Below are 70,532 nucleotides of genomic sequence, written 5' to 3'. Positions count from 1 at the left end.
AATCCTTTGATGGATAGGTAGCCAGTGAAGGTCCTGGAGTACAGGGGTGATGATGGCGGGTGGGAGTGTATGTGAGGAGATTTTTGTACGTGTTGTAGTTTGTTGAGCAGGTGGGAGGGGAGGCCAAGGAGCAGGGCATTGCAATAGTCCAAACGTGAGGAGATGAACGCATATATGAGTCATTCAGCATCAGAAAAGGAGAGAAATGGGCGGATCCAGGCAATGTTCCTGAGGTGAAAGAAGGGACAGCTGTCGTGTTTTATTGATGTGGGTCTCAAATGAGAGGGTTTGTGTCAAGGAGGACAGTAACCATCACATCCTCAATGGTAAGGCAGAAGTTATTGATGTTGTTGATGTGTGATTTTGAACCAATGAGGACAACCTCTGTTTTATCACAGTTGAATTTTAAAAATCTGCTGTGCATCCAGGTTTTAAAACTTTGTAGGCAGCGGTTGAGTGTGTTCAGTGCAGGTGAGGTGTCAGGCTTGGAGCGGATGTAGATTTGTATAGAGGTGGTAGCTGAGACCATGGCTAAGGATAATGTGGCAAAGGGGGAGCATGTAGATACAGAACAGCAGGGGGCCCAAGACAGAGCCTTGTGGCACACCATGGAGACCAGTGGATGGGGCTGACTGAACACTGTTGATGGTGACAAACTGTTGTCGGTTGGTGAGGTATGATTCGAACCAGGATAGGGCCAGGCCAGAGAGACCAGTAAGGCTCTCAAGCCGTTTCAGCAGGATGGTAAGATTGACTGTGTCGAAGGCTGTGTCAAAGGCTGAGGTCCAGGAGGATGCGGATATTCATGAAGCCAGAGTCAGCAAATCATCAGGAGGTCATTAGTCACTTTAACAAGAGCTGTTTCAGTGCTGTGTTGCTTCCTATATCCAGATTGGAATGGGTCGAATAGCTTGTTGGAGGCAAGCCACTGAGTATGGTGATGACAGGAGCTGGGCATTGATGTTGTCCATTTTTTGCATTATAAAATGGGTGGGTTTAGCAGCTTGGTTGGGGCAGCTTTGGTCACTGAATCTCGTGGGGTTGGGGTGTAGATTAGCTGGGTTAATGCCCCGTTTCTTAGCACTAGTACAACGAGAGGCTGACCAGAGAGAGGGTATTATGTGGGTGTTGCCTCTTGGGTTGTGTTCAAACAGCCTCCCACAGCCGCAGTGGAAATAAGCAGACGGGCGTCTAATGCCAGCAGAGCAGAAATAGGTAATCATGTGCGAGTACCTGATCATCATTGTCCGTAGTAGACAGAGAGCTTTGGTGGAGGGGGGAATTAAAATCTGAGTTCCATCAGAAGGGAGCAGGGCTGATAAAATCCAGGACAGCAGATCCAGAAACATAGTAGGCAATCAGGAGACGCTGTAGGTCTTAAAGGGAGGCAGTTGCCGACGGAGACAGAGCTGCAGTCCCAGCTTGGTGGATCAGCGAGCGAACAGGATGGAAAGTTGCGGAAAGTTGCTGACGCTGACATTCAATTGGGTACAATAAGAGCAAACTCTTAACGGGAAGTCTCTGCAGCAGAAACAGCAATGGCTGTGGCTAGCCAGGTAACAATCAATGTTTCGCGTAGATGTTTGGCATAGATCGATATGTACACTGGAGACTACGATCACACACCGGTGATCAAATAGACAAGTAGCACAGAGACATTGAGGCAGAGATCAAGGCAGGTTTTTAATAAAAGTTAAACAAACAAAAAAAACTCTGACAGAGAAGCGGCAGTCAGTCACGCAAGCGTACTCTCACTTCCAGGTCTTAGTACGAACCCTTCTTCCCTCTCTATCTACTCTCCCAACAGGCTTGTATCCTTCTCCATTGTTTTATCCTCCTTTGTCTCGCTGCACATCTCCCTCCTCCATCTCCCTCTAGCTGTGTGTCCTTGAATGCCCTCATCTTCTCTTTCCACATCAAACACCTTGAATCCCCCCAAGAGGCCTTTCTGTGACCAGCCAATCTGTCAATAGGCAGAACCACTGACAAACAAAGCAGGCCTTCCCCAAACCCCTTTACAATGCTCTCCAGAGTCCTTATTTATACTCTTTTACACCCTTGCAACTCGCTCCCTTGTTTACTTACCTTACAGTTTTCATCCTCTCCTGGCTTTTTTAAGTTCTGATGTTTTATTCACTGCATCTACAAAAGGTGTTTCACTGTTTATATTATCCCACCGGGTTCTTGTCTGGGTTTAGAAATGTCTTTGTTGGCAATTAAAGTGACTTTAAACTGGGGTGGCACTTTGTTCTATTGGTGTTTGTTGGCAAATGGAAGTGTTTGAGCAGGAACTGTGTGTAGAGATAATTTACAAAAAGGCTTCTTGAAGTGGACATTATCATCCCCTCCTCCAATCGGAAATATGAATATTGAATACACTAGGCCCACCTCGTGTGTGAGTCATAATTTAGTAGGCGAAGAAAGGGAGTTCAACCTCAGGTTATGCTAATGCAAACATTCGGCGAATGTGCAGATTTAGATGCCTTGACACCTGAGGTAAAATATAATATCATCTGCAGTAAGTGGTGTTGGCATTGTCAACAGGATACTAACAGATTTATGAAGGCAGAACACCATGGTTGGACCCTGGAGTCTCCTCAGAGGAGGATGTGCTTGGTAATGACTGTGTACTGTGCCTACTCTTAACATAAACACCTGCAGCACATCCCAAGAGGATCATCACACTCCTCCCAAACATGTCACATGACAAAGGAGTGAATCAGACCAGTGTTCCATACAGAGTTCCAATCAGGAAGTGCGTCACAGGGCAGAGGATGGAGATGTGTGCGCCACACCACAGCCCCTCACTGCTTCTTAGTGTCTCATGTGTTAGACAGCTTGCAACACCCTAATTATCACCTCAGAAGGGGGGTATATATGTGTGTCTCTGTGTGTGTGTGTGTGTGTGTGTGTGTGTGTGTGTGTGTGTGTGTGTGTGTGTGTGTATATTAAAGTGTGTATGTAGTGTAGAGTGATTTTCAGGGCATTATTCAGACAAATCTTGTTAATAATAACAAGAATGAAAATCTTTCACTAGTCCAACACTAGTGTCGTGTTCCTCCTCAACATTTTCTCAACATTATAAACAGAATGTTCTGCCTACCAGTGTGTTGTTACACAGTGGGCGTCCTGGCGTGTGTGTTGCTGTCCGTTGTTCATCCAGCGAACTGGTGATGGCAGGAGAGGGAATGTGTTTTGATGTGTCCTGGGGCGCTGTAACAGCTAAGTGAGCGCTGTCACTGTCAGCCTGGGTTACATGGTTCTGCTGGCCTGATCCCACAGACAGGGGGCTGAACGCGTCACTCTCTGCCCCAGCAGGGCTTCACTGAGCCGGCCCAAGCACCTCGCCAGCCCTGCCTCTAACAGGTTCTGACACACGCACACCAGCCTCACTCCAAAAACATGGACTTTCATTTCACTCCAGCTTAAAACGAAAAAGTCAACTGAATACCGTAGTTGTTCTACTACTGCTGGTGCCTCTGCTGCTGCTGGTGTGTGTGTGTGTGTGTGTGTGTGCGTGCGTGCGTGTGCGTGTGCGTGTGCGTGCGTGCGTGCGTGTGTGTGTGTGCGTGTGTGTGTGTGTGTGAGTGTGAAATTGTGAAAGTGTCTGAATGTTTGTGTCCGCTGTACACAGTTAGTTATGACTAATGCTTGAGCAACGTCTTACACTTATCTGCTTTTGGCAGCTGTCCAGTATTTGTGAATTTTTGTGATAGCTAGTCACATTTGCTGTCATCCTTGCTAGTGTCAAAGGGAATGATGAGGCTCAGGCAACATGACAGCCAACGCTGTTGATTTAGCAAATATGTCAGACTAATTTGGACATTTCTGTACCGCTGTTGTTTTGACCAATCAGAACACAGCAGACTGCGGTTGCTGAAACGGTTGTTGAAAGTGCAGAGCCAAACGAGTCTCTTGGATGAGCAAGAGCTTATTCTCCCCCAATCCTCCGCATTGCTTTGGTTATTCTAAAGGAATCTTGTTATTACTTTGGTGTATTAAATTGAGGTTGAAAGGAATTCAGATGTAACACACATCTTTAGGGAGAGGTTGGACTAACCAAATACATGTTTTAATCCTCGACACAAAGAGAAGACGACATGTTATTCCTTGTTTTTAATAGGCTGTCAGGAGGGTGAAGTGACGGCGATAGAACCCAAGAGAAAGAGAGAGTGTGTCAGTGTCACTTTTGGATGGAATTATTGAGCTGGGATGTAAGTAGCTTACAGTGTGTATTTGCTCTGATCTTCTTAGCGTGGTGCTGTGATGGGTTCCAGGTTTTAAACTGGGCCCTGTTGCATTACGTGGACCGACTGCAGATCCGCTTGGTTTCTCCCTCGACTGTCCAACTTTTTTTGACAGGCTTTTCAGACCTGGTTTTGTGCACTGCTGCCTCCCTTCACTAGCAGACAGCTTGTGTCTGACTCTTTATTTGTGTGTGTGTGTGTGTGTGTGTGTGTGTGTGTGTGTGTGTGTGTGTGTGTGTGTGTGTGTGTGTGCGCGTGCATGCACATGTGTGCGTGTGTGTGTGCGTGTGTGTGTGTCTGTGTGTGTGTGTGTGTGTGTGTGTGTGTGTGTGTGTGTGTGTGCGCGTGCATGCACATGTGTGCGTGTGTGTGCATGTCTGTGTGTGTGTGTGTCTGTGTGTGTGTGTGTGCGCGCGTGCGTGTGTGTGTGTGTGCGTGTGTGTGTGCGTGTGCGTGTGCGTGTGTGTTCTTTAGAGAGCATGGCTTAGATCATCCGTTCAGCCCCGGCCTCTGTGTGATTGTCCTGTCCTCCTCCCGCCATCAGGCTGTTTGCTCAGCCAAGGTCAGAATGCAGACACACAACATCACCTCAGGCTCAGACAAGATTTCCTGTTCTGCCAACAGCTGCCTCATTGTTGGAGAGACCATTCAGTCTCCCAACATGTTACGTCATTATGACTCCATTTTTCATCTGGCAGACTCACAGTTTCTCATATGAAATACATTTTGTGCATGGTATTAGAGATTCAGAACGTCTAACTCTAATTCTAGCCTGCATCAATCGTGTGTAATGGTGTATTTGATTTTCTTATACTATCCTATCTGTCTCTATACACAAATCATCTGTAATGAGGAAAAAAACGACATTGTTATCACTGCCTGTATGACTAATATCCATCCGATCTCATCTCCATCCTCTCTTTGAGATATGAAGTGCGTGTCTCTTCTCGTGTTTTTGAAGAAGTATTTGTATTTTGACGAGGATTGCGTCAGACAGGATAGACGCAGCCTGTCCTTTACCCTGACTCATTTCCTCAGCCCTGCCTCAGATTTCAGCTCCAGTTTGATTCAAAGACGGGGGATGTTTTCAGAGATAACCGCCTTGCTACTCCTCCACGCTGCTTGGCGCTGCGCTCTGTGACAGGGCCCTCGGGACTCTGTGGGAGAATCTCTTGACGACCCGGGGGAGCTCACCTCCTCATGAGGAACATTATCTCAATGCTGCACTGACATTATGATATCATTGCTGTCGTGTTTGACAGCGTGATTCCATCAGCATTTTACATTTGGAAAAAAAACAACAACATGAGAACAGGATGTACTGCCAGTGCTGCCAGATGCACAGAGGGGTATTACAGGCAAATTGTTTTCAACCAAGACTCCTACCTCTGCACCAGTGGTAGGAGGCAACACGTGTTTGATACAGTTCCTCATTCGATTTCATGCATTACAATGAGCCAGTCCTCTTATTTCTACCACCACCAGCACCGCCCTGCTCTGCATTTGTAGTGATTCTGTAAAACTGAGTGTTTTGTTTATTGAATAAGGAGACTCAAAAGAGCATTCTGTTCCTATCTCAAGAGGAAGATCATTTCACCCTCTCAGATTAGTTTTGGAGATGAGAAGTATTATCTAACAAACCGCATTTTAAGTTTGGATCTTGCAGAGACGGTGTGGCTTACTCATTTATTTCAACTAGGTTCCAGCAGGGGAAAATGAGGCAAGCAATGTCGGCGTAACGTTGTAGAGAAGTTGCTAGTGTAAGTTTGGCGTTAACAGTGGGATCGGAGAGGGAGCTTGCTGTGAGCCGCAGTGGGATTTTTGAACAATAACAGTAGCAGAGTTCTCTCTGATGTGTCCCCCATGGGGGACCAGCTCTATTCTCGGCATTACAAAGTCATTCAATTACTTTCATCAGGTCCCAGGCCTGCACCCACCGCTCATGAGCACATCAGCCCAGCAGCCCAACTCCCCAACATTCAATCTAAAACCATGCCATTTCACTGATTCCATTGTGTTGAGTCAGCGAAAAAAAAAAGAAAGGCGAAGTGTAAAGATATTGCAGTGAACTGACTGGTATCTTCCCCAACCCTCTGGAGGCCTTCTTCCTTCTGTACTCTACTGTACTGTGTGTCTGTGTCACCATAGCTTTTGTCTGCTATTGCCAGTTCCAGTGTTTATGTCTTGCAATGTTTAAAGAAGAAATATTAACAGTCGCTTATCAGTGGGGGTAGCTTGTGGCTATAGTAAATCCATTTGTTTCAGCCGTTTGGCCTTTCCATGCAGGGCGTGGGTGGCATTGTAATGGTGTAGTGGTAAGAGGGAACAGATAAGCAACCGAGGGGATGTATGCCACTGCTGTGCCCTCCAGTTGCAGTAATGGATACGATGTATAATTAAAGTCACCCTTTATGTGGGCAAAACGTATAAATTATGTATGACAACACGCAAAGAAATCAAAGGTCAATACTAAAATTTCTCTTTCAGTGAAGATCAGCGAGACTTTGTGATGTGGTGAAACTCTGTGATGTCAACTCTTCATATGAGTTTCTCGCTCTTTTTATTAAAGCTACTTTGCCGAATTCGCTTTGCCTGTCACTTACGTAACGGGCCAATCAAAGCTTTCTCTTATTCTCTCTCTCTCTCTCTCTCTCTCTCTCTCTCTCTCACTCTCTCTTTCTCTCTCCCACTCGTTCTCTCATTCTCTCTCTCTCTCTCTCTCTCTCTCTCTCTCTCTCTCTCTCTCTCTCTCTCTCTCTCTCTCTCTCTCTCTCTCTCTCTCTCTCTCTCTCTCTCTCTCTTTCTCTCCCTCTCTCTCCCTCTCTCTCTCTCTCTCTCTCTGTCTGGGGGGGTTGTTGGTGTAAACATTTTTAAGTGAGGAGAATAAATAGCAAAAGTCTCATGCTCTCTCTTTCTCCCTCTCTCTCACTCGCCCTTTCTCTCTCTCTCATAGGGAGCGTTCTAAACCCACTCTCCTGCCGCAGTTTGTCAGATTTAGCTCTTCCATTTGATCCGGGAGGCCCCCTTTTCTTTTGCATGGATGAAAAGAGAAGCCAGAGAGTGGAGGAGGACGCTCGCACTTGTCTGTTTCCTCTGTCATGTGAGGATGTAGGTGGTTCAGACCATGATTGTCTCTCAAGGTTGTTGTCACACAGCAATCTGTCTGATTCCATGGCTAAAGATATTCCACAACAACAGGCTCCCCAGTGTCTGCCTAATTTCAGAGCATGTCTTCGGGTTGTGGTTTGTTAATGTGAGTGTGTACAGTACATTTACCCGCTAACCACACACACGGCCCATTGAGAATACTTCCATAAACTCATTGCTCCCCCACAAAGGAAAAAAAGACCCAGAATTGAACCTTGAATTTAATTGAATTGAACCTTGAACCTTGAACCAGAATTGAATTGGAAGTTTCATTTGAACTTCACAACATGCTTATTCCATGACTAAAGCAGACTGAGAAATGGCAGAGTCTGCTATGACTATAGCAATGTAGAGACTTCAAGTCAAGGCAATGCTCAGTGCACAAATGTGCATATCAGTGCTTGACACAAAGCCTCTACTGACTAAAGTTTGGTCTAGCAGTAAAAATCCAATTGGAACGTCATGCTATAGTATGCCTGGTTAAGCAAAGTCAAAGAGAATTCAGCATGTCACATAAATTCCTAAGCCAGAGAGAATCAAAGCCTGGCGTATGGCGGTCAGAGAGAGGTGCTCACTAAAGCTGACTTTATCTCCCTCACTTAATCTTAGGTCATGTGTTGAAATGGCTGTCAGGGTCTATCAGACACCATTCAGATTCCTCAGGGATCCGGGCCAGGGTGCCATGTGAGGGGATTGCATGTAGCGTATATGTGCTCTTCTATTCAAAAGAGAGATTAAACTCTCACTGTTGATGTGTGATAAAATAAAAATAAATAATTGAGTAATAAAGAAGATGGACCTCAGCACTAAATCATCCTTGACATCCTATAAGCTCCATATCTCTGCCTCTCCACTTGCCAATGCAGACAGGATTTCTGAGTTCATGTTTCGTACCACTCAGCATTTTTATCGATATGTATTTAGAAGGCCTTTCTGCTTAGTGTTTTCCTGCATGGTGTGCAGAAGCCAAGGCAAACGCAAACCATGAAAGACATTTCAGAAGTGACGCTGCCACCGCCAACTGAGAAAAGAATCAAACCTTTAACACCCAGGAAAATAAGCTACAATTGAGTATGGAGATCATGTCTCAGCCTTTAGCTGGAACCTAAACCCTCTCCATTCAGCTGAGGTGCAGCAGATCACACTACAAAGGCGGGGGATCAACTTTAGTCAAAGCTGAAACACAGGCTGGATTCTTGAACAATGTGTCCCAGTTGGAATACCCTGTGTGCTCGGTTCTGTGTTTACTTTGCTGTAACACCGCACTCAGGGTGCAGGAAGACAATGGAGTCATACATCACTGTTGTTGGGATTATGTTGGAGGAAGAAGAGCTTCATCAAGGTTTTCTTCGCCTGCGACGGCACGAAAGTGTCTGCTTTCTCCGCCTCAAGACGCTTCAAGGAGCTCATTCATTATGCTCGGGAAGTGGGCCTCAAAAACAGTGAAGAGGGTGAGAGAGGAGTCAATTCACCCAAAATAGACACCACTTTACATATATACTCTCACACACACACACACACACACACTTTAACTGCACCGGAAGGTTTTTCAAGTACTTGATCTTAATACTAGGGTTAGGGTTCACAGGGAGTTACATCTTAGTGATCTAATCATCTGATAATATACCACTGGTGACATCAAACTTTGGGGTAATTTGACTACCCTAAGTAAGTAAAAGGTAAGGAAAAAGGCATTGGAAAGGAACTATTCACAAATAAACATAGTAGAGTATTGGATGGTATTTTCAAGTATCTTTAGGGAAGTATAGTTGCAGGGAGGAAAGCGTGGAGTCCATGGAGGAATACGAACATGCTCACATACTGTACACAACTAAAGAATAAAGTGCTCCCTGCTTCAAAAACGAATCATGATTTTGACCTTTTGTGTTTGTAGATACTTAAAATACATAGATATGTTGTGTAACACGTAAAGGGATAGGGATCACATATTTGGTACCTTACACTGAAATTAGTCTATGGACAAGGACAGACTTCAATCAACACTTTGGTTCTGTTTATCTGGGCACTGTCACTAACCGCTAACTGATTCATTTTTAACCATAAACCAATGGAAGTTAATGGACTCTAAATTAGTATGTTTGAAATGTCATGCCCAAATCATCTCAAATTCTCTGAAAAGACTCAATGACTTGATTTAAATGACTTTGAGCATGGCATTTCAAACAAGGTCCAGTGACTTCCAAAAATGCTAACAATTAGCTGTTAGTTACAGTGCCCAGAAAACAGACCCAAAGTGTTGATTAAAGTCTGTCCGTGTCCACAGACTCCTTTCAGGGTAAGGAAACCAAATATATGATTATGTAATTTGGGTGAACTATCCCTTTGACATTAAGTTGCTCCTTCGTCAGTGTGATAACACTGTAATTTCTGCAGCAACAATATATCGAGTTAATAAGCGTTTATACAAATAGCTTACTCTCTCTATTTAGAATCTTTTACAAATACTGTTTATTTATCCTTATCGTGTATTCCTTCTGTCACCATGTACAACCTCTTTCCATTTCTCCACTGAAAACTACAGTCTCTTCTTGTTGTTCCTCAGTTCCTCTCTTATCTGTGCTCTCCCTCCCTCCACATACCACCCCATCTTATCCCTCTCTCCTGTCTCCTCACTCCTCTCTCCTCTCTCCTCTCTCCCCCATCAGCTGTCAGAGCGTACAACCAAACTAACTCTGTTTGTTTTCGTCTTCCTGCAGGGTCCAATGCACAGTGAGTGCGCTACTAGGCAACAGGATATTATTCAGCCACTGCATTAGGAAGGCTTTGGCCTTTTGGGTCATATCCTCAATATAAAACCTGAGCTGTAATTGCTGCATCGGTGGGTTTCAATAGGGCAGGTTTGAGTTAGAGTTGGTCATAAATTGTCATTGACGTCTATGGCCTGCTTTAAAGTCCTAGTGGATCTCAAGCTGGACGGTGTCCCTGATTTTAAATAGTGCTTTTATGAGCTAATCACTTAAAGCACATTATCCTGGAGAACTCTCTTGAAAGAACCCAGCCTGCAAAAACATCTAATGCCTTATGCATTGATTTTTAGGAATAATCAAATATAAGCATTAGATGCATAAATACTGAAACCTTTTACACACAATGGGAATGGCAATGGAAATAGAATAGAATTTGGGAGGGTTAGATCTCATTTTGGGTATTGATCATGTCTGAAAATGTTTCGTTTATTGATCTGTCTCAGACAAGGGGTACTGTGCAAGGACTTGTACTACAAATAGGAAACGTTGTGGCTTTTAGTTGCTTGCGTGTTAAACACAGGATGCTTCTCAAACTGACTCTTGCCTACTCCTCATGCAAGTCTTACAAAACACTTTGGAGTTTGAGGCTTTTAGCCTCAACATGAAACATTCAACTCATCTTCAGCTGTTCTCCATGTACAATAGTGGATCACAAGCCAGGGCAGGACATGTCAGGACGGTTCAACTCAACCAACGTTTAAGCCACATTTTGTGTAACAGCAATGCATTCATTGTCACTGTGGGAGTGTTGGAATGGAGGGAGCCTCACTTGGTCAAGCCCCCCTCCTGCTCACGTGTCAAAACAATTGTGTAATGCCCACTAGAATAATCCCACGGTTATTATTGATGTTTACTAGTGACCTTATGACCATCATGAATGCAACTGAACATATCATACATGCAGGAAAAACACGGGCAGGCCGTGTGTGTGTGTGTGTGTGCGTGTGTGTGCGTGTGTGCGTGCGCATGTGAGTGTCCTCCATGTGCAGGGCGGAGGGGGGTTCATGGCCTATTGGCCAAGCTGAATGTAAATGTGCATATCTTGTGGAACGGCAACCGCGAGAAGGGAAAGAGAAAGAAAAAGAGAAAAAAATAAATATAGAGCCTCTTTGGCATTATGAACCTGCCAAGAAAAAAAGCTGACAACTATTTAATCCCAAGCACTGAGAAAAACAGAGCATGTGGGAATTACTGATAATGTCATCATGAGGCAGCAGTGACAGCTTTGCAGGGGTTTTTTCTTTTTCAGGGGGAGAAGAATTAATGATGGAAGCAACTGCCTAATGAGACTGGTGACTGAGGACATGGCACCTGTTTAGCCTGTCATCGACTTCAAATGTAATGTAGGAAAATGGCCCCTCTTTGTAAGTCCAATGATACAGTCAGAGAAGGTCAGTATTACAGTAGAGAGTGTGTGGGGTTGCGGGGAGCTTTTCTCGTTATCTGCCTTCGGACAAGTTATTAGAGGAAAAGAAAAAGGCTTCTCTTAAAGGCCAACGGAACTGGGAACCTTTTCTCAAAAAGACGGAATGTCAAAAATGGAGGTACGCCCAAATCGCAACAGTAATACTAAAGTATTCATGGTTTCAAGCGCACACTCCACACTCAATGAAGGGCAAGTGTGACCAATGCTAACGCTCCTCCTCAGCTCTACCCCTCGTGTTGTTTAAATTCCGCTCCAGAGGCGAGAGCCTGATGTCAACTACATGTGCATAATTTGCTTGTGAAGATGTTAGAGGGAGTGAAGATAAAAAGTAATTTCTTTCAAGCTTTCGTGCTATCCTCACATTCCCATCCAAAATTGATAACCTTATGTAAGGTGGGTGTGTGGAGGGGGGGGGGGGGGAGAGGGGAACTGTAGAGTTGGCTGGCAGGACATGCTGGGGAAGGTAAAGGAGATGGGGTTTGATTATTCTGTTTGAATAGTAGAGGCTCTCTCTCTCTCTCTCTCTCTCTCTCTCTCTCTCTCTCTCTCTCTCTCCCTCTCTCTCTCTCATCTGAGCGCCAGAGCAGCTTCGTGACTGGAACCCTGAGACTAATGGTAAACAAGCCAGGCAGGGAGTCTGGGGAACCCCCTATGGCGCTTTCACACTGGCCAAACATACACACACACACACACACACACACGCTATAATAAATGGACAGCTATACAGAGATATAAACATCAAGTCGGGCTCAACCCTCTTCATATAAACATGAAGCACAAAAAAGACCACACCAGTACAGTATCAGTGTACACAAACATGCGTGGTCATAAACACACACCTTCCCCAGGCGGAGCGTGTCTCTGTGGTGGTGTGTTTATCAGTTAAGTGATTGTGTCTGAACTGTGTGAACGGATCTGCTCAGGTGGAAACGTCCCCAGGCACTGGAGACAGACTGACTCACTCACAGCGTTTAAAACACTCTTTCACATCCGCACATCAGAGACAAAGAAGCCGGCAAAAAAAAAAAAAAGAAAAAAAAAAAAGGAGCAGTGGTCCTGAAATAACGCAGTCGTCAGGAGGGAGTGATATGTTCAACAAACACCTGAGGCTGCAGCGCCCTCCGGAACGTTCGGCAGAAGGGCTGCTGCATGCAGATCAGATGGGGGGAGAAAGATGATGGCATCAGAAGAGACAGCATGGCAAAGTCAAAGGCTTTGAGAGAGTCTTCTCTTGCTGGTTGGGTGTGTTGCATCCTGATTGGATAGTGAGGAGTTCTAAAACATCAACCCCCATCCTCTCTCTCACCCCCTCACACACACACACACACTCTCTCTCTCTCTCTCTCTCACCCAGACACACACACACACACATACACACACTCTCTCTCTCTCTCTCTCTCTCACCCCCTCACACACACACACTCTCTCTCTCTCTCTCTCTCTCTCTCACCCCCTCACACACACACACTCTCTCTCTCTCTCTCTCTCTCTCTCTCTCACCCAGACACACACTCACACACCCCCACTAGCTATCTCCATTTGCTCTCCTCAGTACGTGATGCTCCGTGATAATCATGAAGAATGAGACTCATCTCTTGGAGAGTGAGAGAGGTTGGGGGGGAGAATGGGAGATCTCTGCCAGGGATATCCTTTAGTGTAATCTGAGAGAGCTAAAACAAAGAAAAGGGGAAAACACTTGACAGATTGCCATCTCACAGAACAGAAAACAGCTGGTCCTCAGAGGACCCTATGTGCCGCTATCGATCTGAAACATTAGGATGTTCTTCAGAAGGCAAGTCTACAGCTAGCGGTTCGTGATGGGAGTTGAATGCTGACATAATCAAAAGTAGTCACAAAGACACTTTTGACAGGGGAAGATGTTTTTTATTGGGCGGTTATCCAAGTGTGACTCTCCCCATGTGCAGAGTCATCCCCTAGCAGGGCTCCCTGCATCCCTCTGCGTGGGCACGCATCATCAAAGAGTGCCAGCAGGCTAACTGTCATAGCAGCCCCATCAGTCAGCGCAGAGGGGAACAACAGCAGCTGCAGACATGGGCTACTTCCACACACACAGGAATAATTTGGCTTAAAAAGACTTGAGAAAGACTGCAAAAGGGCCTTAAAGGTGTTCATATTTAATTTACGAATGCTGTTTTGGTCCCGAAAGTGCTGAAGATTGAGTGTCTTTACCGACACTTGGTTTGTATACAAACTGGTCAGGGGTGTTCTAGGGGAGTGAACTCACCGATTTTCACCTTTCTATCTCTGGTGGCTGCCTCTTCCAACCGTGCGTGCATGCAGAAACACAACAGCTGATGTCCAACCCTGCATAACCCTGGGTGGGTTATATTATTATTAGGGAGGATGTTGTTGTTTGGAACTTTGAACTGAATTTTGCCAAGGTGGCCAGAGGTGGCAGATTTCCAATAGACTTACACCCTGCTCCTTTAAGGAAAAATACATCTTTTTAAACTTGCTTTTAATCTTGAACTATTTTCATTGTTGTATTTACTGACTGTGCTTTTATTTTACTTTTTATATATCTATCTATTCTTGTTCTCTCCATGAAATGTAGTGTCTTTGAGTACTGAGAAAAGCGCTATACAAAATAAATGCATTATTATTATTATTATTATTATTATTACAAACACCAATGCACATAAATCAATGCGGGTCATGCCCACTACCTTGTTGTAGGAGGAGTATGGTAAAGGGTGGGTAAAGAGCATGTGTGTGTCTGTTTGTTATGTGTTTGATCACATTCCATTCCACGCATTACAATTAACCTATCCTCTGATGTCTACCTCTACCAGTAAACCACACTCGATTTGTGGCCATGACTAATTACGCTGGAGTCTGCAACTCACAGTATTAACATGGTCTGTCTTTTGCCTCAGTTGCTTCACTATAATCAGTTGTATAATTTAAATCACATTAAGACACAAAAAATACAAATAAACAGTGGTGTGTAATCTACCTTGGAGACTGGATAATGGTCGTACTGTAATTGAGTATTGTGAGCACACACAGATAATCCCCCATGTCTGAATGATGCTGTAATGCCTTCAGATGCTCAGGGTTTTTGCTGAGTTCACCTCCATTGTTGAGGCAAACATTCTCTATAATAACCTAATTTTCATAAATCCCACTACCTTGTGTGTTGGTTTAGATTCGCACAAGGAGCCCGGTGACTTGGGAGTGCTGGGTAGAGAGAAGGAATAAGCCACATCTTTTTACAGCAGCAGAAAAAAAAACCTCATCAAAGTGTTTCTCCTGTCTCTCTTCACTGACACCCTTGAGTCTGATCTGACGGGCCGATTTACATACTTGTGGTTTGGTAGAGGTAGGGAGGATGCCATTCTCTCAAAGCCCCTTTTCCAATGCACTCTCCTGGGAATTACTCAAGGACACAATGTGTCAAACGTTTCCGGGCCCAAACTCTTTTTCACACTTTCCCATCCCTGCTGTCTCTCCTTCTGGTAAAATAATCTCCCCTGAAACCATAGCTTAGTTGTGTCCACACCTGGATCCCATTGACTCCTGCGCACAGGCCAACGAAACTGTGCCTTTGGGAGTGACTGCAGTAAAAAACAATTACAACCAGCTTTAAGCCGTTTATGTTGCTCCCTCTCCCTCTCTCACCCTTGTACACTAATTGTGACATTCTTTTGGGTTGAGTTGGGCGACATGTCGTTCCCCACCCACCAGCATTTAATGGCTTTTCACTTTAGTACTCACTTTATGACTGTTATGCTATCAGACTGCAGAAAGTAATCTTCAACATTTCAGTAGTCATTCTAAATCAAACCCCACATTTTCCTACAGTGTACAGTAACACTGCATGTATTGCATGATATATATGACTACCTGTAATTAACTACCATACCTCATGGGCAAAGCATTTGATATTATTTTAGAGTGCATCCAATCTATAATATGGGGAATCAGCTAAAAAGGCAATAGACTCTGTTGCCATTTGCCTAAGATGGCTATTGACCTCTGACCCCTGACATCATGCTGCAGATGCCCAGACTTGCTAATCTGTGCTTGCCAGATGCTAATGCATCAGATACAATAATGAACATCACCTTGTGCCAATGCACCAAACCCAGCAGCATCTTCAGTGACAAAGACCCGTTCATTAACAGGAAAACCCTCTTACGGTCTGCACTGTTCTCACTGGCATCGAACTGAATCCTTCAAAATGGCCTGGTTAGATCACGTACTAGATAAAAAGAGAAAGTGGCATTAAATAGTGGGCCAGAACCATTGGCTTAAAATGATGTCACTCTAGCTCTTCTGACCCCCCCCCCACGCCCCCCTCCAACCATGTAATTCTCTACCTCTTTGTGTTTTGGCAGCCGTGGGCTCTGGGTCTTGCGTGCAAGCTTTACGAGCTGTTAGAATCGCAGAAGCCATCTTGTAAACGACCAATTAAATGAGAAGGGATCACGAGAGACTGCATACCTGCCCGGAAGGAACCATAAAATCTAATAAGGGGGGGAAAAGTTGGCCTGTGAGAGGTGCTGCTGAGGATAATTACAGCTAGGGAATTTCCTCACCCCCCCTCAGGACTGCTCCAAAAGTGGTCTATGATATGAAGACAGATCCCCACAGTGGAACTCTGCTTTGTCATGGTACTTTGATGGTTAGTGACTGCCCCCAAACACCCAAGGTCAGAGGATGTCATCTGACACATCAGCTTTGCATAATATCAGTGGAGAAATGCGAGCCAGGGAGAGAAAGCGCTCAAGGCCCTGAGGAACTCTGCTCTGCTCAGACTTCCATTTCCTCACATTTTCATCCATCATGCGGTGGAATGGAGGAGAGCTCTGCTGATGATCAGCTCTGGGGCTGGGAGAACGGCTTGGTGACAGCCAGGAGGCTCGATGGTTCACAACCCAGGTGGCACTCTCTAGCTGGGAGCGAAATTGAAAATGCAAAGCCTCTGTCTAGTAAAGGAACAGGGTCATCAGTATTGGAGCACAAAAAATAATGATACTGCATGAATATCTGAACGGAGGTCATGACCTTGACAACTTGAATGAATAAAACAACTGACAACACATGAGTCTCATTTTTTTTTAGTTTTTTTTTTTGCTCTGCCTTATATTTGAACCACAGGCATGGCATTTTGTTTAATTTGGAGGGTCTACAGGGCCATTGATTGTTCTGTCAGACCACTGATATTGCTTGGTATACATTTAGAACGAATTGTCACACACAGCATACAAAACAGGCAACACAGACAAAGAGAGAGAGAGACTGTAGTACACTAAACAGTGGAGCCGTCTCTCCGCATCTGCCAGTGGGGGGGGGGGGGGGGGTGCTTGTCCTCTGGGTCTTATTCATATTCTTCCCTATACGATACCCCCACCCCACACACACACACACATCCCCAACTGCATGCAAAAACACTGATGATCATTTCACTAAATCAAAGTGACACAGCGGTCTGTCTGCCATGTCTGTGTCCTCCATTCCCTCACCTCTACTGCACTGATGAGGAAGTGACCCCCCCCCCTTCCCCTCTTGTAAACACAAGATGCACTCTGGGAATCAGTGAGAGACAATCGACAGGACAGGGAGGGGCCTCCTCTCTAGCTAATGACCAGGAGAGGGTCAGCAAATGGACTGATCATAGACTAATAATAGAAAATATTTCTCTGATGCATAACCATAACCAATATAACCTTCTGTGTCATACTGCATAATAATGTGGATGTTATGTACATCTCTATCATGCACTTCATTTGGTCTCTGGGGTTTTACATAAAAACCACATTATGCTTTCTCATACTAGCTGCACTTATCAAACGCGATCAGCACCTTTTGGGCTCAAAGGGTTCGGGTTGTTTGGTTTTAGTAGATTCATTGCACAGTGAAAGACAGTTCTTCATTCAAGAGCATATTCTACCTCCCACATTCGGATGTGCTTGCTGTGTCCTGGAAACCAGCAACACTTTGGCAACGGAAGACAAATTGAATCCTCCTATTACTGCCAACACAAACAGCAATCCAGTAAACACACTGGCAAATCGCTGCACTCATCTCTGACAGAATGGAGTCTGCGTACTGTTTCCCCTCAGAAAAAAACCCCCAGAAGAATGTCTGCCAAATCGATCCAATTCATCTGCCGTCCAAAGCCTCTGTTTATATATCCACGTGTAATGGAAGGTTGAGAAACAGGCTTAAAGTTTTGTATCTTTAGATTGGAAGCCCCTCAATACTGTACATCCTCAAGAGAACATAGTTCAGCATGATTCATGGACTGGATTTCACAACAAAGGTTTCTTTTAGACTCCAACATTTCAAGAGTCAAAATGGAAATAGTGCACTATTATGATCCCAAGGGAAAGCTCATACTCCGGGTGGTCGATATATCAGCATCCATGAGGATCATTCTTCCATAAACTGGTTTGACATGTGGAGACCCTGATGTGGGCCCTTACTGACATATAAGCTCTCACTGGAAGGGTCCGGAGCCAAAACTCTTATCCCACTGAGAACACTGCTGCTCCAACTGGTCTAGCAGCTTGTCCACTGAGTCCTCCTTGTTCTCCAGCTTCAGGTACCTCCTGGCACAGCCCAGGTCTAGCCGCGGCCAGCTGCGGTTCTTCTGCTCCTCCACAGGGGTGAGCTCCTCCATGGGCACCTCCACTCGCCCAGCCATGTTGACACACACCTCCGAGCTGGTCTCTCTCTGCGTGGGTATGGGTAGCCCTACCTGTCCCTCTCCCCTTGGTCGCATGGACCCCTCCTCCAGACACACTACAGTCTGGGGGCTGTGAGGGTGAGGGTGAGGGTGAGGGTGAGGGTTAGTCCTGTAGCTCATACTGTGGCAGCGCCTGGGCATCTCGGCAGTGACCTCCCAGTCGTCCCCTCCCAGGGTGGACATGGAGCTGGCTGACACCAGGCAGTTGTTGAGCTTAAAGAGAGTACCGGGCTGGGGGTCCATGACGGGGCTCCCCCCGGGCTCAGCAACGGCCCGCATGTTGAAGTCTGTCTTACTGGAGTTGCAGGAGTTGGAGTGGGAGGAGTGGAGGGAGGGGGTGGAGGCTGACTCTTGGTGGTGGAGCGCCTCCGTCCGTAAGGTGGCCTGCTGGCGGAAGGTGCCATCTGCCCTGTCCTCCTCCCCGCTGTCCCTCGTCTGCAGCAGGGGCTCAGAGCTGGCCAGCTGCTGCAGCCACAGGACGTTGAGGTGGGTGGCAGGCAAATTGCTCAACCACGGGTAGTGTTTGCCCATGGAGTTGGCCGCCGCGATCTCGGGGAGTTCGGCTGAGGGTATGACCGCCGACACGGAGCAAATGACACTGCGCATCTGGGCCAGCAGCATCTGGGTCTCCCTGTCGCGGTTCTCGTACAGCACTGTGTTGGCGCAGATGAGGATGAACAGTCCCACGCCCATGATCACGGGCCCCAGGAGCTTCATACGCTCGCTGTGGATCAGGCTGGCCGTGGAGAGGAGGCCCTTGGCCCCGAAAGTCAAGAAAGGGGGCTGGGGCTCCGAGACGCCTCCCTTCTCTGTAGCTCCTTGGCCAAGCAGTGGTGATCTGTGTGTCCGGTAGGGCCAGTACCCTGCCACCGCCAGCGCTGTGCCCACAGCCACCACGATGACCCCCAGCACCAGGAAGGCTCCTGGCATGGAGCGGATGCGCAGCTTGCCCTGGATCAGGCCCTCCTTCTTCTTCCTGCCGCGGAGGCTGAAGCGAGACAACCGTTGGCGGGTGAGGGAGCCTGGCGATTGGTCACCAGCCTTCTGGGTCTTCATGGTGCGGGTGGGTCACGCCCTATAGGAAGACTGAGGGAGGAGGGAAAGGGTTAATGATAGAAGACAATGCTGAAGCTACACTGCTTCCTATAAACATAGAGCTCCTTAGCCTTATACATTATGAACATGTGTTCTCTCTTTCATACTGCTGGAACTTAGTTAATAAGCTTTGATCTTTTTATGTGTGACGCAACAACTGTTTAATTAAGAGGGAGATGCTAAAGGTCTTTAATTATGTGTTCCTGGCTTTGCAGATGAGCTGACCTCAATCACATTTTCTTCATGTTTTGTATTCTGAAACCTTTATCAAAGTTAATCACCCCAAAGAAAAATAATTAGAGTGATAACTCCTCCAACAAACCATTCCAAACCTTTTATGTCTGTGGTGTGCTTATAAATGTAAAAGTACAAACAAAAACAGGGAAACATTCACACATGTGCCGTTCTCCTTGAGTTCTCACATGACCATAAACAAGGTGCAGTGAAATGGAAAAACAGCTTCAAACACTTTAACTGGGATTACTGTACAGTCCTACTCATGCAACAATGCCTTTTGAAATGCTGTCCCTGCCGAACAGTCTGATAACGACACACAACACGCCTGATCCAGACACATGAAAGGCAGCTAACATGTAAAATCCTGGCTGTCCTTGTAACATGTCCTGTCTTTTGACAAATCGAGTCTCTGGGTAATAGATAACTGAGAAAGACAAACATGTATGGGACATGGAAAAGGCATGTCCTCTCACAGTTTGGTATATATTCATATACAGATGTGTCATTAGGCCACATCCTTTGGCTCGAGTTCATCAAAGCTGTTTAGTTGTTTTAGCACTTTGAATGGTAAACCACAACCCAACTTCATAGGCTGGAAATGGATATGCAAACTGCGTTTTGCTCATGAAGTAATATGTAAATGCTGTGGATTTTAATTCATATTGAGAGCAGTGCAATCTCATGCAAAACTGAATCTGTTCTTTGTATTGATTTACACTAGCAGTAAAGACAACAATAGGGCTCTCTGAGCATCAAACACCAACCAGTTTTTGTTTCACAGAAACTGATATACTGCAGCTCATGGATGGCATTTTTTCAGAGAGCACAAGTGTTGTTTTTTCTTAAAACAGATAGGCATGATGAAATGCTCTGAAAGGCATGCATACACAGTTTCCCAGCGTTAAACAACTCAACAGCTACAGGCCTGGCCACTATGCCACTCAACAGTATTTTCTAGTTGAACAAACAGTGGAGAAAAACTAACAAAACGTCTTCTAGAAGAGAAATAGCTAAATATGGCCAATTCAGCTGGTCTTAAATAACAAACCATACTGTGGCTGGCAGGAGTTTCTTAGCTACTCTGTGGCTTGTAATTCACAACCCAGACTGGGATTTGGTTAGGCTTGCTTGACCTCAAAGAAAGATGTTTTGTCTATCCAGACAGGGTAATTCAGATCAGAGATGTTGATCCACATTCAGCATTAAATGCTCAAGGAGTTTGCAGTGTGGGGATAAGATATCCTTGGCTAGGGTTGCAGGTTTGAACCTCAGAACCTTTGCAGCCTGTTGAAAGGTGATGATAATGCTGAATTACCCCAGACAAAGTCTGATGGAAAGTATTTATGTGTGTACTGTGTAAATTAGGCTATTATGAAAACAGTTGCCTAGAGCAAGAACATTCTCTTTACTCATGTGGTCACTGATATGGTCATCATAAATGAATGATGCAAACCAGACCTTAGTTTCATTAGCTTGTTTTTCCACTCATACTTTTAATGAGTGAGGAAAGTGGAGAATGGCCAAATGCTTGCATAGTCACAAGCAGTACTTGATGGGGAATCAAATCAATCTTTGGGTTGAATTCGATATTCGTTATAATTAGCTAAGTGCCTTATATCCCAAGGCAGCCACTTAGGAAAGGGAAGGAGTCCCTCAAATGGACAATCTCAACTTGACAGTGTACTCTAAAAATCCTAGGCACGTGACGGTTTTGGTTTTTAATGTTTAACTTATTTCCCCATGGAAATGAACAATACACTCTGGCAATTGTCCTCCACCCAACAGCCGTCCTATCTGTGCGCACGATGCGCGGGGAATAATTACGATTATTAACACGCTCAGTTTGTCTATGCGAAAGAGCGCCAAACACTAGTCTAGAGGGAAAAAACGTATGCCTCATGATTTTTAGCAGATTTCTGCGTTCCCCATTCGATTCGATTATCAATAACTTAATACATATTTCATGTAGCCTATGCCTTGTTGCGTATTCCAAATGAACTGCAGCCTATCATTTTTTACATTTACCTGTATAGATGGAGAATGGTTTATCTTTCATGGTACCATCTTGTAAAAAATAAGATAACAATTGCAGGCTAAATATTGAGGAGAAATTCCAAATAACGGTTCTATGCCGGTCGAGACGCGAGAGACCGATGGAACGTGCTGCATGCATTCCTTTGAAGCTGTTCGTACAGACATTGAATATGCTACAATGACCAAGGTGTACGAGGGAATTTGTGTCTTATTTATTTTTTCTCCCGCTATAAGTCTAAAAAACATTAATGTAGAAAATAGTCTGGTCGATAGGTGCATAGATAGCCCACGGCAGCTTCACTGTCAATCTTCAACTTGAACAGATGTGAGTAGAAAAGAAAATCTCCAATGACCTTCTAGAACAGGCTACAATGTTGCACTGTAAATTGTCTGAAGTTTGTTCTCTTCAAAATATACTGCTCGACTGTAACAACCAATCGGTATCACATCGGGATGTTACTTTTCGATAAGGTTAATGAGGAAAGTTACTTGCCTTTGCTGCCGTCATCTGTGGTATTCGTCCCCCGACACATCGATACAGAAATCGTATTCGTTCTCGATACCACTGCTGTAAGGAGCTTAGCCTACAATGTCCATGAAACAGTTCTAGATCTATTCAGTTGGCCTTAAATCCTAAACGCAATCAAGGAGCTTGAGGTGGTGGATGAGGTTCTGTTCCGCCGTCTCTGATGAGCTCCGTCGCATATTCAAAGAAGTTTCAGTCTAACCATGCCGTATTAAGATGCATTTGTTAATCATTAACCAAGGAATCTCAGCATGTGGCCTCTCCCCACTCTCTAAACTAGCTGAACAATCCACTGCCGCGTTCCTTGGCGCCTCCTTCACTGGCCGTCACAGACCCCTCCATCCATGGAAATGGAGCATTGCCTACCCCTCGCAATTTGGATAGTTCTGTGTGCGCAATACGGACCATCTCCCTTGAGCGATAGGCTAGAGATGGGTTTAGACATCTCTAATTTCAGTTCTAAAATATACCCTGCCAGATCAGTAATGTTAAGAGATAAAACAATTATTGCAAACAATTTCAGAACCATTCATATGGATATATCGAAGTTGAGTTATATTGACCAAACTATTGCCGTCTGGATTTATATATCTACGTACACGGTTTGAACAGTCATATTTATGACCAACGCAGCTTATTGAATTAACACCGCAGAAATGATCACGTTTTTTTTGTTAGCCTAGATGTAAAACACAAAATTAATATTCAGTCTCAATTTAATGACGTTCCCCGAAGGTTACATATGAGCAACACAGTTCATTTCTGTCAGCAATGCACAAACGACAAAACTTGTACCATGCCATCTTGTGGCTGAAAAGGAGCACAATCCAAGCAGTTTCAACCGGCACTTTGGACATCCGTCCTGCGCCCTATAATGTGTAGTGTAAGTGCCAACTACAAAGTTACAATAATTTGTTATGTTTCTTAAGAGATGCAGCAGATTAACTTCAAATACAAGACAAACGTTAGAAAATTAAGGCAGAATCATTTGAGATCAGGCATGTTTTGTTTTTATTTGAAAGTAACTGGTAAAAGGATTTTCCACAAAGGTGAAAAGATGCAATGGAATAAAACAAACCCCACCCTGCAGGACACAGACAGCACACTATGTCTTTATTATGTGATACAAAGGTTAAGACACCTACTACAGCATTTTATTAATTTCAACTTATAAAAATCTATCCAAGCGATACCTTTTGAGATTTCTCACACTTCATATTTTACAAACACCTCCATAAAGAGACGACACTACTGGAAAAAAATATGTAGAATAAGAATATTAAAAAGAAATGGAGAAGTGTGTATGTGTGAAAGACACATCGAGCATGAGTGCCTGTTTTCTACAACTATTTATCAAAAAAAAAAAAAAAGGGACAGACGCAGGGGTGGGGGGATTGGGAGGAGAGGGGGGACATGGGAACAAGGGGTCATCGTGACATATCGACTCAGGATTGGGATCTAGAGCGGGAGCGAGAACGAGATTGAGAGCGAGATTTGGAGCGGGACTCGGATCGGGAGACGGAAGGAGAGCGGGACCGGGCTTTGGCAGGTGAGGGAGATTTGGACTTTGACTTGGACTTAGATTTGGATCTGGCCCTGGGTTTGGGTTCCTCAGGGGTATGGGAGCGAGAACGGGAACGGGAGGCCCTCTCGACTGCACCTCCTTCCTCGTCGCTCTTGACCGGCTCCCGGCTCTTGGAGCCAGCTTTCCTGGAGCGATCTTTGACCCCTGACCTGGAACGAGACCTGGAGCGAGAGTGAGACCTGGATCTGGAGCGGGACTCGTCCTTCCTGGTCCTCTTCCCTTCTTTCTTGCCCTTTTTGCTCTTGGGGCTGCGGCTCCTGCTGCGGCTGCGCCCCTCCTTGGGCTTGTGGGCCCCATTACTGCGCTCCTCCTCCTCTTTGCGGCCCTTGCTCTTGTTCTTCTTGCTATGGGAGCGACTGCGGGAGCGAGAAGCTGCCGCCCTGGGGAAAGAGGAAACAACCCATCAGCTGCATTTTCAAGGAAAAATTTTTTGAGGGGTAATTCTAAAAATATCCACCACCAACCCCCCTATACTTGCTAGTGTCATGACATCTGGGTGGCTAGATAAGGGGCCATGTCATGGTTGTGACAAGAGCTCTGGGTAAGTCGATTTTACGGCACACAAGGCATTTGGGATACGTCTCCTACTTTTGAAAATGTCAAAAGTCACTCTGACCTTTATAAAGACAGCGTATACCCAAAGCAGTTAATGTTTACGCGCTGACAGCAGTGTGAGAGCTAAATGCAGCCTCTGTCTCTCACCTGGAGCGTGAGCGGCTCCGACTGCTGCTCTCACTACGACTGCGGCTCTTGCGGGACCTGCGGCTCCTTGAGCGAGACCTGGGGACGAGGAGGAAAAAGCGTCATCAACGGAATACCAGGTACCAATTAGAAGTTGTGATGCCAAGTATAGTCTACATGAATAATAATAAAAAAAATGACTTAGGAGGAACTAATTGCAAAGCACTGAAGGGGAAAATTGAATGCTTTATATTTTTTATTTTTTTTACCTGGAGCGGCTGCGACTGCGGGAGGAGGAGCGACGGCGCCTGGCGCCAGGACGGTCTTCGATGAGCCGGATCTTCCTTCCGTTCACCTCCGTGCCGTCCAGCTTCTCCAGGGCTCTCTTCATGTCAGAATAGAGCCTGAACTCAATCACCCCCTCGTTCCTGCGCCCCTTGTTGGTGTCGGCGTACGTTACCTCACCTGCTTGTCTCATGTAGTCCTACGGAGGGGAAACAGAGAAGAAGGAAAAAAATCCAAATGAAGCAACAAATACTCACTATTCATTGTACCCCGGAAGGTTATGGCCATGCCAAAAATGTTGCTGTTTTCTTATATTGTTGACCCAGGCATACCTTCAAGTCTTGCCAGCTGCAGCGGCTGGAGAGGTTCTCGACAATCAGACGATAGTCTGTCCTGGCTGGTGGGCCGTATCGGTCTCTTCCGCCGCGCCCATACCCACCACCACCACCACCTCCGCCGCCGCCGCCACCACCACCACCACCACCACCGCCTCCGCCACCGCCTTCAAGGTAATAAGGAAAGGGCAGTAACAATTAGGGTAGGGGACAGACAGAGGACAGCCTCATTATTTAACTCCAAGCTACAGTCTATAAACAATGTCAATATAAATCTGGGAGAAATTAAATAAGGGGGGGAAGCAAAAACAAGATGAGCTATTCAAAAAAGTTAAATAAAAGAAAGAAAATGTAAACCTTTGTGTATATTTTTCACTGGCCTAGAAAACTCATGATATTTTCCATCAAGAACACTGACATGTCCCTACTCTTTAACACTAAAAAAACAAAATCATAAAAAAATCAATAAAAAATAGATTGAAGTTTGGTAGAACTGAATATAAAACTCTACATACAAACTTAAATCAAAAGCAACATAAAAACTCACTGAAGTACTTACGGTGAACTAACTAACGTATGTTTCTAACTATCATAACTAATAGATACATTTTCACTTAACAAAACATTTTTTTCAGGCACCTATAAGAGCTCAACCCACATCTGTTCCTAACCCCATGGCATCCTCACCACCCGGCCTGGGCCTAATGGGCAAAGCGGTCTTCATTCACAATGGCTCCCTTTTTTGGTCTGCCCAGGGGCCCAGAATGGTCAAACCACACTCTTGGATAGGGGACACCATGGCCAGCAATAGGGGCAGGCAGTCAGCAAAGGACTCTTTCAATTAAAACATTGAGGTTCTTTGTTAAATCTTTACCTATATTGACATTCATTTAAACAAAATAAAAAAAGTCCTGAATAAAACAACAATTGATTACACAAGATACTTATAATTAAAAACAAATGAATCAATGTATTCTATTCAAATCACAGAATTTTCCATCAGCAAGTATTCAATAATACTGAATCTCATAAGCTTATTTTTCCCTCATTTTCCTGACTATTTCAATTACAAGTGCATTGTCTCCCTGTAACATTTTCAATCAAGCATATGGGTTCCCAAGACAACAGCCTGTCATTGGTGGCTCGAGTGCATATAATTCCAAATCCCTCATCAACTCAAATGCAAAATCTGTTAAAACAATTGCTGTTAATTACCATGAATACTGCGTTCTGTAGAAATGAAGTACTGTCTCAGACTACATTTGCAAGACAATATAAAACCGTAGTTGTCTAATCTGCGGCACACCTGTATGCTAAGGAGACCATCAGTGGCCTAATAGGCAGGGTGGCAACAGAACAATGGCAAGTCCCGACACCTGATGTATTTACAGTAATGGGAGAGGTGTTAAAAAATACACTAAATCTCACCGAAAAGCTATTCTAATGGTGCAATTTAATGGTACATTTTCATTCATTCAGGATGTGCACATGCCAGCTGTGGGCATAAAAAACAATTTGGTAAAGGTGCTTGTTGTTCTGACTACAAGTTTCCATTTCTATCCCCCAGGAAGCAACAAGAGTTTGAAACAGATGGCCGCCCAGACTTGCCTTCTCAACAAATACAATCAGTTGGTAAAGGTAACAAATGGACAGCACATCTGGTGTACAATTGTGGCAGCAGTAAGCCCACAATATCCAGAGCCTAGCTAAAATGACCCAATATTATATGCACAACAGCCACCAAGGACAAAGTTGAGATGTCATGCAGTAGTGTGTAAAGTACCATTCACTGCAATGTAAGCCTCCTCAATCACATTTTCCCACTCATAAAGGCACCACTCCACTGAATACTTACTCCTTCCTCCAGAACTGTAGCTCCCATCCCGACGTGGCCCCTTGGTGTGCTCCACAATAACCCTCTCCCCACACAGGTCTTTCCCATTCAGGTCATAAACCGCATCATCTGCATCACGGGGGTCATCAAATTCAACAAACCCATACCTTTATACAGAGGGAAATACATGTTAGGGACAGAGTCGAGACCAGCTGATTGAGCGATCAAATGGTGTGACAAAAAAACAAACATCAACTGAAAATGTGAGTAGGTCTGACTCATGTTGGTAGTCGATGCATCGGATTAGACCAGTCAGTGATGTGTGTATATCCATTTATACAGTGATGAAACATATAGATATTGAGCAACCCCCAATCAGCATGTTTTGGCGCCCATAACACACCCGTGTCAACAACACAGCAAACGTCACCTGTGATTGGTGTATGCTACAGCTTGGAACCCTCAAATACTCCGTAGTACAGCGCCTTACATGATGCTGGTGAAGTACATTTTTAATTTAACCTTTATATATACTGGGGAAACACACTGAGAACAAGGCCTCTGCTGCAGCTAGCACGCTGCCTACTTCAGTATTTCTAGGTAGGAAGCCAGCTCCAGACCATAGACCGAGTGTACACGTAACCACATTTTTGCTTATGAAAGAGGTTTTCGACAGGCAACAATTCCACATGGCCAGCAGCTGAAAGACACTAATTAACCAGAAGATGGCTGCGAAGCATGATCAGCAACACAGCTACAAACATGAACCAAAGTGTCTGGTGGCTAAAATGACGGTGTCTTTCAAGAAGAGTTGTCCAACCAGTGAGTGAGTGAGCGCTAAGCTAGCTGCTAAAACACGCGCGACACAATGAAATGGCCTCAGCACACCAGCCACATTTCTGGTTGCTATGCGCTGCTATGGCTAACTTTATTTACTTTAAACGTTAGCTAGCCAACCATATACATATACTTTTCATTCCTTTTTCTTTTTTTTTCGAAAATAACGACATAACGCATAAGTAACGGAAACCAGATGGCTAGAACATTATCCAAGACAATCCTCAAAACATGTACGGCCTATCACACGGGCCTGTGCGGAACAGGCCACAAACATAAGCGGTTACGCTAACAGGCTAGCCAGCTATCTACCACCAGCTAGCTACAAGAGATCGGCGTTCATTTTGTTACCCGTTTTTTAGGTCAACTTCAAGTATCTTCCCATATCCCTTGAAGAACTTCTCGACGTCCTTTTCCCTCGCCCGATAGCTCAATCTTCCAATGTAAACTCTTGACATTGCCCCGGTAATAAAATTGTGTGCAACTCACACACACTCCAAAGGCAGAAGAACATACACTTGGGCGCGAGGGCTGAAAAAGCACATAAATTATGCGTACGTCCCTGTGGTACGTCCCCTCTGTCCTGGATACCATAGGTTGCGCGCAGAAGTGGGTGTGCCTTCTTGACAAACACAAAGTGTTGACATTGGCAAACACAAAGCCTTTGATCAAGTTTTGTGATAGTGTTACTGTTACATTCGAAACATAGATGTATGACCATTCAAACCTTTACCAACGAATATTTGATATAAGATGTGCTTTTATCCAAACTCAGGTTATTCAAACACGAACCCCTTTGATAGCCTATGACCCAGACAGACCACTTCATTTGCCCTTCAACTTGAACTCTGCAATTCATTCACATACAATGATCGTATCATACGAAACTATCTCTCGACCAGATTTCCATGAATCCCATACATCTTTACTTGACTGACATACAAGTAAAATAGAAAATAATGAGTGACTGCTATGCATCTGCAATAACTCTGCAATTTGCAAGGTCAAGTTGAATTGTCCCAGTTATATTCTTGTTCTCCTCGTAGTTTATTTTGTTAATATATTATTCATGGCATTTATTTTCACTTTAAATCATTCATTCATCTGGTACCCTTCACAAAGCTTACTGTGCCAGGCCTACCGTGTAGATCACTGACTTATATGTAGATAGCCTACATAAGTACTCAAATAAGTACTCAATGCTTCACCATACTTTATAAAAGATTAGACACACAGAAAATGTTTTTCATTGTAGTGTTACACTTTCCCACATTTTAAGCCACTGGTCAAGTTCTCTCCCCTACTTGTTGTTGTGGGTGTGGCTTCTGTTCTCGTTGAGGTTCATCACGTCACTGCAACGATTCAACTACTTTGTCTACAGTCTTGAGATAGCAAAACTACAATGGGGACGTAGGCGCGAGTAATGCAGTCCTTTCTCGCTCAAATTGGGTGCCGTGTTTACATTTTCGGCCAGATGCATTGGGCATTCTGTGTGATCTGATTCTAGCGATCAGGCATGTGAATTCCAACCGATAACGAGATAGCGGCTAGCTCGCGATGATGGAGATAGTGCTATTGCATGAAGAAAGTTAACGGAAAACGTGTGCGCGGTTATGATAGCTAACCATGGAGTGCCCCTCTTTTTCTAAGTACTCATGGCTTGATTTTGTCTTCTCGGTAATCAGTGTGTGCACTTTCTTGTTTGATGTGGGCTCTGATCTCTGGGTCGCCGCGGAGTTCTACTCGCGTGGGGATTTCTTCTGGTTCGGAGTGTTGATTGGCCTCATGGTCCTGTCTTCTGTCGTGGTCCAGATGTTCAGCTGGTTCTGGTTTAAATATGATCGTGAGCTGGAGGGATTCGATGCGCGGACATCCGCCAGGACCGTTATCTTTGGCAGCTGCTTAAAAGTTTCGTTCCTGATACATGTACTTCAGCTCGGATTCTTTTGCAGGTAGCTAGATTCATTTGGATTTACAGAGGTATTATGTTAACATTGCATACATTGCCAATCATGGAACTAAACTATTGGCAGTGCACTCAACATATCTTATAACTAGCTACACATATTATGAAATATATTTTATTGACTAGTTCTCATTGATGGAGATATGATTGATGGGAGTAGCCTGTAGTAGCCACGTTTATTGCTAGACAATATATAAAACATTATGTACACACATGGTTATGAAGTTTGTATATTTGTTCAAACCTGTCATGCAGGTTCAATTTCCTCAATTTTACAGTCAAGATTTCTGAAGTCACCTCCCTATACCTGAGAAGTAGGCCAATGCTATGCGATCCCAAGACTAGCTTGCTGCAGGCTTCTTGACAAATATTTATATCATTTCCCTGAAACTCACAGAGCAGCCCATGCACAGTTAATAACATTTGACTTGTGCAGAAACTCCCAGGTGTGTTAGCAAGTAAAACAAGTAAATCATTGCCAGGCTCTGCAACACAACAATTTCATTCCCCACCCTCAGGTCAAGGGACATTACTTAAGAATGTTTTTAGAATGTACAGTATGTACTTTCTAAAAAAAACAACCTTTAGAATGTACAGTATGTACTTTCTAAAAAAAACAACCTTTAGAATGTACTGTGCATTTAGAATGTTCAGTATGTCTACAGGTGTGTCTTGTTTAGTTCTGCTGTGTATGTCAACAGGCACCTCTCAGCCATATGGCAAGGTTTCCGCGTGTGGTGGCGGAGGGAGCAGGGCTCAGAGTATGCAGTGTACCTGATCCATGACCTCAGCATGCTGCGACTCATAGAGACCTTCTGTGAGAGTGCCCCCCAGCTCACCCTTATGACCTACATCATGCTGCACACCAACAAAGCCAGGACTGTACAGTGTGAGTAACTGTCACCTACTGGACCTACAGTTGTTATTCAGTACACCACACTATCAGACATGAAAAGGAATCACATACTGTATGTGTGACGCTTGGCTTGGGTTGTGTACTGTATGTCTCCAGAGGACTGGTGAGCACTTCACTGCTTCATTGCTTTTCGAAGAGGAACCATTTAGAGGAAACATAGTGATAATATCCTCAGTTTGGCCATTTCAAAACCTCATTTGTCTGTGTTCTCATGGCTCAACTTCTGTTTTATAGGCGTGAGCGTTGTTGCTTCAACCACTTCTATTGCGTGGATGGTGGTGGACTACCACCGCTCCCTGCGTTCCTTCCTCCTTGACAAGGCCAAGCAGGGCTGGTGCTCCTCCTTGGTCTACTTCCTGTGGAACCTCCTGCTGATTGCCCCACGTGTGGCAGCAGTCGCCCTCTTTGCCTCTGTCCTGCCCAGCTACGTCGCCGCCCACTTCCTGCTCCTCTGGCCAGTGCTGGTGTTCTGGGTCTGGCGGCAGGAGACAGACTTCATGGACAGCAACGGCGGAGAGTGGCTCTACCGGGCCACCGTAGGCCTCATCTGGTACTTCAGCTGGTTTAACGTGGCAGAGGGGAGGACCAGGGGCAGGAGCATCATCTACCACGCCTTCATGGCCACGGATGGAGGGATCCTTCTGATCACATGGTGGTGGTACAGAGACCCGGTGCTGACAAGGATCTACGCCCCTATCCTGCTCACCACTCTGCCTATCACCTACCTCCTGGGCCTGGGGTTCAAAACCCTGTACTACTGCTGCTTCCATCCCAAGCTGTGGAGGCCCCCGGTGAGGGAGGCAGGGGCAGTAGGAGATGAGATACCTGATGGTCAGGTGTCATTCAGAGCCATCTCTCCCCAGGGTGGCACTGACACCTCCTTCCAGTTTCTCAACAAGAGAATGGCATGTCTTGCTACTAATTTTTACACCGAGGTGGAAGTTAGGAATTTGACTAAGACAAATGGGCGGGAGGCGAACAGTGTTGTCTGACTGGATGTGTTTAACCTGTAATTAACATGCAATACTTTTGTGGGATTGAATGCGTCACTGCTGTCTTTTTGTAGACCACATTTTTGTAAGGAGGTGAACCTTATTGTTAGGGATGAGTCAGATTAATCGATTAGTTGATCGAGGGGGCCCAAATCCAGTTTAAACATATATAAACGTTAATATTATTTTTTTTAAAAGACCACTTTTCTGTCACTTTCAGTGGCACAGCTAAAAGCAAGCCACTAGTCTGTGAGATGGTGGGCAGCATGGGTCATTATTATTATAGCAGAAAACCCTGCTCTTTCATTTCATTCACTCACTGTCAGTATCAGATCACTCCTGGCTGGCCAGTCACAGTCATGCTTCAAAATACAAGCAACAATGTTGTTGAAATTATGCCCCACGTGTGGGATCAATTAATTGATTCTAGCACAAATCGATTTTCAAAAACGTGAGTCAGACCCATCCCTACTTATTGTAAACCAGGCTGTGTGAAACTGATATGGTATTTCCATGAGTTGTATTTATGGACAGTGCAATTAACTCTTTTCTCTAAACAGTTTACATTCTTCTACTGTATATTGTAGTTGTTGGGAAATTATAGTGGCTATAGTTTATACTGCCAAGGCAATTTACGATACCTTTCATACAAAATAATATTTTTGCATTCTATACTGTGAGCAAAATGTGTTTGCAAATTATGAAGAAACAATGGGCCAGTTTTATCTGGTTTTAACATTGTGTGAAAAGTGTTTTTGTTAATCATTTGGGAAATTGTTACATACAAGTTATTCAACTTGTTTGACTTTGTACAATGAATGTAGACCTACCACAGAGTTCCTCACTACACTATTAATAACTGTTATTTTGTATACTTTGGCAATATATTTGTGTAGGGCAACCACTAAAGGTCACATCCAGAGTTGAGCAATGCCAAACTAAAAATAACAGGCTGATGAAATGAGCTATACCGAAGTAATTTGATCATGTGACACTCACCACTACCAGTCTGAGTCAGTGTGACAGGTCTGTTATGATAAACCTATGTACAGTAAGCATTAGACACAACAGTACCGTTAACTCTTTATTCTTACAGTAGTTCTGGATTTACATTGGTTCCTTCAATGTATATAAGGCTGGATAAGGATAGGGCTGTGTTACGTTGTGTACCAGTATTGTGCTAGAAAGAATATACAGTATTGTTGATGTATTACGTCATCATACAGTACCTGTGGCCCTATGATTCTGTATAACATGGGGCAATGCTTTAACAACCTTTCTCTTACCTCATATTTTACTTAAGGGCCTTTAATGTTGGGCAATTAAAATAAGAAAAAACAAAGACTATGCTTCTGTCTTATGTTTTTTGTGTCACCTTTATTTATCCAGGGAAAACACACTGAAAACAAGGTATCTTTTGCCAGTGTGCCCTGCCCAATACAATTCCAAAACAGAAAAAAGTAATCAAAACATAACCATACCTCTGTTCGTCCAGCTCACAGAGGGCTCCAACCTCAGTCTATCCTGAAGATCATTCCCAGTTTGAGGAACACAGTAGCTAAAAGCAGTTTTTCCTAATTCTATGGACACCCGTGGGACATTAAAAAGTAGCAAGCTCTAAGAGCGGGTCTGATCACCACTGGATCGTGTGGAAAGCGAAACATTTTGTATCACTATAATTGCATTTATTAATAATTTTGTATAACTACACTTGAATTTATTAATCATTTTGCATAACTATAGTTGCATATATTAAAGAACACATTGCTTGGGGGAGAGCTAAGAGACAGGTACCTTCTAGTTGAGTCATGGATCGGAATATTGAAAATATGGAGAATAGACCAAGAAAGAGACTTATATGGCCTGGCCATACTATGGAATGGAATGTATAGGAAGCTTTCTCTCCTATAAGTACTGCGCCCTTTTCTTTGTACCCCCAACTTACTCTGGTTCTCTCTTAGAGAGAGACACTATTGTACTCCTGCAAGCTTGTATTAAAACGTATTATTAATCATTGTTATTAGATTTGTACATGTCTTCATTCACTGAATTTTGGAGTTCGATACCCAACCGAATTTATTAGGAAGAAAGGAACATTTTCCTCCATAGTCGCCATGAAAGCAATGATGTGAGGTAAAATGGGAGTTTTAAAAGAAGTGTTTTATATACAAATACAATCCAATGATAAGTCCTCCTCAAAGTCCCCCCCAACCCCCAACCCCCAGGCTGATACAACAGACAATGGTGGTTGCGGAAACTATTCCTAGAAATGAACCGCAGAGTGATAAGACTAGTGGTTTAAGAACTGAGGCTGCGTGTGCATATACATTGTCACCATAGTCGAGGACAGGGAGGCATGTTGCCTTTACAATCTCCCTCCTATTTCAAAGATTAAGCATGACTTATTTCTATACAAAAAAAACTATTTTAACTCTCATATTCTTGATCAGTTTCTCAACATGCGTTTAAAAAGACATTTTATCAATCCAGATACCCAGGTACTTATAATGAGGGACTTTCAATTTGGGCTCCCTCCAAGGTACAAATATGCACATCTCTGTGATCAATATTACAGGATCTAAAAGAAAAACATAAACTTAGTTTTGTCTTCATTCATGCTGAAGGTCAAGAACAGCCTGCTGAGCTGAGGGGGCACAGGAGTAGACAACAGTATCATCAGCATAATGATGTCATTCACAATTGTTCAAGGATAAACCAACATTATTTATGTAAATGGTAAACAGCAGTGGATCTATCCTATGAACTATACAGCACAATGCTGTCACTTATCCAGATAGATCACAATGTAATCACAAGGGAAGCATCTAAAACCTAAAACCTAACTGGTGCGCATATAAAATGCAATTTATTGTTAATAAGGAGACTTGATCAGGGACTCCAATATTTTGGCTAAATAAAAAAGCCTCAAGATCGGGTGGTAATTAAAGCTATAGTCTCATTATTTCAGATCCCTAGCCTAAAAGTAAAACATATTTGTCAGTGCTGACTCACTGAAAGAGGTAGTCATGGTCATGTCATGACTAGTGACTGTACATAAAAAAAAAAAAGTGAGGCGGGGAATTCGATTGGAAGGGTAACAGGCTGAGGAACTTGTTTGCCTACTTTCGGTTTTAGCGTACAAGGTTCAGAGGGAGTAAGAGACGCAGAGGGAGCCATTCTTTTTTTTTTCTCTCTCTCTCTCTCTCTCTCTCTGCTTGGGTACTTCAGAGTTATAGCAACCACAAACGTGTGGAATTCATGCCTAGTACAGCCACCATAGAGGAGCAGGGACTCCCGCACCCCTTCAAGTACTCTGCCTGCGATTTTCTGGTGACTCTCTGTGGTCTGGTCTTCTTCGTGTTCGACGTGGTGCTGGACTTGTGGGCGGTTGTTTATTTTTATGAGGACGAGGCCTATGTCTGCCTGGGAATGCTGGTGTTCCTTCTCCTCGGCTCCTCTGTCCTGGTACAGGTCTTCAGCTGGCTCTGGTACTTATATGATGAGGACAGGACAAACACAGTAACTGAAAGATGTATGAAAAGCCTTCGTTTACTCAAGATCCTCCATGTATTCCAGATGGGAGTGTACTTAAGGTTGAGTAAGCTTTGCTGACTAATTAAGTTACTTAAACAAAACTTAACTTGTTTAAACGGCCATATGCTATGTGTATAACTTCAATATATAACTATGAATTAACTATAAATGAAGGGTGATCGATGACTTCCGTAACTTATCTTTTTGCATAACTATAGTTGCATATAGTTTGCTTTGCTCTTCCCTGGTTGCCTTGCAGAGAACTATTTCCAGGACATGCTAACCCTAAACAAATACTCTCTCAGACTGCTTGTTAGTGCATGATCACTAGGACACTCTTTTTGGGCTCTTTATCTCTGCTATCTCAGTAAAATGTCTTGTTTTTGTTGTGAATATTGTACACAAAATATTGTGGTTTCTAAATGCATTGTATAGGTTACAATGTTTCCTAACACAATGCTAGAATTTATTCAATCAGTGTTATTGATTAGTATAAAACCATTTTTATAGAGTTTGTAAATAAACCCTTGTTTTTTGGGATGTCACCCTAGATATGCTGGTGTCGTGGAGATGTCGATACGCAGCTTCTGTACTGGGAAGCAGTACCCAAGCGGCGTTACATTGTACCTGGCCACGGACCTCAGTATGCTGCGTCTGATTGAGACGTTCTCTGAGAGCGCCCCACAGCTGGTCCTCATGATCGCTATCATCCTGCAGAGGGGGGAGATGGATGCTCTCACAAGTACGTGTATGATATAGACCATAGACTCTAAGGTATAGACAGACCTAGCAGCATGGTCTCCCCAAATCTGTTTGTGCTATTAGCCAACTCCTATGTTGTCATGCCAAACATGGCATTATTGCATGACAACGTCAATAAAAGGAGTAACCTGATCTGGGGCAACCAGGCTGTGTGGGTGCCAGTCCATCCTCAAACAGAAGAGGCATCTACAATAATAAAGATACACCTTAGCCATTCCATTAATGGTCAGATAGTTGATGAGTTGATATTCACATTCTCAGTGGTGTTTTTTTGTTTTTTTTTGTCTCTGTCAGTCTTGAAGGCAGCTGGATCAGCATCTGCTGTCGCCTGCAGTGTGACCATGTACCACCGTTCCTTGCGTTCCTTCCTCCCTGACAAGGCCCAGCAGGGCTGGGTCTCCTCTGCGCTCTACTTTCTGTGGAACCTGCTGCTGATTGGTCCACGTGTGGCTGCAATCGCCCTCTTCGCCTCTGTCCTTCCCTGCTTCATTGTTGCCCACTTTGTCTCTTCCTGGATGATTCTGTTCTTCTGCGCATGGCGTCTGAAGACCAAATTCATGGACAGCCCCGGCGGAGAGTGGCTCTTCAGGGCCACTGTAGGCCTCATCTGGTACTTCAGCTGGTTCAATGTGGCAAAGGGGGCTACCAGGCAGAAGAGCATTGTCTACCACACTTTCATAGTATTGGATATCAGTATGCTTTGTGGTCTTTGGTGGTGGCAGATTGTGAGGGAGCCGCCATATTTTGAACTGCCTTTACCTCCCTATGTTCTACCCAGCACCTTAATCACAATGTACGTTGCCGGGCTCCTACTTAAAGTGATATACTATAAGTTCGGCCATCCTACGATGAAAGCAGAGCCTGAGGTTGAACAGGAGGAAGCCCCGTGTAGCCAGTACGACGAGGTGGACTTTCCTCAGAGTCGAATGATGTCTGTCCTCCCAAAACCTGAGACCAAGGTTAATAACAGGATGAGGTCTTTGGCTGTTAACTTTTACTCCTGATCTCCATTGGCAGATGTATCCCAGGATCCTAAACACGAGGAGTGCATGACTAACAGTCACACCCTAATAATAAGTGTCAGGTGTTGTGTCACCTCTCTGCGTCATTAGGAAAGACATTAGAAATCATGTTGCCCACTGGTCTGCATCGATGCACTTAGACACACACACACACACACACACACACACACACACACACACACACACACACACACTGTGCAGGGGTGTTATACCATGGGGAAAACCCACAGTTATTTACAATCATCTCTATGACCTCTTGAGGAACTTGAGGCTAAACATGGAAAGAATGAGTCTTTCATTGAATAACATTTTTCTAACAGGACAGAAATTACACTAGATGGTCTCATTGGTGGTCGGAGTCGAACCAGGAACCTTGAGATTGTGTGATATGCGCGTTAGTGTGCTACGCCATTAAGTACCCCTATACAATCAATTTATAAGCATTTTATTCCAAAACATAGATCTTCCAAGGAGGTAGTTCTGGCTTTCCATTACAATAGCTATGAGGCAATGACTATATGAAGGGTGGACTTCTAGCATTGTGACTGCCAATGGCCCCTGGTCCAAGCAGATGATGACTGATGTATAGATTATTCACTTACTTTAGACAAATATAATTGTTGTAAGTTGCTTTTGATAAAAGCATCTGCTAAATGTAAAAAATGTAAAAAATGTTTAATGTAAATGTTATACACTAGAAAATAGTTTTCAAAGAGTTAAATGCCCGTTTGGAATGCATTACTCTGATGTGTAACACTGTCATGAGCGTCTCATGAGGCTAATGCTGGGTTACTATGACTTCCACTGATGACCGATGACCACTTCCTAAATAGTCTCGTTCGCAGAGACTTCTGCCCAAATGCGCGAAAGGTCTGGTGGACCAAGGGGTCAAACTTGGCCTTCATTAAGCCAATAGAAGACTAGACTATCGAAAAACGGAAGGCATGGATTGGCTTTACTTCACATCAATCATCTCCCACAGCACTTCCCCTCCAGCGCTTGCACACCACACGTTTCTGATTCGGAGCTACACCTCACAGCCGTGTGATTTGCTGAAATAATAACAAATACTTTACTCAGTAAATTCACTCCCATTAAGGCCAGGTTAAGGCCAGGTTCCATGCTGAGCACAATAGGCTGGGGACAAGGTTACTTCCTGAAAGGTCTGACAGGCCTTAGGAAATGACCTTACTAAGCAGTTGAGCATCACTGGACAGGACGGTGGAACTCTGTGGATTTTGTAATTACCGGACTGTAGACTAGGAGACATGCTTGTGTGTGTGGGAATCACACTTTTGACCACTATCTTACAATTTACATGTGGCTGCTACAATGACAGTGCTGTTTGAATTTTTATTGTGAATGGTAATCAATGCTTCCTTCTCTCAGCCCGGAGCACTTATTTACAGTTGATTGGGCATTCCTGGTGGACATCTGAGGATATTGATCTCTGGTGTTGTTTGTTGAGAAAGGTATTTAAGGAGAAAACAGAGATGCATTCTTGAAGTTTTGGTGTTGCCCCTGAGTACCGTAAGCTTCACGATTTCTTGCAACTCTTGCACAGCAAAAGCATATTGTGATTCTGGTCTGTAGCCTAGACTCAGGTATAAGTCTCTGTCGCGAAGGGATGACAAATCATTATCAATCATAATCATTAATCACTATGTATTTTGGAGTCAGTAGGTCATGTGACCACTATTATGTAGTCTGCTTTGTCGTGCCTATACCCGTCTGAAGTCTAATAGGGAATACATGTACAGTTCTTTATCCCTATCTAGCCTTTCTCTTGTGTGCATTGCTCCCCCCCTTATTATAGTGTTTGCGGCCAAATTTCGCTGGTCTGTTTTAACTGCTCTTATATTTACACAAAAACCATAAATCATCACCAAATTTTGTTTAACACCTTTTTAAAGCTGTGAAATATGTCTTCAGCTTGTGACTAACATGAGTAACTGCAGTGAATATACAAAGAACAGATACTGAAAATGTATTTCTACATTGCTATGTATTTTTTCCTATTGTATGTATGTATTTTTACATTCCATTACCTATTCATTTCCTATGGCAGTCATTTTAGACCCGGAACCCCACAGGTGTAACAAAGTTGACTAAACCACTCAAAATTCAATGAAAGTGGTGATCAGCAATTGTATATGTTCAAATGCCTAGTGTGGAGGAAAACATAAGGTCTTGAGGCTATCATATGAAAAACACAATATTTATGATTTAGGAAAAGTTCAAACACTAGAGGAAGGATACTTCTCTCTTTCTCACCTCTTCAACAAGAACTACAAAGTTTTATTCAGTTGCTGGAGAGGTTGTGTGGTGCTTTGTTAAATGAGGTATGTGTGTCTTATTTATTGTTTGCACTAAATGTATGAAAGCAAATAATCAAACAAAGATTGTAACATTGCAATGAAATGACTGAATGAATGGATGATCAGTTGAATTAATGAACAAATGAGTGACTGACTGAATGAATGAATGAATGAAATAAGACACTTTCAAAGTTTTTTTAGTTTTTTATTTACACTGCCATGAGTGTTCTTATAGTACACAGGAAAAACATAGGGACATGTGTTCATATATGCATGTATAACAGTGTTCCGGTCCCATTAAAAAAAAAAAAAAAGTGGAATAAACAAACATATTGGAGGCCTTTTCCTTACGTAGGATAATCACTGGCTTAGTACTCAGATAACATGATCATGTTGAGCCAGTTAATGTTCATACAAAGCTACAGTATGTGCCTTCATAGCTCCTTGCATTGAGTTGAAATATAAAAAAAAAAACATCTACATGAAAGTCAACACAGACTGATCAAATGAACTTCAATGAAACAAGGTTTTTTTAGATAATATAAATGGTAAATTTATGTTTTTCTTCCATGAACACAAATCCAAGGGAAAAGCAAAAACAGACCCATCCCCAAAAATGAAAAAAAATACATTAGAGGATCAAAGAAACAACCACTGCTAGAAATACATGCACCGTAACGCATATTTAGACCACCCCAATTCCAGGAGAAAAGCAAGCTAGTGATGTGATAAAGAAAATGTGTACAAAATGAAATGGTTTGGGGGAGGTTATTTTCAATGATGAAATAGATGAAAATTAAGTCAATCTTGATATCCTGATTCATCAGGAAAATCTCTGGACAACAAATCAGTTATATGATTGGCCAGAGTCAGTGATAATTCTAAAAAACTAAGACAGATTAATGCTCCATGTTGCTGTATCAAGGACAAGCTCAGTCCATCCTTCTGCCAACATTCAGAAATTCCATGACCCAATAACTTGACATCCTTCCAAAGGATTGAATCCAGTACCTTGCAATGTAGGCATTTTTTTCTAGACTCATTAGGTAGCACTGTTTTGGACATACACACACCTAACATAAGGCAACTATAAACCTGCTTCACTATATAGGATGGGTCTGGACAGCATTCATAGTACCATAGGATACATACAGACTGATTGTCTCAGCGATAAAAGCCATTCACAGCGATGACAGAAATGGGTTTTAGTTTCCCAGAAGGAAAGAAGGATGCTATGACGAAGTGAACAAAGCCTGTGACTCCAGCTGTGTGTAGCCATAATGATCAATAAAACAAGAAAAGAAAACACATTCATCACATTCAGTGACTGTTTCAGTGTTACTGAAGCTCAAAAGAAAGGTTTCAGCAACGATGAATAGTATACATGACAGTAAAAAAGAAAATTATTAAAAAGGAGAAAAAAAAATGGGGCGAGAAAACAACACGTCAACTAAAGTATGTAACAACAAAAACAGCAACAACAACAACAACCATGTTTGATAATGCGTTAAACACAGTATTTCCCTTAGATGATATATTCATATATAGATGTCGGTTAAAAGGCACAATATAAATATGTACAGACACTCAAGACGCAAACAAATACACAGAGAACACATTCTTAATGGTCAAGCTGCATGTGTGTAAAAATGCGTAATCTTCTTCAGGCTCAGTATTGTTCAGTCGTAATCTCACACTGATTAGAGATTGTCGACCCTTCATCTCACTTGACCAGCTACATCCAGCAATGAAAAATCCCTTGAAATACAGTTAACAGGCAAACCACTCACCACAAATGTATTGCACAATCATCCCTTGTTTTCCCCCAATATGTATAATAACAAGGGAGGGGTTGCAATGCTTTGGAGCAGACTGACAACACAAGGTGATATGCACAGAAAAGCAACTGTTTACAACTGTCTTTTCAGACATTGACCTGCACACTCTGCACAAAGTGCTGACCTCATGCAGACAGACACCCAGAAAGTTAACAACAATTCCTGACATGATGACACACCGTAGTAAATGTGCTATTCAAAACCAATTTCTGTGGTACCAGAAACCATTACTCTTTGGGAATATGGATACACAATAGAATGTTTGGTAAACTGAACATCACATTTAAACAAGGGCATCAAAAACAGATTTGGTGTTTTGGTGTGACCTGCACCACATCTAACACTATAGTATTTGAATGCAAACTGAAGAGATTAAAACAGTTTAGGAAGAAGTAACCCATTCTATTATGAGTTTAAACAAGTAATGAAGTAGCAGACATCTGGATAGGAAATGAGGATCACACCGCTTAGACAAGTCTCCGATAATGTTTTTCCAGTATTTAACAAAAACGACAATTAAGTGTATCCAATACAATATTGAGGACGCATCATGTGAATTGTTTACACTTTGAACCAATTGATTTCAAATGATTCATCAATAGAAGTCTCCTTACAGGAACTCAAGGACACTTAGGCCTGTGGTTAACAGATAACCCAAGGAATAAGGTATAATATATATATATACACACACATGTTGAACTTCTATTATGCTCCAAGAAAATAATATGCATTGCTTTGAAGGCCCTACCTCAGTGCCCTTTTAAGCAATGTGTTAATTTACAGAAAGGCCTGTTTTGGCTTCATCTAATACTATACAGCACCCATGGGCCTTCATCATGCAGTGAGTGGAGTTCAGGTTTGGTTCTTCACTGAGTCTCTGACCACAGATCAGTTTTGTGTACAAAATAAAAAACAAAAGACCACAGAAGTCTGATAGACTGTTGAACACAGTGGAGAGGTCTGGACAGGGGACAGATCGGCAGGTAGGGAGAGACGTGTTGTTTGTCATGAGAACACTGTCAGTACCATAGAAGAAAAGCAGAAAGGTTTACATCCAGATGCCAAATATCTCATTTTGAAAAACTATAACAATGCTACCCCCCCTCAGTAACTCTGATTTGCATTCAAGACTGCAAAATGATATATCAACGCTTTCAAGCTTTGGAATGAGTGCAAAACAACCTAAAACTAAAATATTTTCAATCTGAAGTGATGGTTATCCTTCCATGAATACCCTCCAGAAAGAGTAGAACAAGAAAAGCTCTAAACAGCGACCCAAACTGTCCATGCCAGTGCAGACCTTTGGTCAGTTCTTTGGTCGTCAATTTTACTAATGAGAAACAGAGAGAAATCGTAACAACAGCCAGCCTCTGTGGATGTGGAGTTAGAAACATCAGCAAGTGTGGGAGAGATATGAGATATGTCCTCCCCTCGTGTCATTTCCTGTCTGTCTCACTGTCTGACTGCTGTGCCCCAGAGCCAGGCTCGGCCTTAGAGAGGTTAGCTGCCATAGGGAGAGTGCTGGGCAGTGGGAGTCCTGTCTGCTTCAGGTCACATCCAGTCTGCTTCCCAATCACTACCATCCTAACGTCTACCTCAGTCCACAGCCTTCAAACGGGGGCAAGAACTCAGTGTGTGTGTGTGTGTGTGTGTGTGTGTGTGTGTGTGTGTGTGTGTGTGCTTGTATCTATATTGTATGTGTATCAGAGTGTTGGGGTGGAGCTGAGGACCTCACTCCACAAGCCAGCAGAGAGGTAACTGCATTTCCCTTTTAGTAGCTGACCTCCACCCCTTCCTCTCTACAAGAAGTCCAGCTCCAAGGCTTGGTTCAGGGACACCAGGTCCCCGTGGGTGGAGATGCGCCAGAAGGGCATGTTGTGCTGCAAAAGACAGAGCAGAGACACAGCATGAGAAACCAAAAGATGTCACACTGGCACCAGTGACTTGACTTCTATCAAACACTCTGCAGAGACTTGTTTATTTAGAGTTCAAATGTTGTGGTATTTGTTTGACTAAACATGTGTGTGTGTGTCTTTTTCTGAAGAGCACATGGTACCTGTTTTGCCGCAAATTCCTCATCACGGCCGTCCCCTATCACCACATAGGTGACCTTCTTCCCAAAACGAGAGACGATACGCTCAAAGCAGCTCTCCTTCCCTATAGGGAACATCAACAAACTGTCACACAGAGGACAACCAAAACACTTACAGTGCATTCGGAAAGTATTCAGACCCCTTCACTTTTTCCACATTTTGTTATGTTACAGCCTTATTCTAAATGGATTCAATTCATTTTTTCCCTTGTCAATCTACACACAATACCCTGTCTATATAAGGTCCCACAGTTGACAGTGCATGTCAGAGCAAAAACCAGGCCATGAGGTCGAAGGAATTGTCCGTAGACCTCTGAGACAGGATTGTGTCGATGCACAGATCTGGGGAAGGGTACAAACAAATTTCTGCAGTATTGAAGGTCCCTAAGAACACAGTAGCCTCCATTATTCTTAAATGAAAGAAGTTTGGAACCACTCTTCCTAGACTCTTCCTAGAGCTGGCCGCCCAGCCAAACTGAGGGGACAAGTCTCTGTGAATGTCCGTGAGTGGCCCAGCCAGAGCCCGGTCTTGAACTCGATCGAACATCTGGAGAGACCTGAAAATAGCTGTGCACCGATGCTCCCCATCCAACCTGACAGAGCTTGAGAGGATCTGCAGAGAAGAATAGGAGAAACTCCCCAAATACAGGTGTGCAAAGCTTGTAGAGTCATACCCAAGAAGACTTGAGGCTGTAATCGCTGCCAAAGGTGCTTCAACAAAGTATGTTTGTTTTTAATTTTTAATTAAACATTTCTAAAAACCTGTTTTGGCTTCGTCATTATGGGGTATTACTTTCCAAATGCACTGTACACACACACACACACACACACACACACACACACACACACAGTCACTTAACTCTAGATTGAAGATACAGTGTACCAACCTTCAAATTGAATTGAATTCAGTGTCTTTTTAGTCAGTTGCCTAAATTGAGCAAATGTTGACAGGTCAGTGTGCATCAGGTTTACCTATCTTGGTAGCGCTGTAGATGTTCTCTATGGGGAACACATCTCCCAGGCCGTAGAGCAGCACCTTGGCCAGAGCAGGAACGAGCTGGGTGGTGGTGACCAAAATATTCATACACTTGCCCCTGTAACCACACACAAACACACAAAGAAGTAAGAGCCATGCTGGAGGGACCTCTGCTGTATATTGTTTACATGCAGTTAACTCATAATTAAACCTATTAAACTATAGTGGAAAACAAACAGCACAGGAATGTTTAGAATGTAATTGTTTAATCTAAAATGTCTCAAGTTCCTTTGTGTTGAGGTGGCAAATTAAAGCAAATTTACACCAGTTTTTCCCTGGCTTGCTTTTTGGGGGTCTAGGGTCAGGTGCATTTGTAACCACATAATTTGCCTGTGCAAATATTTTTTTAATTTGGGAATGATATTTTGAGGAATCAACGCAAAGCTGTAAGAAGCAAGACTGATGAAAATATTGGCTGTGCAAATGTTTTGTCTTAGCCTATTGGTGCAATTTGTGTTTGAAGTAAAGGCGTCATATATAAATAAGAGTTAGTACGACAGTAGCCTAAAGGCGCCCAAATTATTTCTCTATTTGGTCACAATAGGTGATCACACCAAGAGAAAAGCCCTCCCTGTGCGCAACAGGGACACAACACTGTAAAACACAGACAACCAGAGTGTCATAGTAAAAAGTTTAGGAATAAACGTCTTGCTTCATTCACATGTTTCTCCATCACTCTCCTTTTATAGAGAGGTGCTACATCTGTGGGGGACAACATGTTCACTGTATACTTGTTCATTTTATTTTTATTTTACCTTTATTTTACCAGATTAATCTCATTGAGATTAACAATCTATTTTATTAGAGAGACACAGCTTTTACAAGAGAGCCCTGTAAAGCACTTTGTGACAAACAGTATTTGTAGAGAGTGCTAGACAAATACATTTTATTGATTGATGTGGACCAATCGCCCTTCTGACCTGGACTGTATGAGCAGCAGGGACTTGAGTGCAGTGCTGAGCCACGCGTCCGTCACATTCTCTATCTCAGCCTGGAGCCGCAGGAGAAGGTCCCTTTTCATAGGACTCAGCAGGGCTGGAGGGAAGCAGTTACAGGGGTACATCACCACAGCAGCCAGGAGATGGCGCAGGAGAGCACAGTTACAATATAACTTGTTATTGCCAATCTTTAATATCCTGACTGGCTTTAACAGGTCCAGATTGTCAATGGCATGACATGACAACATGACAACTTCCTTATTTTAACATTTACAAGAATACTCAAACATATTTTTACAAGCATCTTACCTCCCACATTCCCTTTGTAGCCATTGTAGATCTCCTTTAGACGACGGTAGCGGAAGGCCAGTTTGCGCATCCACTCCACTCCCCCCTGGACTCCCGTGTTGGCCCCTGGGACCCCTCCCCCGCTGGGGCCGTTAAAGCCGTCCGCCAAGAAGTTGTAGGTACTGAGGGAAGGTAGGAGAGGGAAAAAGAGGGGGGGAGAGAGAGAGAGAGATTTCTACATGACTACTGAGCAAAAATGTGACTCAAATGTATCCTGGACATAGCAGCAGACATAGCAGCATCCTAATTGAAGACTTACGTCAGATCCTGTCCATTGTCATCGGAAGCCACGTCTTCAACATGGACCTGATCACATTCCTACAGAGGGAAGAGCAGGGAGAGATAAAGTAATGCTGTACCACTAATGAAACAGTCTCTCATTAACACCCACTAATCAATCATAAGTTCACCTAACCACTGCATGTTTTTCACGACTTTGTGCATCACCCACCTCCCCATGATGGCTGTCATGAGAGTACGCGCCAGGGGAGGCTGGGGGAGGTAGAAATCGAGGACGGGCTCATTGTAACGCAAGGAATGGAATGAAGAATGGTATCAAACCCGTCCTCCGATTTCTGCCTCCCCTGGTACACATGCATGGGCTCCTATGACGGTGAGCTCGTTGAGAAAAGACAGTACAGTGAGTCACCTGAGCCAAAGGTGAGGTTTAGCTACAGTACCTCCAGGTCATTGAAGAACAGGTGAGTGTCTGCCAGCTCGAAGATCAGCTCCTCCATCTGAAGGCCCAGATTCAGTACAGTGGCCGGGTCCTGTGTAACACCAAGAGGAATGGAGGAGAGGGGGTGGGGGGGTGGAGGGTTGTACTGTATTAACATCAATTAAAAAAAACGGATGACATTTTAATCCATAGATTAATCTCTAATTAGATCAAAATATTAGATTTTTTCCCCCGAAAGACACACCTTCATAAACTTCTGAGCAAAGGATCCAGTGAGCAGAGAGTGAAAAATGATGATGGTCTCATCCAGATCCCACAGAAAGATTCGCTGAATGTGGGGAGGAAATGTTGTTATTAGTATCTGTGGAGTCATCAGAAATATATGTTTTGATGATATTGTGCTACATTAATGATTGAAAACAATTGAGCTTGTGTTATAAACTTTCCATTAAACATTTGAGTGGAGCGGATCAATCCCCTAATACACAGAGAACCAATCACCTAGTGGAGGCAGAAATCGGAGGACGGACTCATTGTAATGCATAGAATGGAATGAGGAAGGGTATCAAGCACGCATTTTTGATACCATTCCTCATTCCATTCCATGCATTACAACGAGCCCGTCCTACGATTTCTACCTCCACCAGCCTCCACTTACACAAGTAGTTGGCAAGAATTTGTATGTCAGTGAGAGGCTGTCTGTGTCTGAGTGGGGCCCTGACTGGGTACATCTGCCTGTGTCTGAGTGGGGCCCATAATAGTTACCTCCAGATCACTGTCAGCAGGCTGGGAGCTGTCGGACTTCTTGGCCTTCCCCTTAGCTTTCCCAGAAGGATTCCCGCGTCCATTCTCATCCTGGTCTCTTGCCCCGGTGGGAAGAGCCACCCCTGTGGGCAGGGCCACCCCTGTTGGGAGGTTCTCACGTGGGGACGCATCTGAGGGACAGCACAGACATCTTGAGTACTAACACCTCCACATATAAAAACCCTTAATTGGCTGTGTTTCTGAATGTTGAACTGGCTACACAACCCTCTGCATATCAAAACAATGTTGATATAACAAAACAAGGTGGAATTCTAATTTGACCCCACAGTGTCATCCATCCAGCTGTATAAGAAAATGAATCTAAGAATGAACTAGAAAAACAAGTTACAGAAGAAACTTTGTGGGCTTGCAAAGACTTATTTTGGCAGTGGAAAAGATGTTTCGATAGATAAGAGATAGTATAAAGATGGTTTTGGTTGGTTGGTTGACTTTTTCAAAACCAAAAGTCATAGCAATGTGAATTAGACCCCTTCCATTTTTAAAGTTGGATTGGTGTAAATAGCTTAAAAGTTGTAGTAGGTAGCAGGTGAGTAGCAGGGGGAAGAATTGGAATAATAATAATAATAATAATAATAATAATAAGTAGTATGTTGAAGAACAATAGTTGGATTTGCTCAAGCAAGCCCTCCTAATAAGGAGCTGACACAGATAGCATGAGAGAGTGGTAGCTATTGTGTCATGTGTCAGAAGATGTACCTGTAGTGCTGGGCAGTCCAGCTGAGGCACTGCCCTCAGTCTTTATGGCTGGATACCCAGCCACGCCCACTCCGACTCCATCTCCGTCGCTATTGGGCAGCCCAGCAGGCACATAGTTGGGGGGCGGGGCGTAGTACTGAGGGAACTGATTCTGGCCCAGCGAGTTATAGCTGCTGTATTCCTGAACCAACAGAAAAAAAAAAGAAAAAAGAGTAGAACCGAGGATTAGTGTGGAAGGACAAGAGGTTTTTTGTTTGTGAGCCTCTAGTTTCCTTTTCAAACCCAACCCGTAGCCCCTGACCAGGGAGGTGATCATGACTACAGCATAGAACATTTGGAAAAACGGGATATTGACATAGGGCTCGATCAAATTCAATGGTGTTAATAGAGGATGAATGTCAGAAAAAGGCAAAAAGTCAGGAAGTATCCCATCCCTGCTTACCTGGTGAGCCCCAGTGGCTGTGGTTGCGGCAGTAGCAGAGGGGAGATTAGTGTACACACTGGATGTTGTGAAACTGGAGCCTGAAAGACAGAAACCACACTTCATAACACTGGAGCTGACATGGCAAAACATCAATACTTTACCTCAGTGTGACAAATCCTTTACTCTACTCTACAATCGCAGCAACGGGGGGAAGTCTAGCCCTGCGTCCCAATTCTCCACCCTTTTCCCTTAAGTGTACATTTGTCCACTACACCATCCTATGCTATTAAATCCAATGTAATGTAGTGTACACTTCAGGGCATAAGGCTGGAACATTGGGATGCAGGCTAGGAGTAGGTTTCTACTTAACCATAACCCCCTAACTTTTCTTGTCCGTTAAACTTGAGATGCTAACTGGAGATGCTATGACGTATGTGAGACAGGGTGAGGTCATGGCTTGCCTTGGCTGGGGTATGAGTAGTGCACCTGGCCTGGCTGGGTTGAGGTATATGCAGTGCTGAAGCTGAGAAACCCAGGCTGGCCAACAGAGGGCACTTCTTGCACCTCTGTCTTAATGCCTGGCCACATAGAACCTGAGGGTAGAGACAGCAAAAAGAGAGGGAAAAAAAGAAAGGATGACAGATAGAGGAGGGAGGAGGAGGGGGAAAGGGAGAGTTAAAAAGAGAGACCGTTTCGTAGTCAGGAAAAGTGCTTTATTTGTCAGGAGAAATCGTAGGGCATTGAATTAACAGCGCAAAAGCATGTTTTTAAGCTTAGTCATTGTAACAAACAGAGGCATGGTGCTGGTTTTAGTTAGCAGATGATGTTAAATGAAGCAGAGGCCCGGAGAGGAGAGGAGAGGAGAGGAGAGGAGAGGAGAGGAGAGGAGAGGAGAGGAGGGACTAACCGAAGGGTGGGAGGCCATAGGTCTGGCCAGCCTGGGGAAAGGAGGTGTACACAGTGGACTGGGCCAGCGGCGGGAACCCCACCTGGCTAGCATAGGATGTGACCGCTGGGCTGTGGGACAGGGAGAACGGGTTTGTAAGAACCACTGGAGCAAATCAATGGAATTAGTCAGCTATCTCAACAGAATCGTATCTTCCACTGACATACAGAATCTTCAGTTATAGTTCTAGCAGAGATAATATCATTACAGATCGATCAGGTCCAAACATACACGGCGGCTTTTCTCACAGCGAAGGACACTTACTTGCTTCCTTGGTAGATCTGTGAGGTATATTCAGAGGCAGTCGTTGTCGTTGTCACAGCTGGAATGAATGAACAATGAATGAATGAACCAACACGAGTACGTTGTTTAAAAAGTAGGTCTCAGGATAAGATTTGAGAAAAAAAAAAGCGCAGGATGACGGGGGGGGGGGGAGGAGTGCTTCGCTCGTACCGACGTGCGCGTAGGAGTTCATGGATTCGTCGCATGCCTGAGCGCCTGACCCTCTCTCTGGACCAGACTGCTCCCTGTTCACTGAAATCAAAACACTCACAGTCAACCATCTGTTCCAAATGAACACTTCACTCAAGTTGTCCATCCCATCCACAAATCCCATCTGTTTTTCTCCATGCACACACCAATGGATGAGTGGAGCATCTTCCACTTAGAAACTCTCTCTGTCGTCCTTTTCTCGTCCTCCACTCACATATATGTATGGATATGTCATTTAAGCTGACGCTTTTATCCAAAGCGACTTACCTTGCAGTGAGTGCATACATTTTTCAGTATATATGGTCCCAGCGTTGTTAACGCCATGCTCTACCAACTGAGCCACAGAGGACTCACCTCCATCGAGCTGGGCTCTAGACAAGTCAGTGTAGGAGCTGTCCTGCTCTGCTGAGTGCAGGAGGCCAGGGGGACTGCCATCATCACCCAGTCCCCTAGACAACACATCCAATACCAGCCATTACTAATCATCACCTACTGCCCCACAGAAGGTTCAACCTGTGGCAATGAGTAGGGCTATCCATCTTCATTGTCCAACTATCCAGTAATGCATTTATCTGTGCAGACTTCCATCTATAGTATTAATTTTAAAGCAATACAGAAAAATATGGCACAAAATAAAATGGCACCAGTAAAAATATACAACAATAAAACACACAGCATCTAGGCACACATTAGGTGACATGTTTTCCTTTTTGGAGTCTGGAGTGGGGTTCAACTGATGCAGACAGACAGTCCCTCTTAAATTTCCGCTCTTCCAGTTGAACATTCAGAATTTAGATCTCAGGTACTGTAGTCTGAGTGGTTTTCCAGAGGAGACATAAGTGGCCACTTAGAAACACTAAAGGTTCAAAAACACACATAATCAAAACTGACCGTGGCCCTTTCTCCAGTCCGACGTCTAGCTCATGCCTGGCCTTTTTGGTCTGTAGAGGGAAAACAAAACACACTCTTAATTGAAAAACGTATACTAAAATTACAAATAATTAATAAAACAATAATAAAAAATAATGATTGGGTCTGCTAATCTAGAAGTGTGACAGGCAGTGTGTGTGTGTGTGTGTGTGCGGTAAGCGGTGTGTGAACTCACCGGCAGCTCCTGCAAGTCGTCCATGTCTGCTGCTCGTCCTCTGGACATCTCTAATCTAGAGTCTCTTACTCTCTACGTGTGGGGAGGCTGTCGGGACCCTGCTTCACACAATCACACAATCACACACAAACACGCTTTAAGTAGTCTCCCCTTCGGCTGCCATCCCCTCCCCTATTACCCTGCCCCTTCTCCGATGCCCCCTGCTCCGCCCCCTGCTCTGCACCCCCATCATAGGGGTGATCAGCAGAGAAGCGTGATGTTGCATACAGGGCAGGAAGTGCGGGCCCCCTGGTCTAATCTACCGCACGAGAGCGGCAGGTGAGGCTTGCGTGGGGCTGACATTGCTCCATGTCCCCACAATGCTTGTGTTTACAGTGGGATTAGCCGAGCGTGCCTCGTTACATGTCTGACCTAACCTACATTTAGGGAAATGTAGTCCTGCGGATTATATCAGAGGCATTAAGTGTTTAGGTACAAGCTGTCGTATCAATAGATGGTCTGGGGGATAAGATCTAACCTCCTTTCAACCACTGGACGCCTAACCCCTTTCCTCTGGACCAGTCATGGGTCCAGAGGAGAAGGAGGGAAAATAGGTCAAAAAACATCCCGATGTATGAGAGACATGTTAACCAGTCGTGCACATGACCAGGATGCCACCTGCATTACAGGCTAAATGAAGGCACATGTCAGAGGAACACTTTCAACACTTCACATGATTGACCTGCCCAGTTTTCCTGACCTACATCAAAGAGAAACATATTCAGTGATGATTCGCTGCTTCTATTTTCTTAAGACGACGTCCATATAGACACTGTTGCTACAGTGTACCCATGTGTGTCAACTTCTGCTAAGCCAACCAACACCAAGTACATTTTTGTAAAAGCTGATAAGCTATTGTTTTTTTTATTCAAGGGGCACACAGCTGGTAAACACACAGCTGGTAAACAATCGAGAATTGGCATGAGCTCAGATAAAAGTATCTCTTGTGGCCATACATGAACCAACCATAATGGCATTGCCCATACATTGTTAAGACAATAAACTAATCCAAATCCAAATGATTGCATTTGTTGCTCCACTAACAACTGCGTTGGTGAGGAAGGTGCTGTGTATTGCTGACACTGGCAAATAGTGACATCTCCGTTACCACGACAACCATTCTCAACCTACCACCACCTGCTGCTGCTGCCTGGAAACTCAGCTGATGTTTCCCTTTGGTGTGTAAGTAGCCATCTGAGAAACACTCAGTCACCACACACGTCTACCTCTCTCTCAGAATAACAGCTGCACCGCACAATTTCATGAAGCCTACGATCAAAGAAGAGAGAGAACGTCTTTCTCTATAATACCCTCAACTATAGAGGCTGAACAAAAGTGTGCATCCGGAAATAATGTATACAGTCACGTTTGTTCCCTCTGTAGAATCATGTTTCATCATTGTTCTTTAAAACATATAACTAGCTTTCAATAGCATCCGAAAGACAAATTGCCCTAGTAACACTGCAACATCAGCCATGTCAGCCTTTTCAACATTCAAGTTGAAATGACAATCAATTATGTGTATTTGATATGTATATTTAAACTCGTTTGGCAAGGCACGCTGTGGTTGATTACACTGAGGGGCTTGAAGGTAAGGAGAAACAAAGTAACATTATATGTGGGGGACAAACTCAAACTGCCTGAGCATGCAAAATGTAGCTGACCAGAAGCTGATTGTTTACTTCCACTTGGCAACTGATAATGAGCCACTGATCCAAACGCTGTACACTGAATGGTTGACATACATCATTTTGATGTTTGCGATGGCTCGTTTACAGGAAGATACTGCATTTCCCAAGTCAAGGACGGCTTCTGAAGGTGAAAAGCGGCTAGCTAAAAAGTAATGGCTAGCTAGTGTAGCCGTCTCACGCAAACAACAACAACAGATTGATTAACTACCTAACAGTTTGTGGTGAAATAAACTGCTAACCGCCGTTCTTGCTGTCAGCCTCGTCAAAATGCTACTAGTAGTAGTGAGCTAATAAGCATTAAGGATGGCTAGTTAGCTAATAGGTAGCTGTTTGGCAGACATACAGGCTTGCTCGCCTTGCCTTGTTCAAGCAAAAGGCTAGCGAGCTAACTTCGCTAGCATTGCAAACGGGATGTATATCTAAAATCATATTCCCTTTCGAAAATGCATCAGCATCGATGTAAACCATATGTATGTAATTACAATTCCCAAAAAAATATAATGATTAACCTTACCATATGTGTACCAAATGTGTTTTATTTTATTGAAATGTCTTCGTACTGAATCCACACTGCTTAGCTTTGTCTGTTGTTAAGGACCACTATTTTGCAGGAAGTATTTCTTCTACGCACGCGTTGAACGTTCAAGAGTGAGCGAGGAGATAAATATATCATAACGGGGCTTTGACCATAGGCAGTTCTTCTACAATATGATTACGTCTTTGCATTAGGCTTCACAAGGTTAAATACACATTTAAAAGAACTTTTACATGACTGAGTTCAGATGCTTAATTGTGTAATGGCTCACTGGCAGTATTTGTGGGAAATGAAAGGTCGGTTGAGGGCAAGTGTTACTGGAAGCCACTTGGAACGGTGTCTGAATGTAAAGTAGCGCACTTCAAGTTATGTGTTGCTTCTGATGGTAGTTTTTTTTATTTATTTTTTTACTGCAAATCTCAAGGAGACATACTTGATATAGATTATTGACCCTCAATAACCATGAAACACTATTGTGATCTAACAGCATTCAAAAGTTTCCCTTCAGTTTATGATGCCAAAGTCATCTCTTGTGTATTGCAGACAGGCAGTAGACCTTGTAATCAATGGACACATTGTGTCTATATTTGTGCCTTGTGCCTATATTTTATTGGGAAGGACAACAATTATTTGACAAGGTTAGGATAAAAGATTGTTAAATACGTCCCAGAGAGAGTGTTATGTCACATTCCCTCATTCAACTTTCAGACCAAACTCTCAGACGAACAGACAAACTCAGCAGGAATAAGTATGTTTGAGTATTTATGGGTGCCCTACCTTTATCAATTTACAAAGCATTAACCAAAGTGATATTACTTTTAGAGCAGAAATTGTTATGCAAGGCATTAATAAGGCCAACTAGAATTCAATTAGTCTCTGTAAACATGTTTAAAATGTTTATTTTGACCATGCTTATTGAATCATTTCATTAATTTGGCAGGATACTAATTCAGGGCATTTTTCTCCATGTAATATTGAATATCATTACTCTTTCTTGCCAAACCAGGGATATTACTGCAGAGCCAGGGATATTACTTTTTAGAGCCATGACCATCAATGGCTGTAGTACTGTCTCAAAACTCAAGTCCTGCACCAGTGGTTACTTTCTGTCTAAGCTGTTACTGCAACACAGCTTAGATGTTACTGCAGCACAGCTTTTTAGGTCCTTGTCTAGACCATGAAGATTACAGGGAAGAAATACAAACACATATGGATCAGATCTTCTTCACATGCTTTCCATGGCCGGATAGGCACACCTTACAAAATGAAAGACATTCACAGTTCTTTTCTATCATCTAGGTAGGACCTTTGTACATGATGCATATATGTTCAACAACAATCTAGTGGATTCTTCAGTGTTTGCCATAAAACAGCAATCACATTCACTCTCAAGAATAACAATGATTGATATAATATGTGTTATTTTGACTGCAGGCCTATTATTGCTGGTAAAACCGTATATCTTATTTTCTGGATTTATGATAAAAAATATAATCTACATACAGCAGATGTGGCTCTAAATCGACACAATCTCTGGCGGGTAAATGTGTAAAAGTGCAGGTATAGTACAGAATTAGAAGAAAAACAAGGGTAAGAAAATAAAGACATGATTTTTCCACACAGGGACTTCATTTCATATTAGAGGTATAAATAGTTTTAAACATTTAGAGCTGGCTAATATATATGATTTTGTTGTTTGTAATGACTAATCTAAATGGCATGGCAAGAATGCCAGAACATGGAAACCCGACAGGCTTTGGTCAGATTATAACATTCAATACTGCTTTTAAAATAGAATATATTTTGTGTGTTTTCTATGCATTGTCATTCTTTGCTTGAAAATCTTCAGTTCTTGAAGACAAATTGGTCAACAGTGGCATCTGGTTATATCTAGTACCATGGTTCATTACTTGGTCCAGTAGTTTAAAATGACCCGTTACATTACATTGAAATTTCATGTTCACTATTTGTCCTACTTATTTCTGATATGATTTGAGGGTGAACAGATACGCAGCTGTCTGACCAATGGGCAATGAGAGTGGATTTTCAAACAATGCATTAATTTTCTTGACCCTTGTTTCCTCATGTGCAATTGAGCATTCACACATAAAAAAAACAACAACAATAAATGCCATGTGACTCAGACATATACATCTTTAACATATGCAGATACAGTATATCATGAAGGCATCGCCCTCTACAGCTAGTGCCATGGTCGAAAGTCTAAACAGAGGGAAAAGTCTGTTTTGATGCAGCTGGCTCTTGCTCAGCTCTGTTGCTACTGTTCACGCACACTGCCTTTAAACTTTAGGCACTTCACTCGTCTCTCTGGCAGTGGCCGCGGTCCACAGCGATTAGAGAGCAATGTTCCCATGTCCCTCCAGTACAAACGGTTGTCCCCGTTTCCAAACTTGCATCCGTCTCAGGATTGGAGAGGGGTAGTGGGGGTCATTGGTGTTGAAGACTAGAGTCCCATGCAATCTACACCCACCTCATGCAATCCCACAAGATCCGGAAACCCTTTTTCATGTCTATCAGCTGCATGTCAGAAATCCTGTCAGGAGGCCATGCGAACCTCCCCCAAGGCTGCTCCTCTGTGGTCCCTCTCAGAAGCGGAGACAGTCAGTGTCTCTGTCTCTGTCTGTTCTCCTCTTGTCTACGGAGCTGATGAGGATGGAGGTGGGCGCCTTCACATGAAGGCGTGGTCAGCGGGTGGGCCGTAGGAGAAGCCTGGGAAGGCTCCAGCTGCCTCTCTGATGCTGCTGGTCAGATACAGGTGGTCCGTGTTGCACAGGGATGAGGTCACAGGGAGGTGGGTGAACTCTGGGTCGAAATGGCGGAGGTCTGTGGGCCCACTCTGTGGAACCAACCAGAGAGAGTTATTACAGGGGTGCTCCAAAGCTCACATGCACACTATACACTTATGCTATACTGTATGAATCGATACATACACACACTGATCGTTCTGATGTGTAAACATACTGTACGTACCACTGAGGGAATGAAGGGTGGTATGATCTTCCTGGCCATCAGGTCATCCCAGTTGATGGGTGAGAAGAAGGCATGGCACTTGAGCTCCATCTGTAGTCAAATGAAAACACCACATCAGTCCACTGGTGGAGAACCAATAAAACCCAAAATATTTCTCTCTGTTGTGCAGAAAGCATTCTGTGTGCATGTGTGTGTGTGTGTGCTAGCAATGTATACTTACAAAATCATCTTTCACTCCCAGCCTCTTGGTGCGGTCCTTTTGCAGAAGCCCCTCCAACAGTTCCCTGCCTGCGTTGGACACGTTGGGCTTCAATATCAGGGCCTTGTGCAGGATGTTGTTGTACATCTCAGCTGTGTTGCGACTATAGAAGGGGGGCTGTAGGGGGAGACAGAGAGACAGCAAAAATCAGTTCAGGCTGCTCCACCACACTTTGGACACACCGCAGGAATTGCCTTGTAACTCAAACCGGTACTGTGTCTGGCACTTATTGACGTACTGATGCCAGCTGTTTTGCTCAATATGTATCATCAAAGAAAGAGATGCTGAAGAAAGCCCTTTCTACTCACCAGGCCATAGAGCATCTCATAGAGTACCGATCCCAGGCACCACCAATCGACGGTGCGGTCATACGCCTGCTTCTGCAGCACCTCAGGCGCCAAGTACTGTGGAGGAGGAGACAAACACCATTAAACCCACGTTCAAAACTGGGAAAATCCACAATCAGCTGTGTGTAGTCTCACAAAGTCTGACTCTGGGTTCCGTGATTAAGTGTATCATGCACAGTGGCGATGAGGAAAATACTGGGTCAGAAGGTGCGTGTTCTGTACCTCTGGGGTCCCACAGAAGGTTGTGGTGGTTCCAGAGGGCTCCAGGCCCTCTTTGCAGAGGCCAAAGTCTGTCAGGACAATGTGGCCTGTAGAGTCTAACAGGATATTCTCAGGCTTAAGGTCTCTGTGAGGGAGGAGAAGAGGGGGGGAATTAGAAGCCAAATAAACACAGTGACCCCACACTCTATCTCACATGTACTCACTACTTGCATTTATTATGCCTTTTGTGCATATTCCCGTCTAAAGAAATGTTTCCCTCTAAAACTCAACATGTCTTATTTGTAAATGTCCACCAGGGGGCAGTGTAAGATGCTAGTTCATACCTGTAAACAATATGCAGGGAGTGGAGGTAGCCGAGTGCACTGGCGATCTCTGCAGCATAGAACCTGGCTCTTGGCTCCAGGAAGACCCTCTCTCGCTGAAGATGGTAGAACAGCTGGGGAAAAGACCACCTGAGTGTTATTTTTTGTTTAAAATAGTGTCTATATTTTGTAAACACCAAATGATTATATGGTGTCACTGTACAAATATCCTGTTTCAATATTACTGAATGTGCCTGACATTACAAATAAAGTTCCTTCAGGAAAAATAAAAAGATATTCTAAAACGTAATCTAACATATATAGGGTGAGTGATTTTTTGAGGGTATGGTAGTGGCTTACCTCTCCACCATTGACATAATCAAGCACAAAGTAGAGCTTGTCAGTGGTCTGGAAGGAATAGTGAAGTCCCACCAGGAAAGGGTGTTTGATATTCTTCATTAACACACTTCGCTCCGCCATGATATGCTTTTGCTGGATGGGGAAGGAAAAGAAAGATGACCATACCACTCAAAATCACATAATCAACACAATACGAAGAAAAATGTTGAAGGGGTTAAAGGTTGTTTTGATTAAGTTGTTGCTGTTGTCTGTGTGTGTGTGTGTGTGTGTGTGTGTGTGTGTGTGTGTGTGTGTGTGTGTGTGTGTGTGTGTGTGTGTGTGTGTGTGACACTTGCTATTTGCTTGGGGTTATGATTGAATTGTATTCATGAAGTGAAAACCAGAGGAGTGAGCCTCACCTCTTTCTTTTTAATGATGATTTTCTTCTGTAGAACCTTGACAGCGTAATACTTGCTGCTCTCCCTGTGTCGGGCCAGCAGAACCTATGACCAAATAGACAACAGATGAACCTCTGAATCATCCGGTGAGTTTTCTATAAGACTGTGAGAGTGGTTTAATAGCAGGCAGGAGACCAGCCACACAATCAGCCAGACACTCACCTTCCCAAAGCTTCCTTTGCCGATGATTTTCAGGTAGTCAAAATCACATGGTTTGATCCTGGGGGAAAGACACAAAAAAGGGGTTAGAGATTGATAGAAAGAGAAAAGATTGACGAAGAGAGAAAGAGGAGTGAAAAGCAGAGTCATATGAGGAGAGATGTTAAGACTACTTACTGAGTCTCCTCAGCCAGGGAACTTCTGGGCATATCCAGGCACATCTGAGAGAGGAAGAGGAGGAGAGAGGTCAGATATGAACCCAATTATCAAGGCTCCAGATGAAATATCTTACATCAAACAGGTAGGCTACAGTTAGTGTGTCCGCCTGCTACACTAGCCAAGCATGCTTACCGTTCCAAAGTCATCATCATCCATCTCCTCGTTCAGGTTCTCATCAATCTTCAGGAATGAGCCAGAGCTGAGAAATAAACAGAGAGAGCATTAGATTGGATGATTATTCTCTTGGGTCATTTTGACTGATACTTCATGTCATCCCACTCCATGGGAATAAGTGACTCCAATATAAAACAACATCATAATTCCCAGACCGGATTCATTACAACAGTAATATTTGGGTTGCTAGTATTGTGATTATTAATGTAGCCTACATGACATTATTTGCTATTTATATATTTCGAAGGTTTGACATTGCAATGTGTGTGGGTTGTTGATTGAGGTGAACAGTGTTTAGTAACACAATGTAACACGTCATCATTATGCTGTGTGAGTGGCCCTGTAAGAGATGCAGACAGGTTCATATGGGTCTGAGAACAGCATAAAAAAAGCTATTTTCTTACTGTTTTAATTAAGACAAATAGGCTGTTGACCCTCTGTAGGTAGCCTAAAGCACCTGCCAGATGGACAGGAGTTTCTAAGCAGGTGACTCAGACATGTCTGGGACAGTCTTCTACGAGCAGCCCCCTTAAGACGGCAATAGCATCTGGAGAGGACAGACGAGGGGCTAAGGAATCTACCACCAGACCCCGACCTGAATGCTGGGGAATTTAGAGAGAACACACAATATCGTGTGGTGCGCGCTTAATTGAATTATCGCGTTATCCCCGTCCCCGACTAGGGGACAGAGGGGATTTGTAGAAAAGGTGCTTATCCACTGGACAGCCTGTGACGGGAACGCGCTTGACATGAAATACCTATTCTTGAGTTGATTACACCAGATTACACGGTACACTGAATGTACGGCCAAACCCAGGGACAGTTACGCGGGGCTGATTGGATTGCACTCAATGGACGTAGATGCATTGACGCACAAAAATAGTCAAGTAGGCCTTGTGCGCAATAGTCAATACATATATATATATGTGTATGCAGGTAATTTAAATCCAAACTGTCATATTTGCGAATGACAATTAATGTAAAGTGGGTATATTCGTAGCCTTTCTTTCTTTGGCCACATATGTGCTGTTTACTTACTGTTGACAGATTTGAGGGTTTGACACCAGCCTCTGGATGAAGTCGTTCAGTCCCATTTTCCTCTCCTTGATGAAAGCTGCAATTCGAAAACAGGCATTTACGTCAGCAGAGAGCCAATTGTCACCGATAGTAAACACTGCACTGGACTACAAGTGCGGCACAGGGGCGAAGGATACCTGGTAGACATGCATTTCACAGGTGAACAGAACAATACAATATACAATATCAGCAATAACCGACCCATTATAACCTACAACTGTGAAAAAAATACAGCTGCATTGGAATTTTTTAAGTGCCCCAACATATGCTGTTGGATAGGATTCCGCTAAACCGCTTTGTGCGTAATGTACACAAGCTCATGCGTTACGAAACCTATAGGCCTATATATCATAGCCTACTCTTTTTTTTTTAAACCCGCTCCGCATTCAGTCATGAACAACGTGAAATGATTACTATTGACAGTCATCACAACATAAGATAAGATGAGAGAACCACTTGATTTAATCAATAAGAAAATTAGCGCAGGTTTTCAGTCTCTGTCGGAACCATGGACTATGAATTTCCATTCATTTCCATTCATACCAAAGTACAGCGCATTTTATATTACAGTAATAACAACAACACCATGCCTATGCTCACTCCTTAGTATAAGGACTGAACTCTTAACTAAAATGATAAGATGCTTACCAGTGAGAACGGATACAATTCCCCGCATCTTGCAATAACTCAAATCACATCCAGCCTCGGTCACAGCCATTGTGAGGAAATAAAATATAGTATCCAACAAGCACCAAAAAAGTATCTAAAAACAAAAAGCTTTTATATAACATACGCTGGTTGTTCTAATTCCAATTTGCCCCACTTCGCGTGAGCAGAGAGCGCATAGGAAACGCTCGGCTCTAACTGCTGCTGTCCCCTGCGCGACGCAGCCAGTTATTATATACGGAGCACGTGGTTCAGGAGGCAAAACACTGACATCACTTGTGTTACCAAGGCAACTATGGGAGGAGGAGTGATGTCACGGGATTCCGCAGCTCTCCATCCTGCCTGCAGGAGGCGGGGGATGACGAGTAGAGTTCACCGCATAGGTGGAAAAGATTGCTCGGAACCACTCCCCCACTTCCCCTCCCTCCTTATCAATGGAAAGATACAGCTGCCGGTTTTCTCCTCAGGACCAAACAGAGTAATGGCCCTCATTGATCATTCATAACGACAATGCCATGGGTATAATCACAGGTATTCATTCATGCTTCTGCTATTGGCCACATAAATAAATACACTCAATACAGGCCACTTTCACCAATGACTTTCTGATTCTTTTATGAGGATGAGGAAATGCATTTCATGATTAAAACATTTCAGCTTCTTGTATGCATTATACATCAGCAAGTCATTGCCGTGAAATGTACATTGCGAGGAAAACGTAAGCCAACAAAATGATGCTTTATCTTCCACTATTTCTGCCATGCATGCATGCGCAGCATAGAAGAAATGATGCATACAAAATGTTCATCGTCCATCTTTGTGACACAAGGCCCTGTTCCTGGGCCCCTGCACAGAAGCCTGTGACAGGTCAAGGTTATGATGTGGCTCGCTTGGCGTGGTTGCCATTATGCAATCTCATGTTATAAATGACATCATGCTCCCTTAAGCCCAATGATCTATCCAGAAGGCAGCCGCCACATATGTGTTCCACTAACCCTGTCAGTTATATAAGTGTGTCATAACGTCGCTATCTCTACGGCACGACAGCTTAACACCCATAGGGTTAATGATAGTTGGTATAGATATGGGACTACGATGGGAAGAGGGGGTACAGAGAGAGAGAGAGAGAGAGAGAGAGAGAGAGAGAGAGAGAAAGAGAGAGAGAGAGACAAAGAGAGTCGCAAAGGGAATAGTTTCCATTATCTAGTCACTTGGCTGCTTCCCAGAAAAGAGTAGGCCGACATCTTTAACACTTTGATGTATTTTTTGATTTATGGGTTAGGAAGCCATTTAGATTAAGTGCTTCCCTTACTTTCCTTATATGTGCTGCACTGATCATATGGCTTGTCCCTCCCTGGTAAAGGGAAACAGCAGGTACTTGACAAACCGGACAAACAAACTGAAAACAAACAGCAAAAACAAAACAGAGAACTGTCACGGGAACTCCCAATGTTCTGCTTGCTCAGTGGCATGTGACAGTCATGCAAACTTCGAAGAAGAATCCCACGCTGAATGTCACTGAGTGTGACAGAAAGGTAGTTTTTACCAAGAGGAAGTATGTTGGCAGGCCAGAGGGAGGCAAGGACAGAGGAAACGTATTGGCATTGGTAAAGAGAGCCAATGGCTCACCGTGCTCTGTCAGGCTATCATAGCATACAGCCCTTGGCAAGATCTATTTACACGACCTGATCGGGTTGCATGACACTGACACCCGTTAGGAGAGGTAGAATATGGGAGAATATACCCTGACCTCATACACTAGTACACGTCACCCTTTTATATCATGTGCTACTGTTTGATATCATTAAAACGTTATATCAGAGCATTTATTACTGCAACACGCTTAGAATCACGAGGGAATTCCCCTTGTACAGTGGCATCTATCTTTATCTTTATTATTTAGCATGGTTTATTATGAGGTTTGCTCAAGCAGAAACTCCAGCAGAACCGGAATATCCCCCTCAGTATGTGTGTGACGTGTAATCAAAAATATTTGTAGACCCTGCCCTTCTGTCATAAATCATATTGCCAGAATAATGGTCCCTAGAGTGTAGCTTACACACAAACCATCAGAACAACACAAATAGCATGTACAAGGGAACTCCTATCCAAGTGTAGCAGAAACCCGATCCTATTCCTTCACCCTTTGTGATGAATAAAATATTCACTACCTTCATCTCCTCTTTTATTCGACAAGGCCTGTGGTAAATCAGTAGCACTGAATCTACCGCTCGTAACAACGCGCCTTCCTGTGTTTCACACAGTGACAGATGCTCTGTCTTCAAAACTGCACCTCCGTGCCAGAGTTACCACATTACAGTGTTAACGGGTATAATTAGCCTTACAAAAAGTCCCGTGCCTCTGATTGTCTGATCGATGCCAAACAGACAGGTGGTACAGACGGCACTTCCGTTGGTGAAAAGTACCCATGAGTCACTGAGGGACCCCTGCAAGCAGAGCAGTGCTTCTAAATGTCTCTGATATGGTGCCATCTATTATTATCCTGCCTGTCTTGTTATTACTGTGCGTTGCCTTGGCTATGGTTATCGCCGCTGAGCTAATATGGGTGCCGGGGTTGAGTATTTGCATTGGAAGGCAGTGTGTCGCTGGGTCAGGTCCCCATCTGCCTTGCTTGGTTGGGAAGGCAGTGGAGAGATGACTTACCCTGGCCCAGGCCCCCACCTGACTAACCTGCTGCTGCTGCAGCTGGTGGTGCTGGTGGTGGGCGTCATGCACCGGGGGGGGGTTGGGGCTCCAAGGAAGTGTGTGTGCGTGTGTGTGTGTGTGTGCGTGCGTGTGTGCGTGCGCGTGCATGCGTGGGAGTGTGCGTGTGTGTGCGTGTGTATGCGTGTGGGGTGTGGGGTGGGGGTGGGGGTGAGCTGTCATTCTGACTGACTCAGAGAGGTGTTCACAGCATTGACTTCCCGCCCACACAGCCACCTCAGCTCCATTCCCTCCCCCTCCCCCTCCCCCTCCCCCATCTCATCATCTCTCCCTTCAGTTTCTCAGTTGCTTTTCTTCCCCATTTTCTTAGGGAGCCTTGTCCTCTAGCCCTCCTTTCCATACCCTCTTCTTCCCCCGTCAGTACCCATCTATCTATGCTCATTCTGTCCTTGCTCAAGGCACGTTGGCCTTAGTCAGAGACCTATTGAGACAGGAGGACTGGAGGTGGGGTCCATGACACACTGCAGTGCTGCTTTAGGCCTCGGTGAGTAGGAGGGCTTAGCTCATCAAATACACATACACACACACACGCACACACACACACACACACACAGTAGTGTTAGCCTCCTTATTTCCTACTCCAATATCCAATAAAGAGATGACTACAACCTCAGCTGGGATATGGATGTATGGCCTTGAGTCAGCTGCGCCAATTGAATAAAAGCTTTGTGATCTCACTCTGGAAAAGAGTTTCTGTAATGGTTCTGGCACCTCTATACATATTGTATTAGCAGCGCCATCTGAACTGTTACTTTGTGTCCAAGCAAACTGAAAATGCTACAAGTACTTCTTACTTGAATATGAATACTCCTACGTTATGCTGTTTCGACTTGACTACTGACAACATAACCAGTTAAGATCATCTTTAATCTTGGTAGGGTTAGACTTTGATTAATAATGATAACCTTTGTGTAATGGGAACATCTCCATTCCCTGTAGAGTCTGTTCTCTTAGATACGGCTCCAGAGCTGCAGCCAGGTGACTCTATAAAAGGCTTTTCATGCTCCAGTGGGTTCCTGCTTCAGCATTACTGATCTCATCACGGTTCAGTGAAACTCACAGGAGACACAGTGAGGATTATAACACAGAACAACCTTTCCTGTTCAAACCTCTACACTGCTCATGTTTACAACCATCACTGAGTCAATGGGGTAGTGTTGTGACTTGAGATAGTTCATGTTATGCTTGAATTCCTTCCTGTGTCTCCATACATGGAGCTGGTACCGTATGTTTAGGTCTTGATGTAACCATAGCTGTACGTATCGCCTGTCTGAGATCAGCGTGCAGAGGTCATAGTGTCAGAGTGAAGTGATTGCTGCCGCCCACTCAGGGGAAAGATAAAACACAGAGAGAACTACAAGATGAAGATGGAGGCTTATGGGTCGGATATTACAGAATAAACTGGATTATGTCAGGTGTGATAGGTAAAGCTGGGATAGACGATAGGTGATATGACATTTTGCCTCTGATCCAATCATCAAATAGTTGTGTGCAATGAAAAAGAGAAGCAAAGAGATAATAGCAAAGAGAGGGAAAGAAAGAGGTGAGTAGGCAATATGGAAACAAACATTCAAGCAGCTAGAGATGGAAAAGAAGTGAGAGAGAGAGACAATATGAAGTCAGAGGGGAGGAATATGTGCTTATTGAGAGAGTGTGCGAGGAAGAGAAACAGAAGCAGAGAGATGAAAGAGAAAGAGACTGAGAAAAGGGAGAAAATAGGAAGATCTCTTGAATACAAAACATGCAAAGTAGTAATAGACTGAGCTGGACCACAAACAAGAGTGGACCCTACTTGGGATATGCATAGCTAGGTAACCTTGTTACAGTACATCTCACACACAAGAAATTGAAATTCCTACCTATGAAGGATTTCTTGCCGGTCTTCATGTCCTCTTGCACCTGTTTGCCGTTTGTACAGTGCGTGTGTGTGTGTGTGTGTGTGTCTGAAGTAAGATATCTTAACTGCTTTGTGTGTAAGTAAGATTGTCTCCGGCTCCTCTCCTTCCGTAATATGCTCCTTTCTCACTGCAGCACCGCTTGAAGCAGACTCTACAATTCACCAGACCGGCAAATCATTTCCCTCATCGCACTTCCCTCTTGCTCCTCTCTATCTCTGTCTCTCTCTCTCTCTCTCTCTCTCTCTCTGTTTCTTCCTCCTCTATCGCAGCCCTGAAATGATGAAACCATAGAGCTGAAACCAAAGAGCAGTGACGCACCTGCCCACCCCCTTTCAACCCCCCCCCCCCCCACACACACACATCTCACCTGTTCCTTTATCTACCTGTGAGCCACAAACAAGACAAAAGCAGGTGTTAGGTTACCGTTCTCGTGAGCACGGGAGTCCCGCCTGGGGGAAACCGGTCTCTATGATACAGGAGTCACCTGAGCACCATGGGAGGCAGACGACAGGTTTTTGAATCCACCTTTAATTGGGTGATGTTCTTTTTAATGATGTACCCGCTGCCCCCAAGCTCCCTCGACTACTCCATTTACGGTCTCTGAAGAACTGATGGAAGTACAATGATGTGTTAGGAACACTGACAGGTCTGAGTGCTCTGACTGCCTGCCTGCCCAGGGTTGTAGGCCAGTGGGGACAATGGGAGCTGCTGGACAGGAACTAGGTCTGTGGGGCCGGTTGGGTAATTCACTGTCGTCCTATTGGAGAGACAACCGGGTCATTGATGAGGCCAGACCCTATTCAATGAGCCAACCCCCAGCAGTGAGGATGTCTCTTTCTCTCTCAGAGCCATTATCCGAAGCTCGCTCTGCCACGGGCCTCCTAAAAATGTGGAACCAGTGTAAACAACTTTTCAAACCTGACAGACATTAGTATGTGTTGACACTACCTAGTGTTTACATTCTCTTGTGTGTATACTATGCAGACAGTAGTTTAGATTACTATGAAGGACTATTGTTCCATTGTTATATCACCTCCAACACAAAACCCTGGTATAGGTAGACAAGAATAGCTAAGCCATTCAAATGTAATGGCTGTAGTATGCAGGCAAAGGACTCAAATGCACGACTCAGGGACTACAACTAAAATCCAAAAGAATAGTCTTTCATTCCAAAAACCAGGGGTCGGTACACAGGTAGGCAGTCAATGGGTAGGCAGATAGTCTGATAAGGTGTAGGCAAAAGCTAAGTCAGAATAAACTATCGGATCGTAAACCAGGAAAGCTAAACACTAGGAATAAACACTGGAATGTATTGACAAAAGTACAAAGATGAACTGGCACAGAGACTGGGGAACACACAGACTAAATACACAGGGAAAGATGATGAGGGACAGGTGAAGCCAATCAGGGCGGGGTAGACAATCACATTACATCAAATGGATATGGATGACTTTTCATTCTCCAGTGTGCACCAATATGACTATCCTGTGTTGAAATGGTACGTCTTTGTCCCTTCGGACTTCTGTGTGTGCTATTTGCCTTCCACTTTGCAAATGAGAATAATAAGACAACCCACCATTGGTAATTTGTATAGATTACACATCCACTTCATGAAAGAAAATCAAAATGCATATTACTATAACCCTGAAAGAGAAAGCATTTTATTTCCCAGGGAAATTGTTTTATTTTAATGGTCTTGCGCTAATGGAGTCCATTCTAACCCTATACACAGTTTGGAGATGAGATGTGCTATGCCATGCAGAAAAATCATGGCCGCTCGGTCATAAAAAAAAGGGGCCTGCTTAATGAATCAGAGGATAATCCAATAAACTCGACGTGCTTTTATATCCACATTTTCCGATGCTTCTGTCCGAGGCCACTTACATATTTATGCCTTGACGCATTCCGCAGCCCATTCATCCTGCTGTATTGATATTAGAGCAAAAGTGTATTGCAGTTGTTGTCGCAATAGAGCTCCCTTGCCCTGGTGTTGAACCCTGGGATTTGAACAAACAACAACTCCCACAAGCCTTTAGAATGTATGTTCACTATTTGAATGCAGATACTTGGGAGTTCAGATACAGTTTGACATTTTACAGAGGCTAGGTTTTTACCACAGTATCTTCAACTGTGTGTCGTTATATCGAAATAGGTTACAATGTTTGCTGAGTCATTTTAGAACTGGAGCCTGATGTTGAAATAAAAAGACTGCTCCAACAAATACATATCTATTGGTGTCTTCTCATGGCACTGAACAATTCTAAGCAAACACTTCACAGGGGAAGTAAAAATAAATACTGGCAGATACCATGGAGCTTGATAACTAATAACTGATTTGTTGGCAGAACAGCTTAAAAGCTAAACATAAAAAAGACAGACAAAGAGAGAAAGTGTGTCAAGCTAGTTTGACTGGGAGGATTTGCATGTTATCTAGAGCAGAAAAGCAGAGGGGTGAAAAGGGTTGCCTTACTTTCTTTAACAAGTCATTCTTCATTTGACTCACCATTAAGATGAGTACATCTGTGGAGAAAGGGAGTGTAATGTTCATTACAGCATTACAAATCTACAAATGTAGAAACAGAAATGAAATGAAAAAAAATGACATTATAAAAACAGAATATAAAATAATAAAGTTTCTAGAAAGTTAGGGCCACATTTTGTGTCTGACGAGGAACATGGCTTTCCTGGGATCAGCTAGACATCCCACGAGGAGAAACAGCCATAGAGGACTTGTATTCTAGGAAATTCTAGGAAAATACGCACACACACACACACACACACACACACACACACACACACACACACACACACACACACACACACACACACACACACACACACACACACACATTGAATCAGACATGTGATGGTTGGCCTAGAGGTGTCTTTCACTGCTTCAGCTGGTCACAGATGTCAGATGTCGCTACACGTGTTATTATATCCCAAGATCTCACATGGACATCTTCCTTGATATTTATCTCAGAGCAGAGTACTGAGAGTATGATATCTTTAAAGAGGCATTGTTGAAGAAAATAACTTCCCTCAATGCCTCATGAACTTATTTTAACTGTCTATTCTGATCAGACCCCAAAATATAAGCTTGTTTTACTCCATTGTTTGTTTGTAAACAATGTAATTGTAAACAATATCAAATAGATCTCACGGATAGTCTTAGCTTTCGGTTGCAAGACGTTTGTCAGAGCGTACCTGAGCATACCATCGCTGAGGTAAAAAATGACATAAGACCGCAAAGATCAAACACATCCCTTCAGTCTAAAAGAGGGTGGAGGAGGAGGACAAACAAAAGGGAAACTGCAAAGTCATCCAACCCTTGACCTGACATCCTGGAGAATGAGGAAGAGGAACAGTGATTAGCTCAGGGCAAGGAGGGGAGGGGAGGTGACGGGCTAAGCCTACTCTGTCTGTACAGTAGGACACTCCCTAAATAGCCTTTGCCTGTTGCCATCTTTAGAATGATTAGCTGGTCATATGGTGCAGGAGGATCCCTTAGATCACTGGACGGCTGTCCTTGGCCAAAGCCAGCATTCCAAACAAGCCAGCATTCACTTACAGTTTCTTATTGATTTAATGATAGTAATAAAAGCAACATGTTCATAAGCCACCCACACAGCTATCAGTATTTCTCTCTTTCCCGCTCTCTCCCCTATCGAACCAGTCTGCTAAGTGGATGTGGGGACTACTGTAAAGACGACATGTATTCTGTTGCTTTTGTTACCAATTTTGTATTTGTTTTTCTGGTTTTGCACAAGGCAAGAGTCTTTGGTTGCTTCTGTCAGACTACAGACCCAGGCTACACGGGCCTGCTTGCGCTGCCATGACATCCCAGTTAGATTGCTGGGTCACTATAAGCAGTCCAACAGGATAGAGAGAGGTGCTGTTTTTGCACTCTAGACACAGGGGAGCTTATCACAGGAAGTATAAATAGAAGCGCTGTGGGGCCTACTGTACTTCTAAGAACCTGTGATGATCCCCATGGTAAAAGGTTGACTCACTGTTGGCAAAGGATTTGATAAGGTCATATACAGTACCGTCTCCAGGATTGGCCAGAAGTGGACCGGCTCTGGTGGCTGTACCTAAGCCTAATTATCACCATGACAAGGCCACATCTTGGGCAGCATGTGGATGTGGCCAGTTATGGTCACCACATCTAAGCCTTAAGACCAGGCCCATATCTGGACCATTTTACCAAGTGATAACTGGGCCACATCCACATCCATGACCAAGGTCTATCCTTTTCATGGCAAAGATATGGCTCAGAAATGGCAGCCAGAGCTAGCCCACTTATGGCCTGGGGAACATAGTCGTACTTGGGCCACATCTGGGTGATGGTAGAAAACAGATGTGGGTCAGATCTGGGTCATTATTACTCTGCTGATAAGGAAGATTCTCATTTTCAGTTTATTCAGAAATCATTGAAAATAAATGCCCTATTTTCAATCATTGAATTGTTATTGAAATGTAATTCTTGAATTGACCGAATTGAAATTCAACGGACCCCAACCTTGCCACACACTTACATGCTCATAACACAGGTCACAATCACTCTATCACTCACAGACACACATCACATGATCCCATTCCCAGATAAGTCCGATCACAAATCCCTTGATCACTTTTGATTATATGGTTCTGTGTCCACCTGCTATCTTGACGAGACAAGAACATGACACGCATTGTCTGGGGAGCTTTAATCTGGGATCCAATCAACAACAAAGCAGTCTCTCCGCCACTGTTTTTGGTAAACAGCGAAAGAATGGACCTAGAGAAATGTTACCAACTTCAAATTCATAGACGGAGCTATGGTTGCATAAATGAGATCACAATTATAGATTTAACCATGTTTTGAAGCTATAAAGTGTTTGTTTACGATTACATTGTTTACAAACTCATGTGGCTTCTGATGGGGCAAGCCAGCTGAACTAAGTTCATGAGGCATTTATACATTACGTTCTTCAAGAATAAATGGCTATATATAATTATTTCTACAAGTCTAAAACTGTATGTACCAATCCCAGATTGCACCTTTAAGAGAAGGTCAACTGAAAGTTTCAGTATAAAGACGGACTTCCAACCAGAGCATACTAGCCAGGTTTAAGAAGATACCAGAGGCAGGTTCTTGTATACTCTGCTCTGTCCCTGCAGTTATGAAAGTCTGCTAACTCCAGCAGTTTAATAGTAGGTTATGAGGGCACTGGGCTGAGCTCAGTGTAGAAGGGTATCTGGTCAGCCTTAAGGGACAGGGTTGCATGGAAAATATGGCATTAAAAATAGCCCACACCTCCCTCCCCCCTATGTCAGCCTGCGTCAATTCTCAGAAGCCCAATACATTCTTATTTAGATCGGATTAATCAAAACTAAACTAATAGCAGGGATGATGACGATGATGTCACAGGTCCTTCTCACATGAAATAACCCACATTTGTGATTCTCTAGATAATAGTGTTGTATCATCAGTCAGATCAAATCTATCTGTTATTTTCCTCGATGGCGGCTCCCCAGAGGGTGTGCATGTGTGTATCAATATGTGTGCATGTGTTAACGTGTGGTATGCGTTTGTGTGTGCCTGAGTGCATCGATGCAGACCAGCGGCTCTGTGGTAATGACTTTGAAGCAAAGAGGTTACACAACGCCTCTCACATTGTTATTATCCAACTGCTGTATGGCTCGAGTGGCAGGATTAAAGGGATGTAGTGGTCTACAGAGACTGAGCTCAAAGTGAAGGGTGGGGGA

General features: G+C 43.8%; 6 protein-coding genes across 11 annotated transcripts; 2 read left to right on the top strand and 4 right to left on the bottom strand.

Annotated features, from left to right (window-relative positions):
* Positions 1-16,723: 16,723 nt before the first annotated feature.
* tmem200b (transmembrane protein 200B) lies at positions 16,724-19,385 on the bottom strand. Its single transcript, XM_083685453.1, has one exon. The coding sequence runs from the start codon at positions 19,357-19,359 to the stop codon at positions 18,055-18,057; it is 1,305 nt and encodes a 434-aa protein (XP_083541579.1). The 5' UTR covers positions 19,360-19,385; the 3' UTR covers positions 16,724-18,054.
* Positions 19,386-23,182: 3,797 nt separating this feature from the next.
* Positions 23,183-28,279, bottom strand: srsf4 (serine and arginine rich splicing factor 4). The gene is made up of 6 exons (XM_083685405.1): positions 28,104-28,279; positions 26,937-27,082; positions 25,079-25,248; positions 24,731-24,945; positions 24,483-24,560; positions 23,183-24,160 (listed from the first exon to the last, which is right to left on the bottom strand). The coding sequence occupies exons 1-6, from the start codon at positions 28,208-28,210 to the stop codon at positions 23,641-23,643; spliced, it is 1,236 nt and encodes a 411-aa protein (XP_083541531.1). The 5' UTR covers positions 28,211-28,279; the 3' UTR covers positions 23,183-23,640.
* Positions 28,280-29,378: 1,099 nt separating this feature from the next.
* On the top strand, positions 29,379-31,932 carry LOC310814948 (XK-related protein 8-like; the record flags this gene model as incomplete). The annotated part of the gene is made up of 3 exons (XM_083684526.1): positions 29,379-29,704; positions 30,420-30,607; positions 30,869-31,932. 3 exons carry the CDS (start codon positions 29,379-29,381, stop codon positions 31,624-31,626), a joined length of 1,272 nt encoding a protein of 423 aa, XP_083540652.1. The 3' UTR covers positions 31,627-31,932.
* Positions 31,933-34,795: 2,863 nt separating this feature from the next.
* Positions 34,796-36,950, top strand: LOC310814813 (XK-related protein 8-like). 2 transcript variants are annotated; one of them, XM_083684331.1, is made up of 3 exons: positions 34,796-35,219; positions 35,712-35,902; positions 36,217-36,950. In XM_083684331.1, the coding sequence occupies exons 1-3, from the start codon at positions 34,885-34,887 to the stop codon at positions 36,924-36,926; spliced, it is 1,236 nt and encodes a 411-aa protein (XP_083540457.1). In that variant the 5' UTR covers positions 34,796-34,884; the 3' UTR covers positions 36,927-36,950. The 2 variants fall into 2 exon arrangements, with proteins under 2 accessions (XP_083540457.1, XP_083540458.1); XM_083684332.1 differs by having other exon boundaries at positions 35,050-35,158.
* A 5,898-nt stretch (positions 36,951-42,848) lies between these two features.
* Positions 42,849-53,012, bottom strand: eya3 (EYA transcriptional coactivator and phosphatase 3). 4 transcript variants are annotated; one of them, XM_083684330.1, is made up of 19 exons: positions 52,926-53,012; positions 50,682-50,779; positions 50,468-50,517; positions 49,931-50,025; positions 49,538-49,618; positions 49,349-49,406; positions 49,046-49,155; positions 48,600-48,731; positions 48,157-48,236; positions 47,715-47,895; positions 46,959-47,128; positions 46,438-46,521; positions 46,195-46,284; positions 45,774-45,832; positions 45,476-45,636; positions 45,149-45,263; positions 44,165-44,286; positions 43,157-43,257; positions 42,849-42,980 (listed from the first exon to the last, which is right to left on the bottom strand). In XM_083684330.1, the coding sequence occupies exons 2-19, from the start codon at positions 50,727-50,729 to the stop codon at positions 42,900-42,902; spliced, it is 1,818 nt and encodes a 605-aa protein (XP_083540456.1). In that variant the 5' UTR covers positions 50,730-50,779; positions 52,926-53,012; the 3' UTR covers positions 42,849-42,899. The 4 variants fall into 4 exon arrangements, with proteins under 4 accessions (XP_083540456.1, XP_083540453.1, XP_083540454.1 ...); XM_083684327.1 differs by lacking the exon at positions 48,600-48,731; XM_083684328.1 differs by lacking the exon at positions 48,600-48,731 and having other exon boundaries at positions 50,682-50,782; positions 52,926-52,993.
* A 316-nt stretch (positions 53,013-53,328) lies between these two features.
* On the bottom strand, positions 53,329-65,023 carry LOC310815207 (serine/threonine-protein kinase Sgk1). 2 transcript variants are annotated; one of them, XM_083684903.1, is made up of 13 exons: positions 64,743-65,023; positions 59,455-59,530; positions 58,375-58,441; positions 58,201-58,244; positions 58,027-58,084; positions 57,826-57,909; positions 57,428-57,559; positions 57,089-57,201; positions 56,766-56,889; positions 56,505-56,600; positions 56,158-56,313; positions 55,938-56,027; positions 53,329-55,803 (listed from the first exon to the last, which is right to left on the bottom strand). In XM_083684903.1, the coding sequence occupies exons 1-13, from the start codon at positions 64,768-64,770 to the stop codon at positions 55,636-55,638; spliced, it is 1,236 nt and encodes a 411-aa protein (XP_083541029.1). In that variant the 5' UTR covers positions 64,771-65,023; the 3' UTR covers positions 53,329-55,635. The 2 variants fall into 2 exon arrangements, with proteins under 2 accessions (XP_083541029.1, XP_083541028.1); XM_083684902.1 differs by lacking the exon at positions 64,743-65,023 and adding an exon at positions 60,142-60,321.
* Between the last annotated feature and the right edge of the window lie 5,509 nt (positions 65,024-70,532).

This window comes from Argentina silus, assembly GCF_951799395.1.
Source record: "Argentina silus genome assembly, chromosome: 14".
NCBI lineage: Eukaryota > Metazoa > Chordata > Actinopteri > Argentiniformes > Argentinidae > Argentina > Argentina silus.
Note: the sequence above shows the minus strand (reverse complement) of the source record. Positions and strands in the feature narration are given on the sequence as shown.

Coding starts and splice junctions, on each gene's coding strand:
- tmem200b (XM_083685453.1), bottom strand. CDS start 19,359: ATGAAGACCCAGAAGGCTGGTGACCAATCGCCAGGCTCCCTCACCCGC.
- srsf4 (XM_083685405.1), bottom strand. CDS start 28,210: ATGTCAAGAGTTTACATTGGAAGATTGAGCTATCGGGCGAGGGAAAAG. Junction 27,083..28,103: donor GAAGTTGACCTAAAAAACGG/GTAACAAAATGA, acceptor CTCTGTATAAAG/GTATGGGTTTGTTGAATTTG. Junction 25,249..26,936: donor CTACAGTTCTGGAGGAAGGA/GTAAGTATTCAG, acceptor ATTACCTTGAAG/GCGGTGGCGGAGGCGGTGGT.
- LOC310814813 (XM_083684331.1), top strand. CDS start 34,885: ATGCCTAGTACAGCCACCATAGAGGAGCAGGGACTCCCGCACCCCTTC. Junction 35,220..35,711: donor CAGATGGGAGTGTACTTAAG/GTTGAGTAAGCT, acceptor ATGTCACCCTAG/ATATGCTGGTGTCGTGGAGA. Junction 35,903..36,216: donor GGAGATGGATGCTCTCACAA/GTACGTGTATGA, acceptor TGTCTCTGTCAG/TCTTGAAGGCAGCTGGATCA.
- eya3 (XM_083684330.1), bottom strand. CDS start 50,729: ATGTCCAGAGGACGAGCAGCAGACATGGACGACTTGCAGGAGCTGCCG. Junction 50,518..50,681: donor ACGACTTGCAGGAGCTGCCG/GTGAGTTCACAC, acceptor TTCCCTCTACAG/ACCAAAAAGGCCAGGCATGA. Junction 46,285..46,437: donor TTGCTCAGAAGTTTATGAAG/GTGTGTCTTTCG, acceptor GGTGTTACACAG/GACCCGGCCACTGTACTGAA.
- LOC310815207 (XM_083684902.1), bottom strand. CDS start 60,211: ATGGCTGTGACCGAGGCTGGATGTGATTTGAGTTATTGCAAGATGCGG. Junction 56,601..56,765: donor CCTTCTGTGGGACCCCAGAG/GTACAGAACACG, acceptor CCTCCTCCACAG/TACTTGGCGCCTGAGGTGCT. Junction 56,028..56,157: donor TGGGAGTGAAAGATGATTTT/GTAAGTATACAT, acceptor ATTTGACTACAG/ATGGAGCTCAAGTGCCATGC.